This window comes from Ananas comosus, linkage group 11, assembly GCF_001540865.1.
Source record: "Ananas comosus cultivar F153 linkage group 11, ASM154086v1, whole genome shotgun sequence".
Taxonomy (NCBI): Eukaryota; Viridiplantae; Streptophyta; class Magnoliopsida; order Poales; family Bromeliaceae; genus Ananas; species Ananas comosus.
This window is the reverse complement of record NC_033631.1, coordinates 10,620,069-10,692,157: the sequence shown is the minus strand read 5'-3', so window position 1 is coordinate 10,692,157 and position 72,089 is coordinate 10,620,069. Positions and strand designations below refer to the sequence as shown.

At 36.5% G+C, this 72,089-nt stretch overlaps 5 protein-coding genes across 6 annotated transcripts; 3 read left to right on the top strand and 2 right to left on the bottom strand.

Moving 5' to 3' along the window:
* Positions 3,094 to 14,689, top strand: LOC109717272. 2 transcript variants are annotated; one of them, XM_020242946.1, is made up of 21 exons: positions 3,094 to 3,456; positions 3,547 to 3,631; positions 4,668 to 4,707; positions 4,806 to 5,057; positions 6,192 to 6,291; positions 6,371 to 6,445; positions 7,006 to 7,104; positions 7,384 to 7,500; positions 7,589 to 7,704; positions 7,828 to 7,927; positions 8,291 to 8,646; positions 8,859 to 9,189; positions 9,869 to 10,077; positions 10,462 to 10,680; positions 11,098 to 11,284; positions 11,523 to 11,770; positions 11,993 to 12,085; positions 12,168 to 12,269; positions 12,650 to 13,010; positions 13,433 to 13,570; positions 13,800 to 14,689. In XM_020242946.1, exons 1-21 carry the CDS (start codon positions 3,325 to 3,327, stop codon positions 14,406 to 14,408), a joined length of 3,969 nt encoding a protein of 1,322 aa, XP_020098535.1. In that variant the 5' UTR covers positions 3,094 to 3,324; the 3' UTR covers positions 14,409 to 14,689. The 2 variants fall into 2 exon arrangements, with proteins under 2 accessions (XP_020098535.1, XP_020098536.1); XM_020242947.1 differs by lacking the exon at positions 3,094 to 3,456 and having other exon boundaries at positions 3,545 to 3,631; positions 4,816 to 5,057.
* LOC109717378 (nuclear transcription factor Y subunit B-4-like) lies at positions 21,792 to 24,516 on the top strand. Its single transcript, XM_020243137.1, is given in 7 exon segments — positions 21,792 to 21,991; positions 22,086 to 22,184; positions 22,186 to 22,328; positions 22,425 to 22,554; positions 22,717 to 22,722; positions 23,123 to 23,200; positions 24,143 to 24,516. Coding segments are annotated over 6 exon segments (474 nt in total). The 5' UTR covers positions 21,792 to 21,991; positions 22,086 to 22,121; the 3' UTR covers positions 24,197 to 24,516.
* Positions 38,059 to 39,126, top strand: LOC109717379. The gene is made up of 2 exons (XM_020243138.1): positions 38,059 to 38,324; positions 38,797 to 39,126. Exons 1-2 carry the CDS (start codon positions 38,151 to 38,153, stop codon positions 39,031 to 39,033), a joined length of 411 nt encoding a protein of 136 aa, XP_020098727.1. The 5' UTR covers positions 38,059 to 38,150; the 3' UTR covers positions 39,034 to 39,126.
* LOC109717377 (TPR repeat-containing thioredoxin TTL1-like) lies at positions 45,483 to 49,946 on the bottom strand. The gene is made up of 7 exons (XM_020243136.1): positions 48,752 to 49,946; positions 48,266 to 48,467; positions 48,001 to 48,185; positions 47,577 to 47,910; positions 46,940 to 47,144; positions 46,354 to 46,460; positions 45,483 to 46,264 (listed from the first exon to the last, which is right to left on the bottom strand). Exons 1-7 carry the CDS (start codon positions 49,516 to 49,518, stop codon positions 46,112 to 46,114), a joined length of 1,953 nt encoding a protein of 650 aa, XP_020098725.1. The 5' UTR covers positions 49,519 to 49,946; the 3' UTR covers positions 45,483 to 46,111.
* LOC109717717 lies at positions 67,874 to 69,893 on the bottom strand. Its single transcript, XM_020243595.1, has 2 exons — positions 68,304 to 69,893; positions 67,874 to 68,067 (listed from the first exon to the last, which is right to left on the bottom strand). The coding sequence occupies exons 1-2, from the start codon at positions 69,346 to 69,348 to the stop codon at positions 68,063 to 68,065; spliced, it is 1,050 nt and encodes a 349-aa protein (XP_020099184.1). The 5' UTR covers positions 69,349 to 69,893; the 3' UTR covers positions 67,874 to 68,062.

The following is a 72,089-nucleotide window of genomic DNA, read 5'->3' as shown; positions in this document are numbered from 1 at the left end:
TGATTCGTAGGATTTAAGCCTTAGTTTAGTATTCTGGCCCAGAAAAAGAGCGTACTAGTAAATTATAATCGGATAAGCTACAGCTATCAGCTTAAGTTTGTGGATTAGATCTGAGCCGCTTCCGAAGGTCGATTCGAAGCGGGGCCCGCGCGCGGCGGGAGAGAACACACCCCCCACGAGGGTTGTCTAACCCTAATTGATCAAACCCTCGATCGAACCCAACTGATCAAGACCCAATTGATCTGGTGAGGCGAGCCTCTTATAAGGAAAGATACCGAATCCCCCATGCTATCCCCAGTGAGGTGGCCCTTTAACCGCCAAAAAACCTAATCCGGCCCCTACACACTCGACCGTTTCTTTTTCTTTTCTTTTTTTTTTTTTTATTTATTTTGGGTTTTTTTGGAAACTTATATTATTGTTATTAGTTTATTACTCTACTGGAATAGGACAAGGGGATAACTCCCCACGATATCTTATCCCGAATATACTATTCCGAGACCACCCCATGCAGTGTACGTGTCTTATCCCGCCACGTGAATAGCGGGGAGTATCTGACCATGCAACGTGTGTAGGGTGTGTATAGGTGTCCCACATAGGCCATACATAGGGGGTTTTGTGGCACTACTGTATATAGCTAGTCACTGAACTATAAAAAGTTCTTTAAATTCTATAATTTTAACATATATTTTTTGTAAATAGTAAATATGAATAAGAGCTAGAATTTGAAGTTCTTTTAGGAGCTTGGTGTCTCAAATGTCAAATTTAAAAGTTTCTAATACCAAAGCAAAATAAAACTTGGTTACATAAATTGTTGGGGAGTATAGGCCCCCCTTTAATCTCGATATACTTATGACGTGGAGTGTTTTGATTGGTAAATTCGCGTAGTCCAACAATATCATATAAATTTGTCGACACATGCAATCCACAAGGACAATAGCTTGGGGTCTCGAAGCATTTCAGTTATATTTGCATGCATGAACATATCCTTTCCAACAATATATCGCCCGTTAGTGAGAAAGATTATCAAATATTTTTTAAAATATACGATATTCGATCTTCAAGTTAGTTTTTTGAAACAACATACGTCACACTATCGGCCGGTAAAATACAAGTCCTACCAGATGTAAGTAGCAAGAGCTTTCAAGAAGTTAAAATCAAACTCGGCCAATACCAAGTCCTTTCGAGAAGCTAAAATCAAACTCGGCCAAAACAAAACTAGTCCTCTCGCCTTGCCTGTTGCGAAGAGGTAGATCGAGCAAAAGCGGTATTGGTTTTCAGTTTGAATGGTGAAAGGCCCACCCTAGAAAATGTTAGCTGTACTTACTCTAGAGAGCGGTGCATGTATAAGAATTACATTCCTTAATCTAGAATCCACAAATTCTTTGAACTTTTTAATATTTAAACACAAAAAAGTCGACAAGACAAGCATCATATACTGGTCCTTGGATAGAAAAATGTAAGATTTTATATCCTTTTCGAAATAGCATTACTCAAAATAGTTTATATCGGGAAATGAGTTATCTCTCAATTAATAATTCTGACATCCAAACAAAATATCTATAAAAAGAAAAAAAAATAGAATGATCTTATTATCCCTATTCCCCTAAAAGAGAGGGAACTATATATGGATAATATGTTGGGATTTGATGTGGGGATTAGGCTATATACGGTGAGCTTCTTTTCTTTTCTTTTTTTTTAATTTTCCTCTTTTAATTTCTCTTTTCCCCGCGGAGGAGGGGGGGAAGGGTGGAGCATGTGATGGCACTGGGGCTATGCCCCTCTAAATCTGTGGGTGGGTGTCGTGGTGGGTCATGTGCCCGACATTACACGTGGCTCTGACTAGGGCAAACGCTAGCAGTTATTAATTCATACGGGTTTCTAGGAGATGAGTCATTGTCTCCAACTACATCCTGTGGAGAGAGTAAAATAGTACTCCAACTACTCAACATGATGCAGTGGTTGTTATCCCAATTTCTGTTTTTTTTTTTTTTTTTTTTTTTTTCAAAATAAAAGTTTTAACTTTTGTGCATAGTGAGTTTGGAGAAGAAAAAATATATATAGAACTCGGCTATTATGCTATTAATAGCACCAAGTCATTGGTGCTACCAAGTTTTTGGCCATTGAAGTAAGAGATGTGCGGTTAGAATGATGTGGGCCCCCTAGGGTTGAGTGGGTAGTTGGTTCAATAGTATGATCTAACGGGTGAAAATGATCAAATTGGTAGATCTAACGGCGGAAAACTTGGTAGCACCAAGTGCTTCGTGCTATTAATAGCATAGCTGCCGGACTCATATATATATATATATATATATATATAAAAGATGAGATGTGGATTTCGGGTTCAAGTAATCAAGTCGCACTTCTAGCGTGAAAATTTGTATGCAAGGCCCAATCTGACCCAGGACGAGATCTTGCTTAAAAAAAAAAAAAAATTGTAACGGGCTGGACTAGGTTTGGACTATTTTGAAGTATTTTCTTCGAGGTTGGCCCGATCAATCCAAACTCAACAATATATTTCCGATTTAAATCTTGAGATACCTCTTATTCCATGCTTAATTTTTAGAAGCATTTTTAGGATATTGAGTCGCGTTTTCGCATGCCTTTCGATTCCTTTGTGTGGCCGTCACTACTGCAGCAGCAGTATGTTTTGGGAATGTATTTTTGTATTGCGGTAGTGAGATGGTAAAAACTTCGTTTAGCATTGCAGGATACAATATTTCATTTGTTTTCGCAAATAATATCATGTCGCAGATCGCTCGATTATATAGAGTATGATAGAAACTGTAGGAGCATCTCTCTACATGTTTTTGTCCCCCAACTCCTTTTGGCCCATTGCTCTAAAACTTAGTGAGTGGGCCGAGTTTCAAGGGCAGTTAAAGCCCAATTGGATCTTAATTGGGCCTAAAGTAGAAAAGCGAAAAGCCTAGTCCGAGATTCGTCCATTTCCCTCGAAAAGCACGGATATTCTGGCGTTTATATATCAGCCTTACAAATCTGATATGTGGACCCCACTTTTGCGGGGTCCACATGTGCTAATCGCAAATGTGATATTTGCACCCGCTCGACTCTACGCCCACTCGGACGAGACCTTCCTCGCCTTCTCCTCCATTTTCTGAGCTCGCTCGCCTCCCTTCGAGAGATCTAAATCATTTCCCTTCTCTCTCTCTCTCTCTCTCTCTCTCTCTCTCTCTCTGTTTCTCGCACCTCCATTAACGCCTCCACATCCCAAACCCTTGTTTTCCTTCTTCTTCGATCGAGATCGAGATCGAGGAGAGGAACGATAGTTTGGAGGAGGAGGAAGAGGAGGAGGAGGAGGGGTGAGAGATGCTGCGATTGAGGGCGTTTCGCCCAGCGAGCGGCAAGATCGTGAAGATCCAGCTGCACCCCACGCATCCATGGCTCGTCACCGCCGACGATTCTGATCACGTCTCAGTTTGGAACTGGGAGCATCGCCAGGTCCCGATCTGTCCCCGTATTTGTTGGTTTTTCGTGGTTTTTTGTGCTCGGTCGTGTGGTTAATCGACCTACTCGTGTTCGGATTGGTAGGTAATCTATGAGCTCAAAGCGGGTGGGGTGGATGAGAGGAGATTGGTTGGGGCGAAGCTGGAGAAGCTCGCGGAAGGAGAATCTGGTAGGCGAATTAGAATCTATTTGCTCGCTTTATCTCTAGAGCATGGTTTGAACTACAATAGTTTACTTCCAAAAAAAAAAAAATGAAGTAAGAGGGAGGTGATTAGATCTATCTCTTCAAATTATAATAAATACATTTCATAGAGGATCTAGCAGATTAGTAAAGTGTGTATATAGATAAATAGTGTTGGTTGATGTGGCTAGACTTTTCACACAGAAATAACGGACTATTTAATGAGTTATTCTTTTAAGCTAAATGATGTACCTTCATTCTCTAGATTGATTCCCTAGGAGTTTAGGAGAGAAGATGATTCATGAGAGTAATGTCAAACTAGTACTGGCCAAATTAAGCTATCTATTGTTAAGATGTGCCATTCTGCACTCATTATATTCAATATGAAGTTTGCTCTTCAAACCCCACTATCGGAACCAGAAATTCTAACAATATAACAGTAACCAGAAAAAAGAGAAAGAAAGAAAGAAAGAAAAGTGGGTATAAATGACAGAAAGTAGTTTATAACCTGATTTCATGAACTGAATAGCTCTGTAAATAGTGTAAGCTCACTAGCATTTTGAGTAGTGTATTAGTTAGTGACATGTTTGGTTTTATACTTCATACTTACAAATGTTACAGCATATCTCTTGCAGTTTCTCCCTGAGAAACACAATGTTCATTGTAAACCCCATGGCATATTCAAAACATCCTGCATAATGAACTAAGTTTATCCCAGAAATATAAGCATGAAGTAACTTGAGTTAGACGTTGACTACCGGCTGTGATGCAGGATTAATTATGAACCATGCAGTTGCTGCCACACAGTGCAGTAAGGCTTGTTAGATCATGCATAATATTAACATGACCGAAAAATTATAGACTACCTCAGCAATTTCTTTTTCGTCTCTTATCACCTATGGCAATAAACAAAATTGCTTATCAGTTTTATGTTGCTTGTGGGTTTATATTCTTCACTTGTATATGATTTTTTGAATATGATACATAGACTTTGTTTTGAGTTAAACATCTGCACTTTGTACAGATACTAAAGGAAAACCTACAGAGGCTATCCGGGGAGGAAGGTAATAATTCAGGAGACTTTGCAGTACTTGAATTCCACTTTTCAATGGCTTTTCACAGCTTTACTAAATCTAGATGGGGTCAACTATTCTTTACCAAGTGTAAAGCAGGTTACTTTCTATGATGATGATGTTTGTTTCTGGCAACATTGGCGCAACCGCACTGCCGCTGCAGAGGCTCCAATTGCAGCCAATCAACATTCTTCTGCTTTCATTACGCCTCCTCCCCCCTCCACCAGAGGAAGACATTTTCTTGTCATTTGCTGTGAGAATAAAGCAATATTTCTAGACTTGGTGACCATGAGAGGGCGTGATGTTCCTAAGCAGGAGCTTGACAACAAGTCACTTCTTTGGTATACAATTTTTTTTCTTTTGTTTTTACTCTACATATAATTTGAAGTAAACAAGAATTTGTCACTTCTTGATTCGTTCTGTGCTTAAAAAGTTAAAATAGTACATAACTGAAATTCTATCTGGTGTTTATTTCCTTGCTCCACGACATGAAGAAAGTAGTTTTTCCTTAAAGATGAGAATTGCTAATTAAATTCATTTAAGCTGAGGTGCGAACTATCAGGGGAAGTTTCTTTCAGCTTTCTAACGTTTGTGCAGGATATCGTTTACTTAGTAACAGTCGAAACTAATAGACTAAGAATTTTAAATTTATTCAGGCATAAGATAATAAATGCTTGAGAACAGCATCTACAACTTTCGGAGGTACATCGAAATTGGCACTACTGCCTGATGTGCTGTGAGGAAGAAGGGATTCATGCAGTAAGCAAAGTAATTTCTGAGGCTCTTGGAGGTTTGAATTATTAACAAAATAAATTCACGAAGAAGGATGCCTGAGAAATGAGAATAGCTTAGAAACCAGATATAACTATTTACAGAATAAAAAAGCATAGGTATGTAAGGCACATAATATTGTGAAATAGTGATAGATTAAAATAAAAGCAGGCAAACTGGTATTGCTCAGTGCTGGATTTGTGAAGCGGCATGAGGACATAACTTGATCGATTCCTTGAGCAGATGTGAGCTATTACTTAGAGCTTTACGATCTCTTTCATTGTTTCACCTGTATATTACTCAAGTGATGCCCTTTGATGTTCCATTAGTTAATGTTTTGGACTTAGCTGCTGTAGGGTGTTAATCCTCTTGTACTCGCTTTGCCATATTGTTTTCAAGTTGCAAGACTTATATTCTTTTTGCAAGACATATTCTTTCTATATAGATTTTTGGCTGTTTCCTTTCCATTCACTTTGACCAACTGTGCTTTGGAGTGGAGAACCTTGTTATGTTATTGAATAAGAAACAGAAAAGATAAGAACTCTTCTTCAAGTCTAGTTTTTCGTTCTCTTCATTTCTTCCTACTAAATACCTACCAGGAAACTTCGCAGTGCAACTATATGGAAACCATTGATTTAGTATTCCTTTATGACTTTTATCTGGATATTTGAATGATTATACCCTAATTTCTATTGCTATTACAGTATGGCATTCCTCTCGAGGTCTTCTGCTGGTGATGGTCCTCTTGTTGCTTTTGGCGCATCTGATGGTGTGATAAGAGTTCTTTCAATGATAACATGGAAGGTTTCGACATATTTCCTCCTGCCTCTGTATTTTGCATGCTAAAATTTTTTAAGATGGCTGCTAGACTTATTCTTTGCAGCTTGTTCGAAGGTATACTGGTGGCCACAAAGGATCAATTTCTTGCTTGATGACATTCATGGCATCTAGCGGTGAGGTAACTTTTCACATTTACACATTATATTACCTACAGGGTTTGCTTTAGTTGTATGTAATGGTCTTGTTCATCTTATTTGTGCTATTACAAACTTATTTTGAGTTACGCAGTAGAATAATTGGTTTTCAAATCTTAATCATTATCTAACTTGGAGGCAATCAAAACTACTCTTGGACATGTTATGATTTGAGGGTTAGTTTTCCCAAGCAAACTATCACTTTTTTGCATGTTATGGCGAATCAATCACTACTTACTGTACATATAAAGAAATTTAAGTATCTAAAATATGCATTAAATAAAGTATATATGTACATATATGCATTTATCTCACTATGCATGTTATCTGCATTAAGTCATTAACCAATAATTCCTTGTAAATAAATGGTTTGTTTAGGTGAAGCTTTTGATTTTTTTAATCCTTGAGGTTGACTGACTGTTGGCAAGATGGTTATTATGTCCCTTTTTAAGGCATTTGATGTTTTATATGAATTGGTTTAATGCTGTAGTTTTTAGTTTCTTTTGCTTCTAACATTACATTTTCATTATCAATTGGATCTCAGGCATTCTTAGTTTCTGGTGCTAGTGATGGTTTCTTGATACTTTGGAGTGCTGATCACATGTACGATTCACGTGAACTTGTTCCTAAGCATAGTTTGAAGGTGATTCAAATTTCTATTTTTTTTATTGATTTCCAGATAGTTTATAGTTGGTGTCTATCCAAGCTTTTGTTGCTTAAGCATTTCCTCTTCCTGTCTTCTAGTAATCTTTGGTGTTTGTGACTTGAGAAGTTGGTTATCTTTGTTTAATTGAATTTTGCCAATCGATAAGTACAATGATCATGGCATCCTATTGTGGCATGATTTACATCATGATCTACATAACACTAGTGTAATATTTTATCAATTTGAAACTTATATTTTTCTGTCTGTCTTTCTAAGGCTCATGATGGAGGAGTCATAGCTGTTGAACTCTCAAGAGTGATGGGAAGTGCTCCGCAACTCATTACTATTGGTGCTGACAAAACATTAGCTATCTGGGATACTATGACATTAAAGGTGTTGTATGTTTGAGGCTCTTACATGATTGCCTGTTTAGTTGAGTGCTGTGGGAATTCTGTGTTAACAATCTTTATTATTTATACAGGAATTAAGGCGTATTAAACCAGTACCTAGACTTTCCTGCCATAGTGTAGCATCTTGGTGCCACCCTCGGGCTCCAAACCTTGATATCCTTACTTGTGTTAAGGACTCCCATATTTGGTAATATTATGTGCTTTCTGGTCCAACTTGTCATGATAAATTTTGACAGTGCAAACTACATAACAAGTTTGGTCTGATACGGTACATTATGAACCACAAACTCTTATTTTTGCTCCGTGACAGGGCCATTGAACATCCAACATATTCTGCTTTAACTAGACCGCTGTGTGAATTATCTTCGCTTGTTCCTCCGCAGGTTCTTGCTGCTACAAAGAAACTAAGGGTATGTCTTAAACTTGAATTCAACAATTGAACAACTCGGTAAAACACGTCTAATTTTCTTTTGAAGTCTTGTAGCTTCTATTCTAAGATATTTGAAGTGGATCTAGAAGATCAGATGTTGTTTTCTGATTAAAAATGAAATGCTATTTCAATTGCCTTCCCATCTTTGTGATAGTCTGTTTATTAGAGTTTTTCTTTTGTGACATAAATGAGCTAACTATTCTACTTCACTGCATATATTACTTGGCCAATTGTGATGGTTTTGTTTATCTATAGATTTGCGAATATTTCACATCTTTGTTCATGCGTAATTGTCTGCCTTCCGAGCAAATTAGAAAGCTTAAATATATGAGCTTTATTTCAGGTTTATTGCATGGTTGCTCATCCGCTTCAGCCGCACCTTGTTGCCACGGGAACGAATATAGGGGTTATTTTAAGCGAGTTTGATGCCAGGGCACTTCCGGCGGTGGCTCCTCTACCTACACCAGCAGGGAGCAGGGAACACTCTGCTGTATTTATTGTTGAGAGAGAACTCAAGTTACTAAATTTTCAGCTGTCAAACACAGCAAACCCGTCTCTTGGAAGTTCCAATATGGCATCTGACACAGGAAGAATGAGGGCAGATCCAGAGCAACTGGTCGTAAAGCAGACTAAGAAGCACATAAGTACCCCTGCTCCTCATGAATCATATTCCGTCCTCTCTGTCAGCAGTTCTGGAAAGTGAGTTGCTATTTCTTAACATGCTATTTTCTTCTCTCGTATCTCATTAATTCACAAGTTCTTAATTATCAAGTAAATAATGTATCGTCTTCTTCCGCTTTGTATAGCTATTCAACTCTCTTTTGACATTAACTGTGGGGACCCTGTCTTTTCATCCTTGTTTTACATAGAATGTTAATAATTGTATGTCATTAATCTGCCTTTTCTTGCAGGTATGTCGCAATTGTCTGGCCTGACATTCCTTCATTTGTAATTTACAAGGCCAGCGATTGGTCGGTTGTTGATTCAGGCACCGGAAGGCTTTTCGCCTGGGACACTTGTCGTGACCGATATGCTTTGGTGGAGACTGCTATGCCTCCTAGAATACCGCTTGTTGCAAAAGGTGGATCATCAAAAAAGGCGAAAGAAGCTGCTGCCGCTGCTGCTCAAGCAGCAGCAGCAGCTGCTGCTGCAGCTTCTGCAGCAACCGTACAAGTGCGAATCTTATTGGATGATGGAACTGCACACGTTCTGCAGAGATCCATTGATGGGCGGAGTGAACCAGTTAGTATCTCATCTCCTGCTTATTTTTTTCATTATTTCCTTTTTAAGATGCTCAACAGTTGTGTGACAATTTGTAGTTTTGAGTGATTGCCTTGATTATGACTTGATCTTTTTATTACCCATTGTTTTGCCATATTATTGCTTCCATGTGGTTGTGTGTTATTAAGCTTAGTTATTGGATTTCCACAGTACAGTGACCTGGTGAAGGTTGTTGGTTCACTGGGTCATTGGTTTGATTGGTTGATCAATTGAATGGAACGGGTTTGCCCAGATCCTTCAGGCTTAACCACAGTCTAACCACCGGTTTGATGAGTTGGTTTGGTTGGTTGATCTATTGAATGGAATAGGTTTGCCCAAACCCTTCAGGCTTGACCAGTTCGCCAGTCTAACCACTGGTTTGATGAGTTTCATTTGGTTCAATTTCATCTCTGGTCCGAAAATGTAACTGAACTGGCCTAGTGGCCAGTTCACTTATCTAACTGCGCGATCTGGTCTGGGCCTGATAGCAATGCTTTTTAAGTTTGTGAGGAATTTTACTAGAATGTTTGTGGTTTTCACTTCTTTCATCCACATTTTAATTTGAAGGTGTATGGATTTCCTCCTTTATATATTATTTGTGTATAATGTAAATAGCAGGTTATTTTCTGATATTAGTTAATGCATCTATTTCTGTTTGAAGGTTATCGGCTTGCATGGAGGCGCGTTGCTTGGTGTAGCATATCGGATGTCACGGAGGATCAGCCCTATGGCTGCGACCGCTATATCAACAATGCCATTGTCAGGCTTTGGCAACACCGGGTCCCTTTCATCTTTTGCGGCTGCTGATGACCCTTTTTCCTCCAATAAACCTTCTGCTGAGGCACCACCTCAAAACTTCCAGCTCTACAGGTTCGAAGAATGTTGTGTTGAAAATCTGATTCATTTAGCCATTTGGGAGTGTATCTTCCCCAGTGTTGGATGTTGAAGCAACTTAATTCAGAGAAATATGTTTAGGTTGTTCCACATGTATCAATGATATAGGCATATAGCATTGATATGGATATTGGTAATAAGTAACTAAGTTTATGCAAATAATATGCGCAGTTTGACCTAGTCTGGCAAAGCATACCAGTTGAGTCTGCAGGAACCTTGATAACTTTTGTTGCTTTTTCAAACTGTCAGCTATATCTTAGAAACCTCATATAGGATATACTGCACAGATAGCTTGGATATTGATTGGATTTTGAAAGATATCTTGCTTCAGCCTCTAACTTGACTATCTTATTAATGCAGTTGGGAAACCTATCAACCTGTGAGCGGCCTCTTTGCACAACCAGAGTGGACTGCATGGGACCAAACTGTTGAGTATTGTGCTTTCGCTTACCATCAGTACATAGTCATTGCTTCCCTGCGCCCTCAGTTTAGGTTTCTTGGAGATGTTTCCATTCCCTTTGCTACCGGTGGTGTTTGGCATCGCAGGCAATTGTTTGTTGCTACACCTACTACCATTGAGTAAGATAAATGACCTCCCTGAATACAATGCTCTTTTTAAATTGACTTCAAACATCTGGATACATATGGTGAAGGACACGATGTTTTTATGTGCCTTTTCTCTACATTGTGGTGGTAAAAGACAATATATAATCTAACAATAGGTGCATATAGTAGCAATCAGGAGCTACTCATTTCTGCAATAAATTAAAAAATTAACAAAAGCGAAGTATATACTCAGGAGTTGGCAGTGGTGTGGTTAGGCAATTATTTGATTTATTTCTTCCCTCCATAAATAAGAAAATGACACTACTATCATCTGAAGCTCATATATCAGTCTAATTAGGTACTATAGGTGGTTTTTTTTTTTTTAAATTTTTTTTTGTTTGCGCATGTCTTCTAGCTCTGTAGCTTTTGCTAACTGTAACTCTTCTTTAGGTGTGTATTCGTGGATGCTGGTGTTGCACCTATTGATATTGAAACAAGAAAGAGGAAAGAAGAAATTAAAGCAAGAGAAGCTCAAACTAGGGCAGTGACAGAACATGGAGAGTTAGCACTTATCACAGTTGATAGCCCACAAGTTACGGCAAATGAAAGAATCTCATTGAGGCCTCCAATGCTGCAGGTTGTTTATAAGATCTCTACTATTTTTCAGTATTTACTCAATTTAATGTGGGAATTTCTTTTTCTTTCGTTGTTCTGCATTAAATGCTCCTCAAGTATTTGGAACTTCTTGTCCATTATTTTGGGAATTGTTCATTTAGATATAGAGCGAAGGTTTAAGAGAATGCATAATGTACACAGCAAACCTAGTTAGAAATGCAAAACAGAATTTCAAATGTTTGCTTTTAAATGTTTCCCAGGTCGTTCGTTTAGCCTCCTTTCAGCATGCTCCTTCTATACCACCATTCATAACATTGCCAAAACAGTCCAAGATAGAGGGGGAGGATACTTTGCAGAAAGAGATGGAAGAAAGGAAAGTCAATGAAGTTGCTGTTGCTGGAGGAGGGGTATCTGTGGCAATCACTCGCTTCCCTCCTGAGCAGAAACGCCCTATTGGGCCTCTTATTGTTGTAGGTGTTAGAGATGGTGTTCTTTGGCTCATTGACAGGTAAGTGATCCCCAATTGCTTGTTATTACTATTACAGTCACAAAATTTGGCTTGTTAATACATGGGTTCATAAGATTATATAGATGCTAGGTGGGTCAAGAGGGAATCACTTGAATCCTAGATGGGACAGAAGAAAATGAAACAGCACAACATGAACCACACAACATAAACAGACTCTTCAGAATATTCTATGGACTCTGATTCTGTAATCTGTTGTCTCAGGTATATGTGTGCCCATGCCTTGGCTCTTAGTCATCCAGGTATTCGATGCCGGTGCCTTGCTGCCTATGGAGATGCAGTTAGTGCAGTGAAATGGTACTACTCTAGAAGTTTCTGTTATGAAAATATCGCTTTCAAAAGTCAGGAAACATGTATGACTCTAATGAAACTTACACAGGGCAAGTCGACTGGGTAGAGAGCATCATGATGACTTGGCTCAGTTTTTGCTTGGGATGGGATATGCAACGGAAGCTCTTCATTTACCTGGAATTTCTAAGAGGTAGGGACTGAAGATATTGAACATACCTAACATCCTTGTAGAATACCATTTTGTTGTGAAGGGGGCTTTTAGATTTATACCTCTGCAAGATCATCTATCTACGTATAATTCTTTTGTGGAATCAGAATTTTCACATAGATTCACGTCAAAAAAGGTGCAGTTTTACAATCATAAGTTCATAAGCTTATTTTAGGATTTATTAGGGATGTGCATGTAGACAGATAAATTGCAGGTCCACATAAGTGAACATTACTATAATGAATAACTGTTACCATTGTCCCTTTTGTCTCTTTTTCACCCACTACTGTAACAAAATGTAGTAATAGATTTAAGTATGAAGGACAAAATTATGAATGAAATTTACAACTGATTTCCCTCAGGTTAGAGTTTGACTTAGCCATGCAGAGCAACGACTTGAAAAGAGCACTTCAATGCTTGCTAACAATGAGCAACAGCCGGGATATTGGACAAGAAACTGCTGCTGCTGATATAACTGAGATTCTAAGTTTAACAGCTGCTAAACAAGAAAACCTTGTGGATGCTGTGCAAGGAATAGTGAAATTTGTGAAGGAGTTTTTCGATCTCATTGATGCGGCAGATGCTACGGGACAATCTGACATTGCCCGTGAAGTTCTCAAGAGATTAGCTGCTGCAGGATCCGTTAAGGGTGCTCTGCATGGACAAATGCTGAGAGGGCTAGCTCTCCGACTCGCAAATCATGGGGAGCTGACTAGACTTTCGGTATGTAGCCTTGAATCTGCATCTTTTGGCCGTGATATAAGGTTATGCTATAAGTAGTTCAACCGTACTCAGTAATGTTGACTTGTCATCTTTGTTTTCAGTTTTGAATAAACTATCCCGTATGGTCGACCTATTTACACCGTCAATACTAAATTTTGTCTAATTTATAGCAGCAGTATTCGTTTTGAATTCAATTAATATCAAACTTTGTATATGTGCATTTGGTTTTTTTTCTCAAGCTGTAATATTTTTATTAAGCTTTAACCCTGCAACAAGTCAATTGTTATTCTCCCTAGCACTTCTTGCACGTTAGAGGGCAAGCTTTCGTGGTGAAAACAAATATCATTCGAGGTTGATGACTTATTTTGAAGTTGTAGTTTGCTAGAATTCTTTATTACTTAATTCTGTTTTGTATCTCTCAGGGATTGGTGAACAACCTGATTGCGGCAGGCCATGGACGCGAAGCAGCATTTGCTGCTGCAGTTTTAGGGGATAATGCTCTAATGGAGAAGGCATGGCAGGACACTGGAATGCTCGCAGAGGCTGTTCTTCATGCTCATGTAAGTATCTCCAGGTTTATTGGATTTATTGGATCTATTCGTAAACTATTTGTTCATTTGTTGGAAACGCTTTGGAGTGCACAATGTGCTGCTTCGAAGTATACACAGAAGATAAGGACGAAATCAGCTTTTAGACACTGCTTGTTTGACATAGCTCCTGGAATGGCATCTCCCGTATTTTCTTTTCCTCGCAAGTTGCTGACACTTTTAATTCCTTTATTTTGCCCAGGCCCACGGTCGTCCTACTTTGAAGAGCCTGGTCCAAGCATGGAACAAGATGCTACAGAAGGAGCTCGAACACAAACCGTCTGTGAAAACTGATGCTGCTGCTGCATTTTTGGCTTCTCTCGAGGACCCCAAGCTCACGAGTTTAGGGGAACCCGGAAAGAAGCCTCCAATTGAAATCCTTCCTCCTGGGATGCCTTCTCTCACAGCTGCTCCCATCACAATCAAGAAGTCTCTGGCTTCTGCTGGCGCTGCACCACAAAGTGCACAAAGCACTCCCTCTACAGCCCAGAATCCTACTCCAAGTGCCACACAAAGCAATCCCACCTCTGAGAAAAGCTCGACTGAGCCACAGCCGGAGAAGCCGCTTGCGTTGGAAGCGCCCCCGAGTTCGGAGGAATTGGATAAAGCTCCTGCAGAAGCTTCGGAGGCTGTGAGCAGCCCGGAAGCTGCTTCTGCTGCTCCTGCTGCTGATCCTGTGGCTGCGGCTCCAGCTCCAGCTCCAGCTCCAGCTCCAGTTCCTGCTGCTTCTTCAGAGGGAGCTGAACTGCCTCCTTCTCCGGAGGCTCCGGTTCCTGAAGAGGCTGCGCCTCCTGTACAAGCCGGTGCATAAGACATTTTCCTTTTAATTCTTTACCCTCGGTATACTATTCGTTCTTTTCTTTTTCTTTTTTTTTTATTTTTTATTGTCTGTATGTTCTTGTAATGTGGCGATGATTTGGGACAGCTTGGAGGTGGTCTACAGCCTTACAGTTTAGGAACGTAGGAGATGGTTGCGTTTGTCCTTCTTTTGGGTTAAATGTTATCAGTGTTAGTGATCTGTTGAGGAGAGGATTGCCTGATTAGAATTACGGCATCAAAACATTTTTATCCCATTTAAACATTTACTAACAAGTCTCTCTCTCCCCCTTCCCTCCCCCAGGGTACAGTTTGGGATCTAATTAAACTATCAGAAGCGCGCTGGAGATCAATGGGTTTTGGAAAAGTTGCGGCTTTGTCTTAGATAATCTAGATTGAAACTTCCACGCGAATCTCTAGAGCTAGGCTATCTTGTAAGCCTGAAATTACCATAAAAAAAAATAATAAATGTATTGAAAATTCATCAACTTTGATGATGACGATGTTTCTTAATTCGGGCCAAATTAGATAATGGGCTAGTGTTACGTACCTGACTCGGCGCAACCCGTCGAGGATGAGATGTCGCTGAAACGTTGGACGGCGCCGAGGATGATGGATCACGTAACTGCTTGACTCGGATCAATCGGACCCGAATCATGATTGCTGTGAATAAGAAGGTAAAGAAAGAATAGAAAAGAGGAACATGAAGAATGAAAAAAGGGAAAAGAAAGAGAAAGATTAAGAGAGATTAAGAGGATGGAAGGGAAGATGAGGAAGAAGATAGTTTCATTAATATTTTCCTAATTTCTTTGATTACACGCTGCCCTTTTATTCTCAACAATAGAATAGAAACAAAACCCTAATCCTAATTAGACTATCCCAAGCTCTGTTGCTTCCCGCCACTAGCGCAGCCTTTCTCTGGGCCTTCTCCTGAAGTTATGGGCCCCCTGCGTGGGCCTCTTCATTGGGTCACCTTCGGATGGCTTGTCGGGTCTGCCCTCCTTCACGCCCGGATCTGTCAGAACTGACTAGAACCTCAGAACGGTCGGCTGCCCTAGCCTCCTCGTCCGTTCGCTCTCTTCTTCCCCTCACTACCATCGCCCTCATCTCCACCGACACCTCCCTCACTGCGGTCTTCCCCCAGACTCCATGATTGACGGTCGAAGCTTCACAACTTGAGACTTGGAGTAAAGAAAAGCTAAGCCTCATCTCTTCATTTACTTTTACTCTAACTATCCTACTATACTCTACTCCTAATCCTCCTATTTTACTTGGCAGGCGTGACAATCCTCCCCTACTTAAGCTGATCCTTGCCCTCAAGGATCAAAAGATGGATATTGGCTTTTTAGGAACCAATAATCTTCCCACGTTGCGAGATCCCTCGAAAGATTTGCCCATTTCACCAACACTTCGGTCACTGCTCGATTCCCACGCTTCACCGTTCTCCTTTCCAAAATCTCTTCAGGTTCGACTCTCAACTCTTCTTCGTCTCCAATAGTGGGAGCCATAGGTGATGCCTGGACTGATAATGGCGGGCTCTTCTTTAACAGGGAAACATGGAACACCGGATGAACCCGCGATCCTTCGGGTAACTGCAGTTTATACGCGACGGTCCCAACGCGCTCCAGTATCTTAAAAGGACCAAAAAAACGCGCTGTAAGCTTGACATTTTTCCTTATTGCCACGGTGGTTTGCCGATAGGGTTGTAGCTTAAGGTAAACCCAATCTCCCACTGCGAACTCCTTCTCCTTCCTGTGCTTGTCTGCCTGTTCCTTCATTCTGCTTTGGGCTACTTGCAATCGATCCCTCAATTCCCTAGTCAGCTTCTCCCTTTCCGTAGCCCATTCTTTAAACTCCTGTGAGGTAGCTGTCTCCACAGCGGCCACCAGGTAGTTCGGAGGAGGTTGCCCATATAATGCCTCGAATGGAGTCATACCCAAGGATGAGTGGAAATTAGTATTATACCACCATTCGGCTAACGCTAACCACGAGTGCCATTTTTTTGGGTGTTGGAAACACAAACACCTCAAGTAAGTTTCCAAACACCTATTAACCCTTTCGGTTTGCCCGTCGGTCTCCGGGTGATAGGCTGAGCTCATATGCAGTTTGGTCCCCAAGGATTGGAAAAGCTCTCTCCAAAATTGACTTACAAATATCTTGTCCCTATCAGAAACAATCCTCTTGGGACATCCGTGAAGTTTATAGATAGTTCCCATAAAAGCCTTAGCTACATCCGACGCGGTAAATGGGTGTTTGAGCGATATAAAATGGGCATATTTTGTGAGTCTGTCAACTACTACCATGATAGTATCGCATCCTTCCGATTTCGGTAATGATTCAATGAAATCGATACTTACGTCTTCCCAAATTCGGTGAGGGATAGGCAATGGCTGCAGTAATCCAGCGTAGGGTGTTCCATCTACCTTGTTTTGAGCGCAAACAGTGCACTTTTTGACCCATTCTGCAACATCTCTTCTCAATCCCTGCCAAAAGAAGTGTTGTTTAACTCTCCGATATGTATTCTGGATACCTGAATGTCCTCCCATGGCAGAGTTATGCATTTGATCCAATATGCTATCTCTAATAGATCCGGTCTGCCCCACATATAGCCTTCCCTTGTGACGCAGCAACTCATTGCCATAAGTGTATGGCCCTGAAGGGTTCGGCTGTAAGGTTAACTCGTATATTGTTTTCTCACAGTGGGGGTCTTCTTTGTAACTAGCCACCACTTCTCGCACCCAGGTTGGTACGACCGCTGAGATAGCTAAGATAACTCCTTCTTCTCTTCTAGATAGTGCGTCAGCTGCTGCATTCTCTTTACCCTTCTTATACTGAATTGTGTAATTCAGTCCCATCATCTTAAGCATGCCTTTCTGTTGCATGGGTGTGGATATCCTTTGCTCCAAGAGGTGTTTTAGACTCTCGTGATCTGTTTTTATCACAAATGTACCGGTGCCAATATAGTGTTTCCACTTTTGTACCGCCATAAGTATAGCCAGGAATTCCTTTTCATAGGTTGACAATCCCATATGCTTACCGCCAATGGCCTTGCTCAAGTAGGCAATGGGTCTACCTCCTTGTGATAATACTGCCCCAATCCCTGTGCCACAAGCATCCACCTCGATAGTAAATGGCTCACTAAAGTTAGGCATAGCTAGTACTGGGGCCTTTGTCATAGACACCTTTAATTCTTCAAAAGCTGTTTGTGCCTCTCTATTCCAGCTGAATTGATCCTTTTTAAGTAAATCAGTTAGGAGCTTACTGATTTTACCATATCCCTTGATGAATTTCCTATAATATCCGGTGAAACCTAGAAACCCACGTAGTTCCTTGACCGACTTAGGCACGGGCCAGCTAGTCATAGCTTCAATTTTGGACGGATCGGTGGCCACTCCCTCTTCTGAAATTATATGACCCAAATACTCCACCCTGTTCTGTCCAAAGTAGCATTTACTTCGCTTCGCATAAAATTTATTCCTTCTCAATTCTTCCAACGTGATGCGCAAGTGCCTTTCATGATCCTTCATGTTCTTACTGTAGATTAGAATGTCATCAAAGAAAACCAGAATAAATTTCCTCAAATACGGTTCAAATGTGCAATTCATCACAGCTTGAAATGTGGCAGGAGCGTTCGTAAGACCGAACGGCATGACTAGGAACTCGTAATGCCCTTGATGCGTCCGAAATGCAGTTTTATGAATGTCAGCAGGATTCATCCGAATTTGATGATAGCCCGATCTGAGGTCTATCTTTGAAAAACACCTTGACCCGCCCAATTCATCTAGCAGGTCGTCTATAATCGGTATTGGAAACTTGTCCTTCACCGTGCATTTGTTAAGTTGTCGATAATCTATACACATTCTCCAACTCCCATCCTTCTTTTTGACCAATAGGGCGGGGGAAGCAAAGGGACTATTACTCCGCTGAATGATCTCATGGCTCAATAATTCTTTTATCTGTTTTTCAATCTCCTCCTTTTGATCATGTGAATACCGATATGGTCGAATGTTAACCGGTGTCGTGTTGGATTGTAAAGGAATCTTGTGATCCTCGATGCGAGGTGGGGGTAACTCCCGTGGCTCCTCGAACACATCCTGGAACTCCTCCAGAAGCTGTTGGATCCCTGGAGTCAGGTTGACTCCCTGTTCGGCCTCTTCTGATAACGCTTGGTGCCTGAGGAGATAACATTCCCCCTTCTCGATCTCTTGCCTCCACTGAGCTGCAGAGATTAAGCTTAATTTAGCTCCTTCGTCAATCCCCTTCAACTCAAGCTTTTGTCCCTCTTTCATGATCACTACTGAGTTGGATAAGAAATCAAAAGTTACTAATCCATAAGATTTGAGCCAATCGATTCCTAACACCACATTCGAGCCTTCGATTCTGATTACTCTCAAGTCAGTTTGAAAAGAGTGTCCTTGCATAGTCCAGGTAAATCCGGGGCATCTGAGCTTACTCAAAACCTTGTGCCCATTTGCTACTGTCACCGTCAGAGGTGGCGCTGCTTCCATCCGTGCTCCTATTTCTTGGGCTACTTGCAGGTCGATGAAGCTGTGCGTGCTTCCCGTGTCTACCAAGATGGTAAGGGCCCGATTGTTGGTCTCCCCTCGTATCTTAATGGTATCCTGGGGTATTTCTCCACATAAGGCATGTACAGAAACTCCGATTTCCTGCTGATCCTCGCCGCCAGGTATAATTTCAACTTCCTCCCCTTCTCTCCCAGCGATTGCCCCTTCACTGTTTCCTGTTTGCAAGCAATCTTCATCATAAACCTCCATAATGTTGTCAGTAGCTTGTAGAATGTTCAGCGATTTGTTTGAACACACATGCCCCTGGTGATACTTATCTCCACACCGAAAACACAGCCCTGCTGCTCGACGTTGCTCCATTAATTGCTTGTTGATCTGGTAAGGGTTTGCAGCAGTTTTGTTTTGATTTTGGTTTGCCTGCTTATTTCCCTCCGAGCTCTTAAACAGAGAGTTCGATTGATACGGTCTTGGAGTATATCTACTCTTTCGATTGATCACTGTAATAGCCCTTTCATGTAACTGTGCTTGTTCGTAGGCTTCTTCTAATGAGTTAGGATGAGCGATGTCAAGAAAGGGAACTAATTCTTCCTTGAGCCCGTTAATAAAGCATGCAATAAAATACTCCTCCGACAAGTGTGGGTTGTAATGGAGCAACTGGAATCTCAGTTCCTCGAACCTTTCTTGATATTTCTCGCAAGTCCCTGTGTGCTTCAAGTTACTGAACTCTCGAATTAGATATCTCTCCCCCATATGTGAAAATCTTCTACATATAGCTTCGGTGAACTCGTTCCAAGAAACGAGTTGTTTGTTAATAAAATACCCTTGTTTCCAAGTTCTTGCCTTACCGATTAAGTGCATGGTTGCTACACTTAGCCATTGATGCTGGGGTATCTGATACAGTTCAAAATATTGCTCGCAATTTTCGATCCAATTTCGAGGGTCATCACCATCAAAGGAAGGAAAATCCAGTTTCGGGTAAGGTAATTGGTAATGATTGTGTTTGTTGACCCATGGTGAGCTATGATTCTCTTCCTCTTCAATTTGCCGCAGCGGCGTTGGTAAAATTCCCTTGCCTTTATCCGTTCTGATCGCAATTGGTGTTCTACTGCTTCCAGGGTTGCCGCATTGTGGGAATTTCCCTTCGAGAGGGCTTGCTGTATCTGGGCTCTTGAGTGGAGGTGGCTTAGCTGCGAACAGCTTGAGCAGCTCCTCATGCCTTTTGGTTGCTTCAATCCGCATTGCTTCGAATTGCCTTTCCCCGGACTCCTTGACTTCGGCTAACTGTCGGTTGAGTACCTCAATCTCGGCCTGATGCTCAGTTCCTAGTTTCTGGAACTGCTCCTCTAAAGTACGTATATGATCACTGAGATCTCTCAACCTAGTCCCCTCAGCCATCTCTATCTCATCAAGATATTCTTTTGGGTTAAATCTAAACTTGTTGCCTCGTTTACCCCCAATCTTGCTAAAATCCGAGAATGATTGAATGTATTTCGAGCGTGATTCGGCACAGGGTTGTTACTGTGGTGGTTTCCTTTGTCCAAACCCGATCTCGGATCAGATTTGGCAGCGCGGAAATCTTTTCGCGATTAAACTCGACAATACTCGATCGGAGTTAGGAAGCGATTTCACCACACAACGCCCTGGGGTCGTACCGCTCTGATACCAATTGTTACGTACCTGACTCGGCGCAACCCGTCGAGGATGAGATGTCGCTGAAACGTTGGACGGCGCCGAGGATGATGGATCACGTAACTGCTTGACTCGGATCAGATTTGGACCCGAATCGTGATTGCTGTGAATAAGAAGGTAAAGAAAGAATAGAAAAAGAGGAACAGGAAGAATGAAAAGAGGGAAAAGAAAGAGAAAGATTAAGAGGGATTAAGGGGATGGAAGGGAAGATGAGGAAGAAGAAAGTTTCATTAATATTTTCCTAATTTCTTTGATTACACGCTGCCCTTTTATTCTCAACAATAGAATAGAAACAAAACCCTAATCCTAATTGGACTATCCCAAGCTCTGTTGCTTCCCGCCACTAGCGCAGCCTTTCTCTGGGCCTTTTCCTGAAGTTATGGGCCCCCTGCGTGGGCCTCTTCATTGGGTCACCTCCGGATGGCTTGTCGGGTCCGCCCTTCTTCACGCCCGGATCCATCAGAACTGACTAGAACCTCAGAACGGTCGGCTACCCTAGCCTCCTCGTCCGTTCGCCCCCTTCTTCCCCTCACTACCATCGCCCTCATCTCCACCGATACCTCCCTCACTGCGGTCTTCCCCCAGACTCCATGATTGACGGTTGAGGCTTCACAACCTGAGACTTGAAGTAAAGAAAAGCTAAGCCTCCTCTCTACCCTTACTTTTATTCTAACTATCCTACTATACTCTACTCCTAATCCTCCTATTTTACTTGGCAGGCGTGACAGCTAGGTCTTGTAGGTAAGGATCCAGCAAGCCCATCTCACACCTTACTTTACCTCTGGACTCATCACTTGGGTCGCGCGTGACTCACTTGGCCACTCTATTTATTTATATTTATATTAGGTAAAAAGGTCAAAGGTAAAATCTGAGTAAGGAGGTAAAGATTTTTGAGGACCCCCCCCCCCCTCTTCCGTAGGTCAGTTTAAAAGAGGTTTCCAAAAGTTTGTTACTTTCGGTTAAATTAATCAATTAATTCAAGAGCGGAATCAGCGGATCTACATTTTTACAATTTTTCTATTTTTTTTTTTAACCTTGTTGTTATGATGATATTATTATATCTCACGCGCTTCTCGTGTACTCCAAGCAGGGTAGTACACGTAATGTACACACCACTTAGCACGGTTTTTTTCTAAAGTACACCACCATGTGGCCAAAACGCATCTCTCTCTCTCTCTCTCTCTCTCTCTCATATTAGTCTCCGTCCCGCTCTCATCGGTGTTAACAGTCCCGGGCGATCTCTCTCCTCCCCCTGATGAACGACTCCCATCGCACGACCCAATCGACGGCTCTGATCCCAACCCCGGCCCTCCGAACCCCCATCTCCGCCGTCCATCGCCTTCTTCTCCTTCCTCCTCCTCGCGTACTCCTCCACCCCCCCATTTTAAACACTCCTCGCATCTTCTACGTACAAACCCTAACCCCCCCTCTTCTCTCTCTTCTCCTCATGGATTTAGGTCTAGGGTTTGGGACGCATCTCGGGGGAGGGCTCCATGGCGGAGTTCGCGGCCCCGGGCACGCCCGATAGCGGCCACTCCGGCGACCTCGGCGGGATCGCGGGAGCACGACCGGTTCCTCCCGATCGCCAACATCGGGCGCATCATGAGGAAGGCGATCCCGGAGAACGGGAAGATATCCAAGGACGCTAAGGAATCCATCCAGGAGTGCGTCTCCGAGTTCATCAGCTTCGTCACCAGCGAGTTCGGTGCCCTAACCCCATCCTCTTCCTCTCCTCTTCTCGCTCCGTCGGTTTCGTTTCCGCTGTTTTGGTTGTGATTTCTAGGGTTTTGGAGCAGGGCCAGCGACAAGTGCCAAAGGGAGAAGAGGAAGACGATCAATGGCGACGACCTGCTCTGGGCGATGGGGACGCTAGGGTTTGAGGATTACGTCGAACCCCTCAAGCTCTATTTGCAGCTCTATAGAGAAGTAATTGCCTTTTATTTATCAGATTTTCATATCAATCAAATCATTGCTTATCTTTTGAATTTAATACTTTCCTTTCTCAAAAAACTTACTTTTTTTTTTTCGGTGGTTAATTGCTCCCCTGCATCTGAACGCATTATGAAACTGATGATGCTGGTGCTACAGATGGAGGTACTTATTTTGGTCATAAAATTTGTACACCGACCCTTTTAATTGAAGTATCCAGTACATTTGAATGAGTTGGCTTTTTATCATTTGCTAAAAATGTATGGTGACCTCTCAACTATATGCCATAAATGGTTCTCTCTCAACTTTTAATTGCTTTGTTTTAAGTTTTCTTTCTAAATTGAATTGTGGTTTTGTTAAAATTGATTCCATCCACTGAAAAAATGTCAGGACAGTGAAATCTACCAGACTCACTATTAAAATTAATTAAAGTTAAAAAAAGGAGAAATCGTGGGTGTATCAATCGGAAAAAAAAAATGTTGAGAGGTGTATCACAAAATGGTCTATAGGTGAGGTAGTCCCTGCAAATTTTAACCTTTTTATTCTCTATTGTCCAAACTTGAAGGGGGACAGCAAGGGTTCACGCCCTGCCGATCAATCAGGAAAGAAAGAAGGTGTAATTAATGGTGACCCTGGGGCTTCGGTAGGTTACTGATTTCCGTCAAGGCTAGCTTTCCTGTCATTTATGTTTTTCTTATATATTTCATGTTTAGTTCGATCAGCAAATATCATTGCTAATGTTTAGTTATTTAAGGAATACATGATCTTCACTTGTTCCTGTTTCTGTTTTGCCTTTAATTTCCTAGCATTTTCAGATTGATTTTGTGATTGAATTCTCCTCTCTTTTATGATGCTGGTGGCTCTAAGGCTGTACTTCTTTTTTACATTCGGAAACCAAAGAAGCAGTTGACGAAACTCTATTTCATATGCATCCTAGTCAATTTGTAGTATAGATGGTCGGTTATGGGGCTTGATGTTTTTCCTTTGTTATTTGATCTTTTTCCCGTCTTGAACATATTGCTTGTTATACTATCAAATTATTGTTCCCCTTGGACTTTCAAAGCTTGTTATCTCTTGCCATTTCCTTTTGTTTAAAGTGTAGAGCGTACAATGTTTTATTGCATTGACTTTTATGGCCTCCTTTTCATGGCATTTTTTTTTTCCTTCTCTTTACATGCTCTTTTACTTCTTTTTCAATGCATGGGTGTTGTGCAGTATATTAATGTAATTCATGTTGATGGAGGTCAGGCTTGGCAATGGGAGGGCTGAGGAATTTGCCAATATGATGACTTTTCTTGGAATTTTAATTTGATAGAGCTTTTCATACAGAATCTTTGGGTTGGCTTGGATTGTGAGGTGAATTGGTGGACAGATGTTTTTTTTTTGTTTGATCCTGCATGTGATATATATTACGCCAATGAGTGCGAGTCGTCTAAGAATATGGATTTTAACAGATAGTTTGATTCATCTTGAATTTGTTGACTTGTATTTCTGGAATTATGGGTAGTCAAGTAGGGTGAATTTGTGTAGATGTTTAATAATATGGCAGAGAATGATTATCTTTGTTTTTTCCCCCCTGGGACAGTTGTATATTTTCCTGGAGGGACAGGTCTTTAGTAGGAAGATGGTGATGTGTTGAAGAGACTAGGAAGATAGCGATATGTTCAGGAGACGAGCCACATAACATGTGGAGGGGCAGTGAACCTTTCCATTGCCTAGGCTAAAAGTGATGTTTAACCGGTTTTGACAGGTGCTCTTAGCATCTTGTTGCAGAATTAGAGTCTGCAAGTTCTGGCTTATCTTTGAAAGGAAATTGGTCTTTAGAAGGACTTGTATTTGACACCAATCAACTGGGACGGTAATCCTGGTTTTAGTTCCAATGTCGTAGATTTGCTGGGAATTTTATTCTTCAGCAATTTTGAAATTTCAGGACCACACAATCCAATACTGCTTAAGGTTTCGTTATCTTAGCAACTGCTGTTGTTTCTTTTTTTTTTTGCCAGTTTTGTCGAAAAATCGTTCAAAGTATAAGTTTTCCTTAAAAGTTTTGGAGGGCTGAGAATTCAAGAGTTTTCTATTCAACAAACAACACACAAAGTGTGCAGCCAGGATGTCTAATTTTTCACATGATTTTGATCTTGAAAGTGTCGAAAGTAAAAGCATACATAAACAGTTACTGTTCCAAGCTTGTTTATAGTCTATATGTTATATCTTATAGTTACTCTTTGTTATATATAACATGCATATGGCATTCTGGTGGGCATATATCTAAGTTGTATTGGTGCTAACTCTTTTCATTACTTGTTATCTTGATATATCTTAATACACATAAATTTGGAAATCAATGATATTTTATACAAAGACAATCTAAAGTCTAAACAAATTCCTTATTGAATTTCTGGAGATTTACCCACGTAATGTTGGCTAATTAGAGTTTTTGGAGAGACTATCAAAAGCAGAAGCTCAAACGTAAAATAGCCAAATTCCATGAATCCTGCAAAAGCCGAAACATAAAATGATATCTTACTCGTGGACTGTGTAAAGTGACTTTGGTGATCTTTAGAGTAAACTTAAAAAGGCATAACTTTGTCTGTTTTAGTTTGCTTGCAGTAATCAAGTTTTATCCATTTCTCTCAAATTTCAAGCTTCCAACACTTTGCATTAACATATGTTGATTCAAATGTTAAAAACCATGTGCTGTTACCGTTGTTACCCTAAGATCTCTTTATCCTAGATCTTTTGTTCTAATATCAGCTGCCCAAAATCATGCTTTTGAAAGCCATTCGGCGGCATTTTATTTTGCTCGAGCAATTTCTTTTTCTTCTTTTCGGACAGGTTTAAGCTGACGGTAGCTTTGTTTTGATTTGCAGTATGCCGGCTTCTAGTGTTGGTATTCCTCAATGCAGCGTTTGGGGGTTGGGGAAGGCTAGCTCCATATAGCTTCATATTTCGTCGTTCCATGTTTAATTAAGTAATCAGTTCCTGCTGCTTCGGTATTGTTCCCTTCTTTTTTTTTCTTCTTTTTTTTTTCCCCCCTATTTTACTCTCTTTTGCCCTGGCTATATTAATAGATACTTTCCCATTATCTTAGTTTTTTTGGCTCTATTTTTGCCTTTGTCATATTAATATATACTATCCAATGGCTGATTATTGGTACATTTAGTGCACCACTGTGTCTTCAGAGCTGTCGTCTCTGCCATTCGATGAGAAGGCTGCATTTTGTCGATGTAATGGTTAAAAATAAGTTGGATGGTGGGNGTCATCTCGTGCACCACTGTGTCTTCAGAGCTGTCGTCTCTGCCATTCGATGAGAAGGCTGCATTTTGTCGATGTAATGGTTAAAAATAAGTTGGATGGTGGGGATTGAAGTACGAGCATCCAATAAAAGAAGCCTCTTTTTATATATATATATATATATATATATATATATATATAATAGTTAAAAATAAGTTGGATGGTGGGGATTGAAGTAATTTGAGCACGGCGCATGGCCTAGCCTGCTTCGCAAGGGGTAAGTACTAATCTCGTGTTATTCACCATTTTTGTGTAGGAACCTTGTGAATGTTTATAAGTTGCACTATCACCAGCGTGATTTTTCGTTTTGGTCTCTATCCAGTAATATCCACAACTTGGTTCTTGTTTCGATTCATTGTAATCTTTTCTTTCTTTCATTCTATAAATAAACTTGATAACAGAGATTAGGTGTTTGCTTGCAAAAATTTTACAAAGTTCGAGAACAAAGTGAGGATTCAATTGGTTATGCAAACGGCATCATTGTTCCACCGACAGCCGAGGGGGTGAAGTCACGTTCGGGACTAAATTCTCACTTTTGTTGTTTGATTCGCCGTAAATCAAGTTCGGTTGCGACACGATTTCGGGGAAGCAAATAGCAGTTTGGAAGTTAATTTTTATCTAAATTTTAGTTTAGTTAAATTTATGTTTAATACCAAGTCTAGTTATGGAATTAATTTTATCTCAACTTTAGTTTAATCAAAACCAATGTTTAATCTGAAGTCTGGGTTGTGGGGAATCAAAAAAAAATGATTCAAACATAATTTGAGAATTAATTTTGTTCTGAGAAAAAAACTAGCGTGACACATTTCTCCTTTCCATTTTATATGGAGTAATGATATATTGATATATATTATGAATGTACTAGCCGTTTAAACTAGTGGAATAAGTCACCGTCAAAAAGTACGATAAACATATAATTTATTTTTTTATCCTTGAGCGTATCTCAGTTTGACCATAGGAGGGGGGTGTGTGTGTGTGTGTTTTCAACCAAAAACGTGAGAAACTGTGCCATCTTTTTGTTTAACATTTTAGTTTGCTGACATAATGCATGTGTTGGTAATCAACTTTTGCCAAGCCATATGTACAATAAAATTTGGCTAAATTACATTTATGGTCCTCAAACTATAAGAGGCCCAACATTTTGATCCTGAAATTTTAATCAGTTGTAATTTTTTATTGAACTTTTTGATTATGACTGTTAAGTTTCACAATTTGTTTTAGTTAATTAAATATTGATGTGTCATTAATATAAAAGTAAGATAACAGTATTGGGGACTGATGATACGGCAATAATTAGAATGTCATGCCACGTATACATCATCTATACGTCAACATTTGGTCAACTAGATTGAATTGCCGGATTTGATTGTAATAATTTTTAAAATTTGAGCTAGAAATTACAATAATAAAGTTTGAGAACCAAAGTGTCCTACATCTTATAGTTTGATGATCGGAAGTACAATTAAACTATAAATTAAGTAAACAAACCTGACTTATTAATTATATTTTAGGCTTTGTTTGGAACTATGGAGAGACTGTATTATATGCATTTAGAAAGTACATTAGTTTCTGTACGTAATATCGGATTTCATCTATTGCGTTTAACCGGTTATGATATATTTTTTGCGATTCTACCAAATAAAGGGAAAAGTAGATTCATATATATATCTGCGCCTTAACTTTATTTGGCTTATAGTATTAGATGTGTCTCAATCCCCAAACTGGCCCTTAGTTTTACCTTTCTCATGGGATTACCCGTTCTCCATTACTCTTCGCCATTCCGTGGTCTCTCTTGTATTTTGTTTTTCTTTTTCGTGGTTAGGGTTTACCAACGAAATGCTGCAAAAAGATAATAGTGTAATTTACGCCTAGTTTGGTGCTAAGGATTACCTAATGTTATTGGGATAAAAGAATCTAAACAAAAAAAATAATAAAAATACACTTTTATATTTTTGGATGAGATCATGAAAATTACGCGTAACCAAAAAGGAAAATAACATTACGACCAAACAATACCACATAAACAAGGTGATAAATTTTATAAAAATAAAGTACTTTTCACTGACGCATTCTCCGTATTGTGTTGTCACAAATCCGTGGATTTGTTTCGTCTTATATCGTATGTATCTACTATGAAAGGAAGGATATATTTGGCTTTTAATTTTTCCCCTGCTTGTAGAATCTCCTGTGATTATTTTCATTGGATGTACATAAAAAATCATCACGCGTCCAAATTTATATAGGAGGGAAAAAAAAAAAATCCTCTATTAAGTTTCTTTTTTCCTATAAAATGGCCAAAAAATCTTTAAATCTTCTTCTAGAATGGTGGAATTATTCAGATGTGTTTCAGAGGGTCTCCAATTTTACCATTTCAGTGCGAAAAAGTATATGTCTCTGAATTTGTTGCGCCGAATAAGGGGAAATTAAAACTAGTGCTACGTTAGTTTGTACTAAAATAATATTTGTAATGTAACAACTCTTTGGAAATTAGAGACCAGTAGATACTGGAGAGAGGGGAAACCGCTGTTAAAGGAAATAGTTTTGTGGAATCATATATGCTTTAGCTAAAAACCACCAAGAAGAAGATCACATTTTCATTTGATCACCGACCGTCTCTAGAACAAGTGGCAAAAGGTTTGGTGGTTGGTATCTGAGGTCCCAGGTTCGAATCCTAGTTGATTCACATTTTCAGCTAAGTTTATTTCTAAGCGAAATAAACGAAACGGGTAGCGTGCTACCTATCTCTCAAAAAAATATTTTTTCATTTGATCTTCTCCTGTATTTTTTTGGGGGGGGGGNAGCAATGTCATATTCACTTAGTAGTTTTCAAAATTATTATTAATAAGTGGGTATTATAAATGTAATTAGTAACAAGTAATCGATTGGACTCGTAAATCTTAGATGCCGAGTCATATTTGGATGAGCAATCTAAAAAACTATACAAATTACCAACATCTGTTTGCATAAGTAATGCTGACTTATTAGCTGTATTTTTACAAGAGCAATACTTCAATAATCTGTTCTAATATTAGCCGCTTATCTTTAATCAATAAAGGATTAAGATTTATGCATATAAAAAGATGATCCACTATTGCACAAGCAGTGCCGGTCACCAGGTATGTGAATCTAGAAATTTTTTCAAAAAATAAAAGAGGTAATATTGAAAAGTTAAATAGCTAATATTGGAAAGTTTTGCATGCCATCCTTGAATCCAGGAGAGAATGAGTTTTTAATTGGATTACCCATTTTGAATACCGGTTTTAATAATAATTTGTGATAACATTGAGTCATAAATTTAGTAATTTATAATTTAAAATTAATTTTCAAACATCAAAATTTTATGTTTATGTAGTTAATAAAATTTATTTTTTTAACTATAATATAAATTAAATCTAAATTTATAATTTAAATTTGATCAATATTTTTGAAATTTAATATTGTTTTTCAATATTGAATTAACAATTCCAACTTACTTTAAAATATAAAAATATTTTATTTAAATAAATAATAAAAGTTTATAAATACACTATAACTTAGATTACAATTTTAAAGAGATTAACATCTTTGAACTTTCATGTTAGTTTAATATTGAATTAACAATTTGAATTGAAATGTTTACCCATTTAAATATAAAATTCTCTTTCTAAAATTTAAATTTAATTTATACAATTATAAATATAAAGTTTAAACTCAAGTTAAATTTTAAATTCGGTAATTAGCTAATATATATTTTCAAATATTATCTTTACGATTAATTGGTAACCTGTTGAGCAAGTTATCATCGTAAAAGTCAATCTTAATATAAAAAATTTAAATGGTCAAATTTAAATTGGACAGTGTATTGAAGCATTTCTCTTTTTATAATACTTTTGGAGATACATGTAACACCAGTAATTATTTAATTATTACCAACTTAGTCAAGAGTCAAGAGTCAAGTAGGCAAGCTTAGTCTTGCAATGCCATTGATTAGCTCATTAATTTATCTACTCATTAAGAAATTAATATGTATAAAAAAAGAATTAGAACTTAGAAGAGGCGCCACCTCTACTTTATACCACGTCCAGTTCAAGGTATATAATAATTTAATGAATTTAAATCTCGGCATTTAGATGCTTTACATTTTCTCTTTTGTTTTTTTTTTTTTTTTTTCTCTTGTTGAAACGAGGATCAAATCAAAGATTCATAGCGTGACGACCCAGTTTTATATATATATATATATATATATATATAGATAGAGTTGAGCTAGAATACTATCGATAGCAAACGGGCTCCATTGCCATCCATTTGTTTTCGATGATAGAGCCTCCAAATTGACGATCAGTACCGTTGAACATGATCTATACCACTTGAAGTGTTTAGAAATCAAATTTGAAATCTTTTCGACATTATTTGCCTAATGATCAAAATGTTTCAAATTTTGTAATTTTAATGGTCGATATGAGGCGTTTTCTCGTTTAACGCCGTAAAGATATCCAAATCAATTAATTTTTTGTTAGAAAATTCTTTAAACTATTTAAAATAAGATCTATACTCTTGATCTTGATTATAAGACTTCTATCATTATTTTTTAAAGAATATTTATTTTCAGCCGTTTATTTTTGTGTCCACTCGATGGATAAAAGAACAATGTTGAAATTGTATGAAATTTGATTTCTAAATACTTCAAGTGATATAGATCATGTTCAACGGTGTCGATCGTCGATTTGGAGGCTCCATTATAAAAAATAAATAAGTGGCAACGAAATCCGTTTGCTATCGATAGTATTCTAGCTCAACTATATATATATATATATATATATATATATATATATATATATATAAAATTCAAAAGTCGTAGCCATAATTAAATATTTTTATGTTCGCTGTTTTTAGAGCAATCGATTAATATTCTTGCATGCTAGCTTATCTGAGAAGTTAAATTTCGTACTTTTTCGGTATAAATTAAAAGAAAGCAAAGAAAAAACTGGCCACCTTGTAAGCCATATATGATATATAGAGATATTTTTTATTTTGTTGAAGTTGGTTCATTTTATTATTGATAGAAATGTTTATCGAATCTGATGACGAATACAGTAGCGAGTTGGCATGATCTCTCTAAAGAATACCAACATATTTGCTTGTTGAATGGTGATAGAGATCAAAGTATTTTTTTTATGGTGGATTAAGAGAATTGAGCCGTGCAAGATTGACCGATCGAGCGGAAACTGTCGACGTTATCATTGCGATTCAAGTTAACTACTTGTTAACTACTTCAAAGTTGTCCATTGACCCAAACAACTTTTTAACTCAATCTAATCAGAATGAGGACTTGTTTGGTTCTGCACGTAGTTTGTGATACTACAGTAAATGATTTCAATACGTGACTCGTACACAAATTAAATTGTCGTGAACTCACTGCAACAAAAATGATCTATAACGATACTTTTAAATATCGGTAAAGATCAAAAAAAATATTGCTCGCTAAATTACCGACGCTTTTAAAAAGTGTTGCTATATATGGGGTCGCTAGGTATATAGTGACAGTTAAAGAGTGTCGCTATAACCTAAAAGAGTGTTGCTAATTTACTAATATTTATTTAAGCATTTAGCAACTGCCGGAATTCTGCCTTGTTAGCTGCGGTAGCGGAGGAGGACGAGAGGGAAGGGCTTTTCGTCTAAGATTTCAGTGGATTGAGTGAGGGGAGAAGGAGAGATGATAATCGATTTTTTTTTTTTTTTTTTCTGTTTGTAATCAGGCCGAATGGGCTGGTTGGGGTGAGTTGAGTAGTGTAACCTTCTATTTTTTATTAGATTGGGCTTTATATTTAAGCATTAGTAAATTTCTTTTTAAGTTTTGACATAAATGAGACACTTACACAAAAATGTTCCAAACATATGTTCTTATAATCTAATTCTGTTGTAGTGACTCAAGTTAAATCTAGTTAAATTTGGGTCATGCAGTTGAATTACCTGAAACTCAGACCGAGTTTGAAATATAATTATTGCTGCATAATTTTTTCCTAGTTAGTAAAAGTATTAAGTAGTAATACTTGAGTATTTTTACTATTCAGAAAAGTTCATAAATAAATAACAAAGGGGCCTTGGATTGGGTTGTGCGTATCGAGTTTTAAGCTTAAAACTTGGTGCAACCTGAGTCGCTAAAAAACTCTACTTAGCTTACTTTCGAGTCACTAGAGTTTTTTGAGTTTTTGAATCCTACCATGATCCTCACGAGAGTCACAAAAGATTAAAAATATATATATATAAACCTTAATGAGAATAAGTGATTGTTTCTGGATCGACTGGTAAAGGATTTAATAGTTGATTCATCATATCTTAAGTTTGAAATTTAATTACTTTATATTTATAGTTAAAGTTTATTTTTTTAAAAAAAAATGAATGTTCTCTCTCTCTCTCTCAAAAAAAAAAAAAAACCAGAAGAGATAAGTCAGCGCTTCAAAACTGTGCTTCTACCGGTTTGCTTTGGGGTACCAGCAGAGATAAAGGAGGAGCGCCAACACGAAGGGAGTTAGCGACGATCGCCACAACGTGGTGGGTAATTTGGCTGGAGCGGAATAGAAGAATGTTTTAAAATACTAAATGCTCAACATGTGTCTTAGTGACGGAAATACGCTTGCTTAGACACACTTGGAATTTACTTTGTCAAGTTTTTTTTTTTTCCCTTCCTATCGAGGCCGAGTTGTCTTAATTCGTAGCCCAATTCATTCTCCTAATGAATAAAGCGATAGTATGTTATCTTATTTAAAAAAAAAAATATTCAATTAGATCTCTTAAAAAATGCGAAAATAATTGGCATGCTCGAATTTTAAATGTGTGACCTTTAATCCCACGTGAATTGTTTCCAAATCTAATTGGAACATGTTTCCACCGACGCGCATTTTATTTTCTTAGCTAACATCAAGCCGACCGTTTACACTCCATTAATTTCTTCCTACATTAGCCTTTGACTTTTCTTAATCATTAGATATTTATTACCAAAATTAGTCCCTAAACAATTATATATATTATAAAATACATTTTCGTATAGTGTATAGTTGACTAGTTTGGCTTTTTTTTAGTTGAGAGATTAGAGTTAACTCCTCCCTATATATCAAAATGACCATATTATTCTAAGATACTCATTTAATTTCTATATTTCTAGGCCTCAACTACTTTCTTTTTAATTTTTGTATAGCAAAGAGAGTTTTTCTTTTTTCTTTTTCGCCAAAAAAGTTCGATGTTTTAGGTTCGAATGTCTAAATTGCTCCTTATAAAAGATTTATTTATTAAGTATTTATTACGTCATACTGATGCTATTCAATTTCGTCTATGTTTAAACCATCTTAATTAATACATACCAATTAACATATAAGTAGTACTACTATAAATATGTGTTATCATCGAAATACTTATTCTTATTTTTATCGAAGAGATAGATATAACTCTCTCATTTGTGTGTGGCCATGTCAACAAGCGAGGAACCAACGAAGCCCATATCCGTGAAAATTATTGAGACGCAGTACGTGGAAACGGACGCAACCAGCTTCAAATCTGTTGTGCAGAGACTAACGGGTAAAGGCGCCGCCCCGCTGCCCACGACGGTCGGATCCGGGTCGACGGGACGGAGACCCGAAGCCCGCGAGGAGAAGCTGGATACCGATCGCGATCGGCGGCGATCATCGGACAGCGGAGGATCGAAGGGGGAGGAGATCGTCTTGGGGGTGCCGACGCTTGAGGAGTTGAGCAAGCTTCTTGGAGGATGAAGAGCTAAACATTACTACTACTTGGTAAGATGTTTTTTTTAGTTTGTTTAATTTTCGTGTTTTTATTGCATTCTTAATTTGTTGGTGTAATTAAGCAAATTTGATTCTTTTTTTCTTTTTTTTTTTGTATTTTAGGTTACGGGATTAGTTGTATTAGCAATTAATTAATTGTTAATAGAACTGCTGTGTCAATAATATTGCCACCGTTAGAGATTTGATCGATATTAAGCAGAATTTAAATTTAGCACATCGAGAATAGTATATACGTTGAGTATACACTATACACAAATGTTTCTGGCTTTTTCGTAGGATATAATTTTTTAATTTTTTTCTAAATTATTGTTCGAGTAGTGTTGCTATGAGAAGCTTTGTACACAAGTTCTTTGTGTCAATAATTTTTATTTCTTGGTCCCATAATTTTATTTTCGACTTATTATTAAAGTAGAAGCTCCAATTAAGTTGGCCAAATGCTGCCTCAATTTAAAGTGACTATAATTCAAAGCTAAAAACCAGAAGTTGAAACCAAATATGCATGTATCGCAGGGACGTAAAAAAATTTCAGCCCAGCTCGAGTCTCTGGCCCAGCTTTGTTAATTGAAACTGACGGTCGAAGATGCGCAATTCCAACACCTTCTATGGGAGATAAAGGGTCATATAACTGTAGCATTAAAGCCTTCAAAATTGCTAGGTCATAGGCAACTTTTGGATTCCCATTTACAGTTTTTCTAGGTTTTATTGGGTGTGTTAATATAGGCTAGTTAGGTGAATTCAATGACTATGTGCCTATCTATAAGTAAAAGGGTTTGCTGAGGCCAAAATATAAAGAGATACACTTAAAATTTTATTTTTCTAAATAATAGAGTACTTAGTTTTTTTTCACAGAAACTCTGTCCCTCTCTTTTCTCCTTTGTGCACTTAGTCCTAAGACGTAGAGCTCCAGCCGACCAGCAAATAGAGAGCAAGCATTGCTTATTTTCGCAGCGAAAGATGGATACTGTACGGACTTTATGAGCAAAATTTTTAAGTCCATGACGCGTAGCATCTTTTGAGGTGGGGACTCGAAAGCTAGTGAAGTAATTGTTATGGTAATTTAAGTTGATGAGTCATGAATTAGTCAACTAATTACGGCCACATAAATCTATGGATCTTCTTCATCTTCAACACCATTAACATTGAAGAGTCACACCAGTAGAGGGCATGGAAATTAACAACTCGAAGTTAAGACGTTGTTCAACCTAAAAGGAGTGACTTGTAGGCTTCCTACTTGACCGAGATAATTAACAATGTGTGTGTATACGTTACTAATTACTGTTGTTTTGGTTGGACCCGTAAGTTGTTCTCATGCGCTATTTATATTGTATTGGTCAATAAATTAATGGTGCATGATTACTTATCTTATTTATAAAGACATGAAAAGTGGTGCATGTACAGCACACTATTATAGGATGTATATCTTACGTCCTGTCATTTTTAGAGGCTGTTTCGTTCTTTAAAAAATGACAAAAATAGTGCGCCTTTTAGAAAACAGTGTTATGTGGAATTTTTTTTTTTTATACTTTTCATTTTTTGGATAAAAAATTTGAAAAAAAAAATGAAGGTACTAATTTCTAATAAAATTTGAAAAACAAAATCAGAAAAACTGCTTTTTTTTTCTAGGAATTAAACGGATGAAAAATAGTTTTTTAGTCAGAGAAATATTTTCTGGAAAAGCAAACACCCCTTAGAGGCTGTTGGGTTTCTCAGAAAAATATGAAAAAAAAAATTTTGAGAAATTTTTGTTTGGAAAACCTCATTTTTGAATTCAATCTCTGTCCGTTTGGTTCTAAAACAAACTATTTTTTAAATTTTTTTATATTTTCTGAAAAACTAGTTTTTGCGGGGAATAAATTGAAAAACGAAAATACTAGTTTTCTATAAAATCTGAAAAAGAAATTATAAAAATACTAGGTTTTTGTTTGGAACCATCATATAAGCGGAAAGTTAAAAAAGATGAGTTTAAATTTTTTTAAAAAAATTCTCGAAACTCATATGCAAGATTTACACTTATATTATAGATATAGAGAGAGAGCATTACTTTAATTTTGCCGACAACATCAAAATTTAAAAGCAAGAAACATGCGTGAGAAATTCTTTAATCGTAGGAAAAAAGAGTTTTAATCATAGGAAAAAAGAGTTTTATTTGGATTGCATTTGCTCAAAGGTTGACTTTTATTTTTTCCAATTCAAAAAAGCAAAAAGATGACTTTGATGTAAACGTTTGTGTCCATAATTTATAGACAAAAAAAAAAGAAAAAGAAAAAAATATATATGGGGAGCCTCAATTTTTATTTTACATAATGGTCGTCTTTTTATGTAGAGACTAGTGAATTACCCGCGCGATGCTGCGGATATATAAAATTATTTTTATAATAAATTATATATTTTTTAATATTTTTATATAGTTTTATAAGTCTAATTATTAATTAAATAAAAAGTTATATAAAAATAATTTAAAATTTTAAATTTTGAAAAGTTTAAAATTTGGAAATAAATATTATAATTTAAAATATAAAATATTAAATTTAAAATTTAAAACTTTAAAAAATCAAAATTTTAAATTTTGAAAAGTTTAAAATTTGGAAATAAATATTATAATTTAAAATATAAAATATTAAATTTAAAATTTAAAACTTTAAAAAATCAAAATTTTAAATTTTGTATTATATATATATATGTGTGTGTGTGTGTGTGTGTGTGTGTGTGTGTGTGTAGAAGGAGAGAGAAGAGGAGGGTTGGGGGGACACGTGTCACTCTAAGGTCCCCCCAAACCCTCCTTTAATGTAGTTAAATAAATAGATTAAATAGATTATCCGCATAATAAAAGTCTTTTAGTGCAGCTCCTTTGTTTGGCCCTTTTTGCTTGCACCAAGTGCATGTAGTCACTCAGTGCACTACCCTTGCCAATAATTTATCCGCGGATCTCGCTTCAATTCCCCTCATCCTCCACTCAATGATAAACTTCTCTCGGTTTAAAAAAAAGAACGTCGGACAACACCAGTTATTTCTCAAACGACATAATTGAAAAAATTATTCTGCGAGCATCAAAACTTGTTACGTGAATATCCAGCTCCCTAAGAATCGACATAATTTACATTATTGCAATTAAAGTATGAGATATGATGAATGATCAGTATGAAACACAAAAAGATGCTGTGCACCGGGTGCAAGCATCAAGTTATCAATCTCATCTCTTTTTTAAGTGGTAGCTAGCCCATATAAGAGGAGGCCTGGGCTGGGCCCATGGAGTCTTAATAGAGGAATACTTCAATACTCCATATAAATCTTGACCATTTATTTTTCTTAATAGATGGTTTAGATTTAATATGATTCTAGAGGTGACGTGCTATTGAAGCATAGGTACCATTCACCAGATACCCATTTAAAGGATATTTTAGTCTTTGTAAAATAGTTTGGTCCACAAAACTGGTTTTATCTAACTAAGAATATTATGACCCTCTTAAATACCTACAACAATAGTTGAATTTTAAATTACAACCAAACTGTAAATTTAAATTCAAAACAACATTTAAAACTTTATAAATCAAATTTAATTTTTTTGAATATAAAACATAAATTTAAAATAAAACTTTTTGTTCCAATTCAAAATTTCAATTTAAATCAAAAATTAAAATTTGGCTTTAAGATTAAACGTTCAATTTAGATTCAAATTTAAAATTTTAATATAAATTTCAAAATTAAAATTTTACATTACAAAACTAATTTCAAAAATTAAATTTAAATTCAATATTTTTTTGAGATGGATACTTAATAAATTGGGTATCATCTAATTTGGTAAGTTATCAAAATAAATAAGATATTTAATATTTAAAGAATACTGACAAATTTGGTATATACTATTTTTTTTTTTCAATATTGTCATGTTAATTAATTTAAATCGGTAACCTGTTCAACAGGTTACTTCGTGTAAATCCCAACTATACCCTTTACTAATTAAAGAATTAAATTTTAATACTTATGGTGTATCGAAGCATTCCTCTAATAGTTAACATTTCATTTACGTCCACTGTTAAAAATATAAGTGTTATATATCTTCGTCTATTATATAAAAATTTTATCCATTAATTGTTTATACTAGTTAGTTTAAAATAGAATAGTTTTTTTTTTTTCTTTTTTCAGATATGTCTAATTTAAACTATTTAGAGATTTTTGGACATCTGGCATTAAATTTATGCTTTGTATAAACAGGGTGTGTGACACTAATTTGTTATAAGATTATTAATATATATATATAAGGTTGTTAGTGACCATACATGTGGAGGATGTAACTTCGAAAAAGTCGCGAGAGATCACCAAAAATGCATGAAACAAACATAACATCTAAAACACAACGCACTACAAAACTATGAATACAAAAAGCGGCGAGGAAACCCAAGAGCTCAACCTCTCTTTCCACACACCATGTACCCTACCGTCGAGATTCATTCGACGTCTTGTACCTACGCTTTTCGTATATATATATGCCCTCGCCCCATTCCCCTCTTCTCTCACACCGAAACCATGGCCGAGAAAGAAGGAGCCGTCGTCAAGACAGGCCACGACGCCGGCATGAAGCTCGCGGTCTCCCTCCTCGAGGAGTTCGGGCTCCCGCTCGGCCTCCTCCCCCTCGCCGACGTCTCCGAGGTCGGCTTTGTGAAAGCTACCGGATACATGTGGATCACGCAGAAGAATAAGGTTGCATGAAACTTACTGATTACTCTAAAAACTTAAGCCGTCAGAAAACTATATATGCTTGAAACTTGAGTAAAAATTTATAAAAACCTGATAGTCTCATGGTGCTTTTGAAATAGATGCTTGAACTTTATAAGTTTTAATTTTAGAATACTTAATTTGGTAGAGACTACAAAATATTTCACTAAGATGTTATACTACTGTAAATGTCATATAATAAAATCAAAACATCTAAAATTTCAATATCTATTTAAAAAATTTAAAAACATTGAAAGGTTGATTAGATAGTAAAATTAGAAATTATAAATTTCACATGTCTATTTTAAAATATGCTACTCGTTTGGGCTCAGGCCTAATAAGATTGGAACTCCCAACCTCTTAACCTGAAACTACATATATGTGAAGTTTTTTTTTTTTTTTTTTTAATTTACATAGAGAACAGTATTTTAAATATTTATATACACGTATTCGACAGATCCAGCACAGCTTCAAGATGGTGAGCAAGCTGGTGAGCTACGACACGGAGATCAGCGGCTACGTGGAGAAGCGGCGCATCAAGAAGCTGAAGGGGGTGAAGGCGAAAGAGCTGATGCTGTGGCCGCCGGTGAACGAGATCGCCGTCGACGACCCCCCGACCGGGAAGATGCATTTCAAGAGCCTCGCCGGCGTCACCAAGACCTTCCCAGTCGAGGCTTTTGCTGCTGGGCAGTAGAAACTAACCTCACGTTTTATGTATGCATGCATGCATGCACGTCATGTGTTTGCAGTGATTTTGTTATTTGGATGTTGTTGTTGTTGTTGTTTTTGTTTTTTTTTTTTGAGTGTTTGTTTGTGTTGTGGGAGTTGCATGCATGCATGGTTTGCCATATGGATGATGGTTTGGGTTGGGGGGAATTTGGTTATTTAATAAGTGTTATATTTTTCAAGTTCGAATAAATGGAATAAGTTATAAAGTATTTAAGAAAATTTTCGAAGTAAGAGTATATATATGTTTAATTTGTACCGCAGAAATTAAGGCTTATTCATGATATTTTGTAATGTAAAGTATAGTCTAAAAAAATGCTATTAAAAGAAGGTAATATGCATAGAACCTATTTTAACTATGAACCATTTTGAATTAACTAACTAATCTTTTTAGAATTTTGATTTTACTATCTGCTCTTTTAATTTGGTTGATTTGAGTAAGTCAACAGCTAGCACTTCAACTTCAAAATTTTGAATCCTTTGATTATCTCTATAGATTTAATTAGTATATTTTATATAATTTTTATAACTATAAATTTATTAACGTAATAAATCAGCTTAAAATTTGAAGTCAAAACATTGTTAACAAGGTCAAATTCAACAAATTGAAAAGTTAAATAATAAAATTACATCTTTGAAAGGTTAGATAGTAAATTCAAAATGGTCTCAGATAAGTTTATCCATTTTTATTTTAAATTAAAGAACTACCGTATTATTTCAATTGGTGTTTTTTAAAGAAAAACTTGTGATGTTGGGCCTCTCTGAAATACATTTTTGCTGGTCACTACAACAAATGATTTATAGATTTTGAGAATTAGTTGAGTGCAACTTCGACACAAAAGAAAGGAATTTAGATGAAACCTTAAAACGAAGATATTGATCATAAACCAAAATTGAACTTCATAACAAGAAAATGAATATCCACAGTTTTAGTTCATCAATCCTGTGGAATACTAATTAATCACACTCTATTCATGAGGAATGTGTTTTCTTGTTGTTTCTTTTGGTGACATGTAAATCGAAGGACATTTTACATTTTTTATAGATGTAATATATAATTGGTTGAATAATTCATATAATCTTCTTCATCATCATCCCTACCTGTTTTAATCTTAGCTAAGAGGGCAAAGTTATTCAACGCAGAACAAAAGATCCCCATGCAGTTTGATTCTGCGCAGACGCAAAAATTAATACACTACAACACACAGATTAATTAATTATAATTATGCCTAAAATGTAGGGCTAAAGTGTGTTTATTCCTTATTAAAAAAGGGGTTAATCGATCGTTGACACTGACAAAGATCAACCTTGGTATTTTGCACATAAATAATCTCCTTAATTTACTCCACGTAAGGTACAATAAAAAATAGATTTAAATCCAAATAGTACCTTTATTAAGAAAAATAGTACCATCAAATTTTACAGTGTACGTAGTAACATAGTACTATATATTTTAACCCATGGTGGCCTTTTTTTTTTGATCACTAGTACGAATCAAATCAGAATCAAATAAATTTGCTCTACTGTTACCAACATGATGAGCACATGTGAACACTTTTTTGGACTAGGAACATCAAATTTAATTACAAGTGGGTCAACCCCTATATATCGATAATTATGTGCGCTACATGCAAAAAAAGAAAAAAAAAAAAATCCCTATAGTTTAATGTGGACACTGCGAAATTAAAGTTGCTATGGTTTTGGACACTGCAACAACGGTATTCACGGGCCGAGTCTCCCTCCGTGAAACGTTAGGTACGTTAAGGCGAAAAATATGTCCAATTAATCTCGCAATCATTGGATCCATAATATTAAGAATAATAGTTTCATATCTAATAGAAATTAAAACTTTGATATGTAAAATGTGTTTTGGGGATAGTATCTTTATTTATTACTTTAAAAGTTTTTTTTTGTTGGTTTTGGATTTGATAATTTGGTATCAGAGTTAATCTTATATTTTTATTGACCGGAACTTTTGAGCTAGTTCCAGCTGTTCAACAAATAATAGATAGGGTGGGGAGAAAAAAATAATATTTGTACAAACTTTATGGGTGCGTTTGGTTCACGTTATCTTTTAAAAATTCCTAGTAATCTAATAGAAATAAAAAAATATGACGGTGTTTGGCTAAACGCACTAAGTAATCTAGTTGGTAATATTGGATTTACTTGGGAATAAGATTCATCATAAAGTACTAATCTCATTCTCTTGAGGAAGAGTGGGTATCCTATAATATGGATTGGGGTAATCATAATATGTCTAATCTCTTTCTTTCTCCCTACTCGTCGGCTAATTGATATTATTTTTCTTTACACTATAACCTCATATCTCTCTCTAAACTTATCTTTCTCTCTAAAATTTAACTCTTTTTCTCTCTCTAAACTAAGCTTTCTCTCTCCCTCTTTTTCTAAATCTCAACTCTCTCACTTCCTCTAATTTCGACTTTATTTTTCTTACTATTTTTTTAATTATGCTCTCTCTTTCTAACCTATACTCTCTCTCTCTTTTTTCTAAAAAAATGTTGAAATTTTTGATAGATTATCTAAAATTAATTTAAAAAATAAATAAATAAATTGTATATTTTTTGTAATCTTAAATAACATGGCTAAATAATATGACCCTGCGAACCAAACACAGGAATTCCACATTCTTAGTAATAGGATAATTAAATTAATTGTACATTTTTTGTAATCTTAAATAACATGACTAAATAATTAATATGACCGTGCGAACCAAACACAGAAATTTCACATTCTTAGTAATAGAATGAATAGGAATAAGATTCTCGGACATCTTTTCATTCATAGTAATCTTTCATAATGCGAACCAAACGCAACCTATAGTGAATGTTTTAATCGATCGCCCAGCTCCTAGTTCTGTTACTTCTTAATAATTTGTTATTATATGAAAACAAAATAATTTAGGTATTTTCGAAATTATTGAATCATTCAAAAGAAGAGAAACATTTGAATCATTTGAATTCCATGTTTTTGAATTCTGTAAATAAAAAAATAGCAAAATTTCAGCATTTGATGGTTGATTTATTTCAACTAAAATACAAGCAATTTATTTTAAATTTTAATAAATTCAGATAGTAAACTTTAATTAACAAATATTTAGAGAGATTGGCGTTTAAATAATATAAAACAACAGTTATTAGAGAATAACGTTTAATGATATATATTCAACATTCCTCCTTACATGCACAGACTTACAAAATGGACTTTAATAAAATAGAAGGAAACGAGATTCCCGCTCAGTTTCTCTTATTCTAATATCATATTAAATTAATGGTGTAAAATAACAACATTTTAATAACATATATTCACTATTGGCTTTTTTTTTTCTTTTTTATTTAAAGGACAACAAGGCCAACCAACTGAACTCAGTAGGACCCTAGGGCACCTTAAGAACACCACCACTATTTTGTTTGACATAAAAGCTTTATTTATTGCCATTGCTAAAATAGTGCAAACCCTAGCAATGTAGGCCATAAAATTATGCATATATAGATGATAGATTATATTCTCATATAAAATAAGAATTAATTAGTCCTAAGCTATGTTGTTTCACACTCTCATGCTAAGCTCCCTATGAAATTCCACCTTAATAGGACAAAAGGGAATAGAGTTTGGAAGGTATATTGGAGTGTGAGATGGTTCAAAACCAAGTACATAAGAAAACTTATATGTGCTTATGAAGGGATTAGAAGAGTTTATGTACACATGACTCTATTACTAGCCTATACTAACTCACGGATCTTAAGGAATAGCCCCTATATATATGAGCTTGAATCACATAAAGGGGTGGTATATTAATTTATTTTCATTGGGAATAGTTTCTTTTTTTTTTAAAAAAAAAAGACTATACTTTACCACCTCTACTATTCTTTATTTTGCTTAAATAATTATATAGCTTTTGGCTTGTGGTAGCCTTCAAAATTGATCAACCAACTAATCATACCATTGTGTGGATCATAAGCGTTAATCAAAAATTTCAAAAGCCTCGAGCTAAAGGAAAAGACACACTAGTCACATTTAAAATGTATAGACCCACAACACTCGCGGGTTTCGACCGTTACATGGCCTATTAATCCGGCCTTCGTCGTGGGCAGAATACTGATCAATTTAATCCAACAGATTAAACTTATCATTCTTTGTTAATATCGTACATATTGTTAAATAAGCTGTCGGTAAGTATCTTATAGGAATTAGATCATTTGATCCATTTTGTCAAGTTGCTAATATCATTAAGAGAGTAATTTGTTTCAATATTTAAAAAAAAAAAATCCAATTTTAGGGTGTCTACAAGCATCTTCTTGTGATTAATTTGACTATTTATTAGCTGCAGCGACGAATTTTAAGATAATGCAGCATATATCGATCGACGGTCTCAATGAATTTGCCAGAATCAAAATAGTATGCTTCATTTTTTTTATCACATTAAGATCATGAGCGTCATGCGACTTAAGATTTGTTATGTAGCATTCAGAGTGTATGACTCTATGAAATGACGTCGCAAATTTAACCCCGGAAGAGGAAAAATCAAAAAAAAATTATCTAAAAAATGACTTGACACAGCATGATTCATCTGAAACCATAATGGCGCACCAAAGGGCATTGCAATTGTAATCACGGGTTAAGACAAAATTATATATTAATCCCACCAATTCCAAGTATAATTAGAGCCATACATTTATCAATGACTTTACTTCTTCATTATTATCAGCGTAGTAATAACTATTATGCTCCATGCAACACGCATTAGTATAGTTAGATCCATATTTTAGAGGTTGTGAGGGCTCTCTTTGTATTGAATAGGGATAATATAGAAACTCCAATTTGAGAGAAAAATAATATATTTATATATGAGGAAAAAAATTAAGTCAAAGTTGCAAGTATATGTGAAAAATAATTCTTAAACTTTTGATAAGTTTCATGTAACTCTTCATTAGATTTGAAACTTCTGATGTTTCCCTTGCTCTAGTCAAAGACTATAATAAACAGGTGTTTTGTGCTCCAGTTTTGTTAAGTCAAAGTTAAGGGTTAGCCAAAAGTAAAATACTAACTACACACTCCATTACAGGGTATAATTCTTATACCCAATGATCTAGGATGTTTTTTTTTTTTTTTTGGATTTTTAGTATTCAAAAAATGTTGATAAGAAAGTGAGTAAATCCTAAAGCCATGATATAGCACAATAAGTTGAAGGATGTTATTCATCAAAATACATAATCAATGCCCTTTCATCAATCAAAACAACTTGAACTAGAGGGAGTAAAATGGGAATTAAGAAGCCCCACTTAAGCCTCGTGGATTGTTTCCTCTTTTGTAAGATACATCCAACTCATCACTGTAGGCACAACACTCAACCCATTTGAAGAAGAGAGCTTTACTCACAGAAACTATTTAACTCTCACATAAGCAACTTCATTTATTTATGTTCACTATTTATTTAGGGGGTAGTCCATTTACATTGCTTAAGAGCATCTATGCTTTTACATGCAACCCCACCATACTAGTACCCTTTTTTTGACTTTTGGTTGTTGTCAGTCAATAATTAGGGCACTATCCAACAGAGTCATAAGCATTTGAAAAGTGGTGAGAGAGAGAGAGAGAGAGAGAGAGAGAGAGAGAGAGAGAGGAGATGGTCTATTTCAAGGCAATGAATGAACTCAACCACCATGTTCAAAAGGACTATGGAGCACACTCTTCTTATGAATTATTATGTGTGAATCCAATTTAACATCCCATTGATAATGATACCATTGATACCCCACATTTGCAGGATAGGTTATTATTGCATGCACTTTTTATAGATCAGAGTCTTCCAAAACTCAAACAAAAATGCAGAGTTTTTCAGTACTGTTGATTATTACAATTATATGATTATGTAGATGATAGTGTATTAAGATATATGATCTCTTGTACATAGCCTAATTAGAAGTTGTAAATCACAATCGACGGTCACCGATGGTTGCGATCCATGTAATAATCTCCCCAGATTTAGGGTTTGGAAACTGTGACACCCATCTAGAGAGAGTGAGAGAGAGAGAGAGAGAGAGAGAGGACTTATGATCCAATGGTCCTCACTATTTGTAATTTAAGTACAGTGGTGGATGGGACATATAGGTGTGATAATAATAAACTAAATAAAAACAATGGTTTCAGAGTAACAGAACCCCACCATCATCAGAAACAAGAGCTGGAGCAAACTTAAAATTTTCCTGAAGCTGAGGTCACTCATGTGGGCCTATACTTAGATTTGCAGTGTGTTTACCACACTTAAAAAAATTTTCCCTAATTTTCCCTCTCTCTCTCTCTCTCTCACTGAAAAAAAGTTCAACAGTAATATTTTTTCTGAGCTTTAACATTTATAGCAAAACAAAATAAGAAGGCCCTATAATAAACTAGGTAAAGTTAGAAAGAATTTTGAGCTTTTTTATTGAAAGAAATGTAGCATATATATCAGAGTTGCCACCACTGGCAGCAGCAATTACAGCAATGACCTCTCTATCTCTCTCTCTTTCTAAGCAGAAAAAAAAACCCAGCCCTGTGCTACCTCCACTATGGCTTCTCATGTTTTGGTGTACCATATATACATGTAATAAATTTCAACCAGCCATATTTCCCTCTCTCTCTCTCTCTCTCTCTCTAGAGGAAGTAAATGAACAGTACAAATAGGCTTCTCAAGAAGAATTAAATGGTGGGTGGGTATAAAACCAAAATGAAGAGTATCCTATGCTAACTAGGGAATGGAATTGGAATTGACATGCAGAGATGAGAGAGGAGTCACAGAAGAAAAGAATTGATAAGATGGGTAAAGATCAAGTAAAACGAAAAAAAGGTAAATAAGGGTAAAAAAGGAGGAAAAAATGGGGTGGTCTCTCTCTATGGCTCTGGCTCTTTTTTCTTTTTTTTTTTTCTTTTTGGCTGAGGAAAAATTCATGTTGGTTGGATTGATGGGGCTCATGTTATGGTTTTGAATAGATTATGGCCAAGGAGGGAAGGATATATTTAAGGAACCATTTCATTTCAAAACATCACTGCTAAAGACTATAATGCCTCACTGAGTACTCCAAAACCTGCTGGTTGGGGCAGATCATCTCCTTCATCCGCGCCCCGTTCTTGTAGATCTTAAAAGTTGGGACGATTCTCACATTCTCCGCCCTTGCGACCAGAGGGCTCTGATTTATGTCGACCTTTCGAATAAAAAGAAGCCCAAGATAAAGCACAAGGAAGATGACAAATGGAAGGGAGTAAAGAATTTTTACAGATATTATGGACTCACCTTAAGGAAATTGGCGGATGGGTATCGTTTGCACAGAGCATCCACAAAAGGTGAAATTTGGGTGCACTGCTGATTCGACGCCGCCGTAAAATAAACAACTGAAACTCCTGTAAATTTGACAGATTATCGCAATAAGATGACCGAGCAAGAAACAGTAAATTGGGTTCTTAAATCATGTGCAATTAAAAACATGTTTCTGATTATCTAGACATACCCCTTCCCTCCAATAAGCAGTAGTTTGGAACGTCCATAGTGAAAATAATAGGGTAGATTACACCATTGGTAATTAAAAATATCACAAAATGTTACCTAGGTCAGCAAATTTGCAATTTGTTCAGTGTTCAATGGTGTAATTTAGTATACTTAAAAAGAAAGCATAAAGCAATAATAACTCTCCTAAATAGATATGACATTGTTAGTAGGAAAGTGCTGCCTCATTTAATATGCAGTTGGATATAAATAGATTAAAATCACACTGACATACTATCAAAGCTGAAAAGAACATCCAACTAGATTGAACTTTTGTCTGAAAAATGGCCCAACAAACTTTAAATGGAGCAGTAAACAACGGAAAAAGAAAGCTCACCAGGAAAAGAAATTTCTGCTTGGAATTGCTCCACGCTAGTAACGTCCTCAACCTCACCACCGAACTTCATATTGGAGACTTCCTCGCCTCTAGATGTTTTCAGTGCGACTTGGGCATGAAATAAGGCTTCGGCCACTTCGGTATCTTCTGGCAGTTCCTTTCTAAGAACTTCATAGTCTCTAACAGATTCAACCCATCGCTCAAGCTATATATCGGTTTAAAAAAGGATCAAAACAAGCTTTCTCTAGGGAAACAAAAAGTTGCTACCAGAGCAAAATTTCAAGGGTAAATTGTACTTGGGTCTCGCAACATTTTAAGGAGGTATTAGAGCATTATTAGAGCTTTCAACTATTATAATCAGGTCCCTAGTTTTTGCATTTTGTTGCCATCTTACACTCTATATTCTTAGGTTATGTAGGATGGGAATGTCCACAAAATTAGCATATGAGGCGTGCACAAGTCAATCACATGGAAAGAAGATGATGCTAAAATGGATATTTACATCTAATAATGAAGGTTTGGGTAGGGATCAAACTGTTAGAATTACTGAAACTATGTTGTAAGGTAAGATTGACCCACTAGTGCAATTTATACAAATCCTAAACAACACGAGTTAGAAGAGAAGAAGAATTTTCACCTTGGTATAGGAAGCAGCTCTTCTTAGAAGTGCTTTTGTGTAACTGGGTTGTATTCTGAGGGCTTCGTTGCAGTCCTCGACAGATTTTTCCCACTGTCCCAGCTTGAACCGACAAGCGGCTCTGTTACAATACAGAACAGGATTATATGAATCATATTTGAGTCCTTCCCCGTAAGCTATACAAGCCTCAGCAAAATTGCCTGATTTAAACAGCTCATTTCCGTGAGCTCGAGCCCTCGCCACCAATCTCACATTGTTCGCCGCCATTGAGATCTCAATATTTCCAGGATCTACCTGCCTCGCCTTCTCCGCTGCTGTTACCGCACTCTCAAACCTGTAAACGAAAAAGGAAAAAAAAAAAAAAAAGCCAATTCTAAATTAACTGAAAAAATTTGAAGAGTTTAATTGCAAATAAAAATCCCACCTTCCCAATGCCATATCTACTTGCGCTTGAACAATGTAGATGTAGGAATTGGATAGCATCCCAGAAAATTTACTTGATGAGGAAGACGAGGACGAGTTTTCCAATTTAGGAGCTTTCGATAAGCTCGAATCAGCCTCTTCGAGCTTATGGAGGCGTAGAAGGGCTTCTGCCCTCGACGCTAAGAGCTGCAGCAAATTCCAAGTGAATGGTAAATAATGCGTCGGTAAATCGCACTAAGCGAGATATAACTTGCAATTATATTTACCAATGGGGAAGAGTCGGCTCCTGCAGCGATGGCGGCATCGGCTTCTCTAAGCGCGCTTTTCCAATCTCCTGCCTTTCTAGAATCTTCGCACCTCCCCAAATGCCGCTCCACCTCTTGCATCTTCTTCCACTCGGACGGATTGGGCTGCTGCCCCGGCCCCGCTAGTGAGATGTGCCGCCTCGCATTCGCTATCAACCCTAACCTATAACAACAAATTTCACACAATGTGATTCCAACAAGCAATTTTAGGAAAACTAGGGATTAAAAGCGTATCCTCAATTGGTTGGTTATACACAATGCGTTGTGCAGGGAAAAATTAGGGTTTCTTTTCGCATAAGACGCGCTCACACCAAACAGCAGGGGATGCGCGAAAACAACAATGTCGCCCCGGGATCGGATATCGGAAATGGATCATGATATAACAGAATACAGTGAACTAATAAACAGAGAGATCAAATCTGAATTGCAAGGCATTGTCGTGCTCACCGCAGATTTACGGAGGCGAGGCGATGATGAGCTCGGGTGTTCGCGGGATCGAGCTGCAGGGCCTCCTCGCACTCCTTGGCCGCATCGCAGAGCCTCCCCAGCCCGACCAGAGCGGCGGCGCGGTTGCTCCGGCAGGAGGCGCTGTCGGGGCACATCGCGACGGCCCGGTCGTAGAGCCTGAGCGCCTCCGCGTAGTTCCCCTTCTTGTAGTGCTCGTTCCCGACCTTGATCACGTCTTGTAGGGTCGCAGCTGTGGGAGCCCGCTTCGACGACGAGGACGGGGAGTCGCCGGAGGTCGCGGCGGCGGAGGCGGAGGCGGAGGCGGAGCCGCCCCACATTATGCTCCCGTGGCCGTAGTGGCCCGTCCCGGAGCCAAGCACATCGCTCCGCGGCGCCGCGGCGCCCATCTTCGCGATCTTCCCCGAGGGGCATATGTTCCCCGCGGGAAGCACATTGGTCGCCGGCGAGCTCGCCGTGCTCCCCCCTCCTCCTCCTCCTCCTCCTCCGCCGGGGAGCTCGCCGGAGTGGCTCCGGCGCCCCGAGGAGGCGGCGGCGGCGGCGGAGGAGGAGGAGGGGGGTTTGGAGGAGAAGGAGCCGGAGGAGCCGGAGCTGCCGCTTGTGGCGGGGGCGGGGCCGCGGGGGCGGAGGGGGGAGACGGGGGAGCCGAGGTCGGGGAGGGGCTTGGAGTCGGGCTTGTTGGGCTCGTCCAGGCGCAGGGCCGCGTCGAGCCTGTCCGGGTCGAACCGGGCCGAGTCGGAGCGCGACATCGCCGATCTCTCTCTCTCCACCGACCCTCCCGCGGCGCCAAAGTTCGCAACTTTGGGGTCGATTCACGCAGCTAATCGCAATGGGCACAGAGAATGGTGCGCGAGGAGGAAAATGGTGGGTTCGTAGATGCGAACAAGGACATAGACGAGAGAGAGAGAGAGAGAGAGAGAGAGAGAGAGAGAGAGGAGGAAAAGTGGGGGAGATGGGGAATTGGGGATCTCGTGAGTTGGAAAGGAGGAACCAGGGAATGAATGTGGGTAGATATGGAGATGGGTAGTGAGAGAGAAGAAGAAGAAGAAGAAGAAGATGAAGAAGAAGCAGAGGGGGAGGAGAGAGAAGAAAAAATAGAAGAGGGAGGAGTAGGGGGAACAAATAAGAGGTGGGATGTGAATTCCCTTTTTGCCCTCCTCCCACACTCACTCTACTTCTCACTCTTTCTAGTTTCTATGTATCTTCTTCTTCTTCTTCTCTCTCTCTAGATTCACGAGAAACCCCGTTGTCTGCATTTGTTTTGCGGGAAATTGGTGCGTGGACCGGGTGCACTAGATCGCCTGTGGACCACCGGATATATCCTGCTGCATTGTTGTTTAGAAATATATATATATATATATATATATATATAGAGAGAGAGAGAGAGAGAGAGAGAGAGAGAGTTTGACTGGGCTACTATCGGTAGTAAACTGCTCGGTTTACTACCGATTTGTTTCTGATGATACAGCTTCCAAATCGATGATCGGCACAGTTGAACATGATCTAGACCATTTAAATTACCTAGAAATCAAATTTCATGATTTTTTGGCATCACTAACTGAACGATCAAAGGGTCACAAAATCTATAATTTTAATGGCCGATATGGTGCGTTTGCTCGTTTAACGGTATAGAAGAATTCAAATCAACTAAATTTTTGTTAGAAAATTCTTTAAACTATTTAAAATAAGATCTAGATTCTATATATCAAATTTAAAAATTATATCATCACTTTTTGAAGGATATTCATTTCCAGCCATTCATTTTTCTGTTCACTTGATGGACAAGAGAACAATATCGAAAATATGTGAAATTTGATTTCCAGATAGTTTAAATAGTTTAGATCATGTTTAACGGTGCCGATCATCAATTTGGAAGCTCTATTATCGAAAACAAATCAGTAGTAAACGGCTCGGTTTACTACCAATAATATTCTAGCAAAACTCTCTCTCTCTCTCTCTCTCTCTATATATATATATATATAGAATTATGCTACTATACTATCAATAGTACCAAGCCATTGGTACTATTGAGTTTTCGGCCGTTGGATGAATAGATGAGCGGTTAGGATTATAGTGTCCCCTAGGGTTGAGTGGTGGTTGGTTTAATAGTATAATCTAACGGGTAGAAATGATGAAAGGGTAGATCTAATGGTAGAAAACTCAATAGTACCAAGGCTTGATACTATCGATAGATAGTAGCCGACTCTATGTATATATATATATATACATATATATAATATATAATACATATATTATATATATATATACATATATATATATATATTATATAAGGGTAGATCTAATGTAGAAACTCAATAGTACCAAGGCTTGATACTATCGATAGTATAAGTAGCCGGACTCTATGTATATATATATATATATATATATATATATAGAGAGAGAGAGAGAGAGAGAGAGAGAGAGAGAGTTTTGCTAGAATACTATCGATAGTAAATGAGCCGTTTTACTACCTATTTGTTTTCGATGATAGAGCTTCAAATTGACGATCGGCTCCGTTGAACATGATCTATACCACTTGAAGTATTTAGAAATCAAATTTCAAATCTTTCGACATCATTTGCCTAATGATCAAAGGCTTTCAAAATTTGTAATTTTAATGGTCGATAAGAAGTGTTTTCTCGTTTAACGGTATAAGATATCCAAATCAATTGAATTTTTATAGAAAATTCTTATAAACTATTTAAAACAAGATCTATACTCTTGATCTTGATTACAATACTCCTATCATCATTTTTTAAAGAATATTCATTTTCAGCCATTCATTTCTGTTCACTTGATGGATAAAAACAATATCGAAAGTGCGTGAAATTTGATTTCTAGTATTTAAATGGTTTAGATCATATTTAACGGAGCCGATGGTCAATTTGGAAGCTCTATCATTAAAAACAAATCGGTAGTCAAACGGCTCGTTTACTTCGATAGTATCTAGCTCAACTCTCTCTCTCTCTCTCCTCTCTCTCTCTCTCTCTTCTCTCTCTCTTCTATATATATATATATATATATATATATATATATATATCCAGAGTAGAGCTAGAATACTTGTAAAAGTATCACCCAAGTGATACTTGTGTGTTTTTAGCTCTTGGATGGAGAGATGTGAGGTTGAGATGATGGTGGTAGGTTGGTGATAGGTGGTGGTAGGTGGAAAAGTGTTTGATCCAAGGACTATTAGTAATCAAAAAGTAGATCCAATGACTAAAAACATACAAGTATCACTTGGGTGATACTTGTAAAAGTATTCTAGCCCTACTCTATATATCCACGTTACATTACGCATGGATTAAGATTTTTATGTGATTAGTGCTCAAGTCTTAATATCAGGTATGTATCTTAAAATTTTTATTATTCCCACGAATCTTTAATGGTGAAATAAATTCGAAGATAAATGCAAATTTATAAATTTATTTTGTTGCTAAAAGGAGTAAGAGATCATTTTTTAATTATAAAATTTCTACACTAATAGAATACAGAAAATATATTTTTTATCTATTTAATTTCTAATTATTCATATCAATTTTTTTTCCTTCTAATGTATAATAACCAATTATATTTCTTTATTTTCTAATATTTTTAATTAATTTTTATAAAATAATTTACGACTAGATTTCGTACTTTCGAGCCTTCAGCACCCCGGCAAGCCAGTAGACTACAAGATTTCACCACAAGTAGAATGACCAAAATACCCTCCATTACATCATAAATTCCAAACACCCCCCACCTCTAAAAAACAATATCACTTTTTCTTCCACCGTTGAAGAAACACACTGAACCGGCCCGGGCATTGAATTTCCACCACAGTGAACAGATAAAATAATTAATAAACAATTTTGATTAATAATGGGTTTAAAAAAAAAAAAAAAAAAAACCCTTAGCGGTGTGGGGGGCATTTTGGTAAATTCGAGTTGGCACGAGACAGGGGGCAGCTGGCCATGTGCGGCGTGCCCGTGCCAGCTGGCCCATTCAGCGAACCCTAAGCGCACCCGATCGCTCCCCAGCGGAGCACTTAACGGCGCCACTAACGGCGTTAAGACGGCTCCCGTTATCGGCAAACGCCGTTAGAAGGTGAGCCGGTGCCTGCTTGCTCGACCAGGCCGGCTCGGTGAGTCGGTTCACCGGTTCTATAAGAATTACCGGCCCGGCTCAAATTATTAATTACTTCCATAAACTTCAATTTAGCCCCCTCTAGTTTCATGTTTTATAAACTTATACTTAATTATTCTGTAATTAATTTTTTAATTTACCAAAAAAAAATCTGCTATCATATAAAATAGTAAAGTGAATTTTTTTGAAAGCTATAGAATGATACTCTGTCTAATAATAAAATTTTATAGTAAAATAAAAATAAAACTATAGTATTCTTAAGTGTAAAACGTGCTAAATCGCTGTATTTGTGTAATTTTTTAAAACAAATGGTGATAAAGTAAAAATATATTTAATGATAAATTGAAATTTACCCTAATTATTATGGTTTTTAGGGCCATTATTAGATATTAATTACAACATTTACTATTTATTAATTTCGAGGAGGTCTAGGTTCAGGAATTCATTATTCGCATGCATGTTCAACAATTGCTTTCTTAATTTGGGAAATGTTAATAAAAGAACAAGTTTCTTTTTTTTTGCAATAATATTTCCAGTAATTTATTTTAATTAGATTTAAAACTCTGCTATTTTTTATATAAATAAAAATGGCGATTATTTTAGTACTTCTAAAATCATTATTCTTATGAAATTGAAATTGAAATTGAAATTGATATTTACACAATAAATTTCTACTCGAATTTGTTAATGCCCACAATTAATCCTTTAATAAACTATTAATTTGTAAACACTTAGGTGGCACTGAAATAAACAAATTCCATTGTGAATTGTATAATGTAGATATTAATTATGCAACTAAACTATGGTTATCGTAACGGAAAGGTGCAATGAGCATTTCATTACTATATATAATATAATCTTATGTTCATCATGGAGTAATAATATTTATTCCAATGTAACTATAGGTTATGGACCATATTATAGGCTTTTTTAGCTAGGGCACCTATAATTAGATATCCTAATCAAAAGGTATTTGACAACATGTAAGGGTAAAGCACTATAATAGAATAAGCCAAATTTTCAACATTTACTACCTCAAAGTCAAAGAATCATCACCAAAAATGAATTTAAACCACAAAAAAAGGTAATGTTGTGTTGTTACAAAATTTTCCAAATTTAGAGAAAATGCTTAGTATAATGGTGTTAGCTAAAAATAGATCCAACTTCCTGCTCTACAGTAATAAGTCCAGAATAGTAATAAGTTGAGAAGTGTTTTGGTCCATAATAGATCTAACGTCCAGATAAATTTAATTAGATCAAAATTCATGAATGTTGTAGCTGAGCCTCTAAGTACGATAAATGCGTTTTTTTTCTTTCTGCACATACTTTTAAAATAGTTGGTTAATACTTACTATTCATAGATGGTCCTAGGGACAGAGCCATAGTGAGGCTCACAGTGACCATGGCTTTGCTCAACTTTTAAAAATTACATATAAATCCTTTATAATAAAAAAATTAAAATATTACAAATTTTAGCTTTATGGGCGCCCAAATTGATATTTTTTTAATAAAACTTATGTCCCAATCTTTTCATAAACTCTTCGGTCTTTTTCCTTCAGCTCTTATAGTCTTATTTCTTTTTGAGCACATTGTCACTGTCGTCGTTAGTAATAGATGATCAGCAAACCTAACAAACTCCTTTTCTTACAATCTGAAACGGAAATCTTGCCGCCACCACCCACCCGAACGGTGGAACCTTACCTCCTGGCTCCGTCCCTGGATGGTCCATTATTCAACTTGTTCAGTTGATTCGGGGAAAAAATTAACGAACTTGGTCCACCATTGTACAGTCCAATCCTTTCTAAATCATTTTGATTTTTGTAATCTTTTAATTATTTATCAAATAACTTCGATAATCACCGAAAAGGTGTTCATTTTTCCTACGTGAGTATCCTATATACATGTTGATTGGTATAATTACAGTTCACTAGTAAAATCAAGTTACAACGATGCTAAGGTCATCAGTTACTCAGTAACTGGCAACATATCTAAGCTACATGGACAAACTGTTATATCATAATTACAACAAATAGTTATTCTAATATAATAGCGTCGTCCACTTTTTGATATACTATAAACAACATGTTAACCATCAAATTGGAGTTGTAATTGTGTCACACTCTAATAATTTCAAATTTGAATAAGTGCACAGAAATTAAATCCATACTTAAAGCCACAACATGGGAGTAATAAATTCCGAATTTGGAGATCATAAAATAATTTTCTAGGATATACAAGAAAAAAGTATATAATAACAAATGAAATGGGCCTAAGCATACACTAAAGCCCAATATAAAATAGGCCGGGCGTCGTTAACAGACCCACCAAAATTTGTACGGCTCCGATTGATTCGCAAGGTGGGACCCACCGAGTGGGGACGTGGGGGCCCACTTATCCTACTTGTAGCCACGTGGCGTCGCGCTAAGATCCGCTCCACGCGCTGACGTCATCGGAGGATTCTCCTCCTCTTTTTAACGGATATCGGAGGTATCCTCGCTAAAGCGGAGTCCGATTATCCGCATAAAGCTTCGTATGCGGTGGACCGTATCTGCCGTCCACTTGATCTGAATCATCTGATCAAATGATAAGAAATAAATAAAATTATGGCTTTTAAAAAAAAAATTCATAAAATTATAGATTTGGAGTAGGAGACGGGGACATTTTGTAGATTATTTTTTTTTGTTAGCGAGAAATTTTATTTTGAAAAAACAAAAGTCTCATATTTTTTCTGTATTAGAATAATAAAAATCATTACTTAAGATGTAGTCATCTACGATATATTTTTCCAGCATAAATTTCATGCGACTTTATCTCTATTTATGACTACATGTATGTTCAAATTTACTTTTATTTAGACATTCAAAATAAGTCATAGTTAGTATAATAATTATCGGGTGTTAAAAAAAAAAAATTAAAGTGCGTAATATGACATGAAAATATATAAAATTGTAACGCTTAAAATAAATTTTAATTATAAATAGAAGACGGTCTAAGATCACCAATGGTTAGGCTAAAAAGATCCTTACTTCATAGCTTTTTATTTTAACAGTTCATCGCCTAAAGAATTTTATATATATTATAATTTATTCATTCATTATCTTAAATAGCTGCTATTTTTTTATTTTTGCAAAATACCATTTAATCTTCTAATAATTTTTTTTAGATGTAAATTGTATATTCCACGTATTCTAGAAATAAGATGAATTTTTTTTATATAGAATGAATAATAAGTTGTATAATTTACATCCCATTTGAAATGTATAAATAGTATTGCTCTTTAATAAATACCCATACCCAGTTTCTTTATCTAATTACGTGGATCATTCCATTATCATTTGCAAACTGAATTATTTATTTTATATATAAAATAAATTAAAAATATATTGGTAATGATATTGAAACAGTACGAGCGCGATGGGTACACATTTTGCCGAACATTTCTATGCGTACGAACAATTCGTCCGGTCGTCCCCATAAAAGGACATATTCGCTGGACACGGTGCGGGGACGTCCCCATAATTACGATCATTTTTTTTTTGAGAAAAAAAATAAAGTGGAAAAAAGGAAAAGGACCAGGAAAATGGGACCGGTGCACCGGGACCACCGAACTTAGCCGTAGGCCGTAGCGCACCCGAACCGCCCCCCCATGCGTTGCACCACGAATCTCGAGGGCGCGGCGCTTTAAGATTCGTGTCGAGATAAATTCCACTCGTCGGATGCTTTGAGTTTCGTGCGCTAAACTTGGTTGTTTTTCGGTATGATTTTGTAAATTCGCCAAAGAAGTATAAAAAGCAAATATTTAAACAGTTAGTATGTTACTGTGGGCACTATAATTTTAATCCCAAATTAAAGTGCTAATTTAGTCTTTTGCAATATAACATTAGCTATTTCTACATTGATGCACCTGTAACATCAAAATACCACGATTGGAATTTTATTTAATAAATTATATGTGAGATCATAAGTTGCCGATAATATAAATAATGCTTCTTAAAATATAGAAACACATTTTTATACAACTTCCATATTAATATTTGTTGGTTTCGAGCACATGCCTCAAAAAAAAAGAAAAAGAAAAATAGTATTAAGTTTAAAAATATATAAAGTTAATTATAATATTGATCTAATAAGTGACGTCATTTTACTCGTCAAAATTAATGCACGTGCAAATGAAGCTGATCACCTTGTCACCACAATGTATTTAATCATGTTTATTTGGTACTTAAATAAGAACAATAATATTAGATGATCCTCTGAATATACATCAGAAAAATATTAATGAATCCATTTAATTTATTCTCCTCTTAGTTGGTAATGGTTCACCTTTTGAAACTTGAGATATATATATGCTATTTGTTATTAACTCTTATTTATATAAACCTGATTTAACAACAATATTAAAATATATTTTAAGATATGCGTGTCATAATATATATATTAAGTTTTGATATAATCATGCGCATTGTATTTTGTTTGTGTGCCACGAGGGTACGTCACGCAGTTTTTCATGCAAAAATGGATTAGTTTAGTTCTGAATCCACCGATTAGCGCTCTAATATAATAGTTAGTACGTAATCAAATGACTTGTACTAATTAGTAAATTAAAATATACTGTACTTGTTTATTTATTTGGAGGAGTTAGTACATATGTACGTATTTTTTAACATATGATTGTTCTGAATTATACGGGCCTAGGGAGATAATGTCCTATGCGTGATCATGGTCTTTTTTTGTCGTTTTGTTTTATTAATGGGTAAAGGACAAGTGGGATTCTCCCTTTTTTTCTACTTTTTATTTCCATCTAATTATAATTTTTTTTAAAAAAAATTAGAGATAAGAAAATGCAATTTAGGATTACACGTAAACAAAGTATGACAACAAAATATATAATTTATGTTGTGTAAATCACGCTGATTCATTTATTAAAATATAATTTATATTATGTTATTGAAGAATAGAAAAATGTACTTCGATATATATTTTTTTCTCTAACTTTTTTTTAGATCAAACTGTTCTTAATACCAAATAGGCTCTTATCGGTAACCACAAGGGCTCGGATTAGTACCATTATTAACAGGGATTTTGGTAGGATCCGTACCGGAAACGGATGTATCCATTAAGATATCGGGTATTATATATGTACCACGTTCCAATTTAAATCCAAATATGATATTGTATGTTATTTACAAAGCATGTACTACATTTGAGTACAACAATTTGCACACTTTTAATGCAGTAAGGAAAGTAAATTACTGGGTCGATCTTTGAAATGATCAAAACGTAGTACTAGATTACTGGATTTTGAATTAAATTGCGTGATTTGTGCGATACAATGACACGTCGATTTAAATGCAGGTCCCCAATACTATTTATGTACCATTTTATTGCAATAATGAAGATCATGGAGGCATTTAAAAACATTTGTACTGGACAAATTAATGAATTTGTAAAGTGCTAAAAAAAAAGACTTAATTATTTTAAAGGCTAATGATCCAATCAACCTATAAAAAGATAAAAATGTATGGAATTTATATGAACTATAATCTTTTGGATCCAACTATTTCACGCGTAAAAATTAAATTTTCTTATCCAATCTCTTAAATTTTGAATATATTTTTAATCTTTTGAGGCCTGATTAGCATGTTTTATATAATTTATGCAACTCTATTTTATTAAAGTAAGTAATGAGGTTAAAATTTGCACCGTAAGAACCATCAAATGACTTATATCAGATGAATTGAAAGGTTGAGTATCAAAATTAAAATTTTAAAAGTCGAATAGTTGAATCAACACGGATCAAAGTTTAGGTAAATTCTTCATATTTTTACCTTTATAAAAATTTAAAAAAGAGAGAAAATAAAAGACAAAACCCTTTAATTCCAAAAAAAGATGCATATTGAAAAGTGAATTATTTATGTCCAAAGAGGGTCTCTTCTTTTTTTGTAGGTTCACTGTGTGGAACTAAAACTCTATCAGAAAAAAGTGCTTATAGTTTATGATAATTAAAAAAAAACCTTCATAATTAGTCCATAATAATTATAAATGTAGTGATTAATTGAGGTAATTACTTTAAAATCACATGTTGGCATGGATCAAGAGTGAAAATAGAGTGGAATTAATAATTAGCATAAAGCCACCGAGATAAAGTTCAAAAATTTTGAATGGAAAAAAGAACACCGCAAACACCTCAAATATTGTTGACTAATCGAAGATTAAATTAAGAATGTCATTAATCTTGTGAACAAGTATGAACAGCTAGCTAGTGAAATTATAAATATACATGTCAAATATAGAAATATTTAAAACACCGTTCTCTAAAAGCTTGAGTTTTTAGAGATAACAGTTGTTTCGTATTATTTACCATTATATCAGAATAGGAGGTTCTGGATTTCAGTCATACTAAACTCCTAGTATTATTAAGGGAAAATTGCTTATATACCCTCTGAAAAGTTTCCGACTTTTTGATTTGCTCCTCTTAGAAGGCTAATATTAAAAATACTTTTTTACGTTCCAAGTTATTTCAAATATATCTCTAGAGTTAAATTCTGTTTGTGAACTATTAGCAATAGCCGTTATCTTTGTGAAATTACTGTTTTCTCCTATTTAATTCAAATTCACGCCATGGGCCTAGCGAAAATTCTCGAGTTCAGACCTAAGGAAAAGTATTAAATATAAAAATATTTAAAATACTATTTAAGCTTTTAGAGAATAATAGTTGTTTCATATTATTTAATAATACAATCAATCAGTTTCAATTAAATATCTAGTAATTGTTTTTTGTTTCCTAATTATTTAATTTTTCTCCATAGATGTAGGCAAAAAATGAAAAGCTTGTGACAACCAATTAGGGCTAATTAAATTAAGCAGTTTTATAGTACACAAGTGATTCTAGGAATCTAAATAAGCATTATTTGTATGATTAATTCGAAGTATCTAAGAAAAGCAAGCATGCAAAACAATAATTATATAACAAAGTTGCTTCTCCAAAGAGCCCTTTATATGTGGATGTGATTATTTGCCTCATGAGGAAGGGTCAAATATGTAGTTCCATATTGAGCAAAAATTAATTATAATTGAAAACTATATTATCCTATGCCATCAAATTAATATTAGAATTTAGTTTAAAGAATAATGTTATAAAAAATGTATGTATGAAGGGATCCAATGCATCCATTGATTTACCTTCTCAGCCAAAAAAAACCCTATACAATACAGTGAGTTGATGAGAGGAATATGTTAATCAGGTGACCCCTCAACAAATGGCCATTTTTAAAGTAAGCCCTTCAACTTAACTCCTTTCATATATTTATTTCTAAATTTGAGTTATTTTTAGATTAATAAGTTGAGAGCTCAACTGTGTTAGCTATTAGGCATTAATTAATCCTAAGTTAACTTTTTTAAAAATGAATTCGGTTAGAAATATTAAATAATTAAATTTTGAACGTAGAAACTCAGATATCATTAATCATCAAATCTTTAACCAACTATGTTAGCTAGGTACAGTGGATATAGTGTTATGTTACTTGAGCATATATATATCAAAAGCGAACAATTAATTCTTATTGGATCCAAGTTTTATTATTTGGTTGAGTGATTGGTTGATTATGTTTTTGCCACAATTACGGAATATTTGGGATTATGCGTTTGTTTAAATATGTGAGCCAACTTTTGGTGGGTTCTAGAAGTAAATTACATATATATATATATATATATATATAAAACTTATCTAGACTATAGATCATTTTGAATTAAATATTTAAATATTTAAAATTTTAATTTTATTATTCAATCTTTTAATTTGTTTGATTTGAATCAGTCAACAGCACTTTGCCTTTCAAATTAAAACTAATGACTAACTTTAATAAATTTATAATTAAATTATAGTAATTATAATAATTATACAAAGTGTACTAATTAATTAAACTTTAAAATATAAAGAACACATTCAAATTTTAAAGTCAAAATGTCTTTGACCGATTCAAATCAAATAAATTAAAAGATAAAATAATAAAATCAAAATTTTAAAGGATTGAAAAGCCAAATTATATAAAATGGCCTATAGTTTAAATAATTCTTGTACATTTTTACTTAATAAAAAGAGGGAAAAAAGCTCGTGCTCAGAATCATGCATAATGCATGTGAAGCCCAGCAACTGCATGGCTGGATGAAAAGGATAGATGTTGCGGCTAATTACTTGTTCCATACATTGTAGCACCTCTGAATTATTATTGCAGAGAAAAATTATAACGATCCGACCCCTAATAATAATAACTCGTTAGGTCCAAATCACCGGCTTAAAATGCTTTAGCCAGGCCAGTTAATATTACTAGTGTGTCCATTATTTATAAATCTATAAGACTCTCCGTGGGATTATTAAAATGTTACAAAATTATAAGGATAAAGATGCATGGGTAGTCCCTCTATTGTCGTGATATAGCGACTTTGGTATAGAAGATTTCACATACTTAGTGCTTCAAAGTAACGACATCTGTACACTTCAAAAAGGAGTATAACTAATATATTTTTTCATCCAGTTGCTCATATTACTTCGTTGAAAGCACCTTATTGAAATCTCGCTGAGACAATTTGGTAAGCTGTGTGATTCGTCCGATACCTCCAATATAGTTAGATATACAGAAAGAGTCCAATAAGAAAAGGATAAAGGAGCTCATCATTCAAATATTTATTTATCCATCTTGGCTCTATCCACCTCTCTCTCTCTCTCTCTACTCTATTATCAATAGAGTTTCAGGATGCCAGAAGGGCATTTTCCTGAGCAATTCACAGTAAAACAGATGGATGGCTAATATATCTCTGTACCATAAGACAGTGTGATGTTACAGTTGGAAAAAAAGGGACCAGTTGTCTGTCTTTTCTAATTATGGAATGAGAAAATTAGATTCTGGTGTGCAACTAGACCCACCAGAAAACAACAAATCTGGGCAAGAACTAGGAGCATGTAGATGCAGAACAATCATCATTTCCTTGTTATTTTGTTTATTTCCTAGTATTTTAGCATATCTCAATTCATACTTTTCTCAAAATTCATACAGATGATAAGGCCATCGCTACTATACTATTATGAGTATTGGAGCCCTCGTACTCATAAGTTGTTTTCGATGATGGAGCTTCCAAATCGACGATCCACTCCGTTAAATATGATCTAGAGTATTTGAAACTTCTAGAAAATAAATTTCGTAAATTTTCGAAATCATAATAAAGTCCATCAAGCGGGCATAAAATGAACGGTCAAAATCGAACGACGTCCTAAAAAAGGATGATCCTCGGAGTGATTGATTTTTATCTAGGTAGTGAATAGAATTTTCTATCAAAAATTCAACAAATTTCGATTCTTTTACACCGTTAAACTAGCAAGTATTCCATACCGGTCATTAAAAATTGTCAAATTTGTGACTTCTTGATCGTAAGGTAAATGATGTTGAAAAATTATAAAATTTAATTTCTAGAAGTTTTAAATGCTGTAAATAACGTTTAACGGTATAGATCGTCGATTTGGAAGCTTTATCATCGAAAACGATTTATGAGTACGAAAGCGATCGTACTCATAATAGTATAGTAGCCGGACCCAGATAATAATGCAATTACAGTTCACTGCTTTAGGATCCAGAGTGTAGTACTTTTTTCCTTCCTGTAATTTTTACTTTAGTGATATTTTTTATACATCATAAAGAATAAAAGAGGTACTTTACCAATTTATGATTTGTATTTTATCATTCCATGGGTTATAAAGTATAGCATTTTACTATCTTCTTAATGTTAGATACTTAAAGAAAACAAAAATTAGAACCATTGAAGAATAAATTGTACAATTGAAACCACTCAGTAAAATCCGCAAACGGGTTTTACGATATGGTGTAAACTATTTTGATATTGGTTTTTTTTTTTTTTTTTTTCTGAATAGTTGTATATAAACTTTGCCTATGAACCTTCTTTTTAACAAAACAAAACAAAAACGCCACACTCTGCAAATAGATTGGAATCAAACCAAGTTTGGAAAGAGACATAAACAAATTTAGGCACGAAAAAGAATATACAAAGAAATAGCTTCAGAGGAGCACACTATAGATATATTAAATTTTTCATAGGAAACAAAAAAAAAAGAGGAGCTAGGATAGTGTGGGAAAGATAGAAACGTCTAACTCGCAGGTTGGCGGGAAAGTTAGGATAGTGTGGGAAAGAGTGCTAATCCTCAGATAGAAAAGTTAATAGCTTATTTGTGGGTGATCTGGAGGATGAGAAATATTTTGGTATTTAGATATAAAAATACAGATCCGTTAATAGCACTTGGGATGGTCCAAACCTTGATAAGACAGTGAATTGACTCACTAACTACTAGACGCTCCAGTCAGTAATTTAGCTGCTTTATGCCTTTGTCGGTATATTTTTTTCGTCTCTTTTTCTTGTACTTTATGTTATTTCGCTTCTCTCTCTCTCTCTCTCTCTCTGCAGCCTAGTTGCCCCACTAATATAGTTTAGTTCATATTCATAATTAATAAAGCAGATTACATATTATCCTTCTCTCTCTATATATAATCAAAACAAAATGAAACCAAAACTTAGGGACAAAAATTTTATCGGCATAGTCCCCTGGACTATGTAGATCGGCGCCACGTGGCCGATCCGATGGCCACGGATGGAAAGACAAAAAAAAAATTCTGTGTTTTTAGAGAGAGAGAAAAAGCAACTGTCCATCCGTGGCCGTCGGATCAGCCACGTGACGCCGATCCGCATAGTTTTCAAACTAATTAGTTTGGAAACTATGCCCATAAAATTTTTGTCCAAAACTTAAGAGTTTGTGATTTGGGTACCGAAGAACTAATTTCCGCTCCAGGCAAAATGGGCACTAAGAATGAAAATTATGAATCATAAAAGATAAAAAAAAAAATAGCCTTTTACTTTTTTAATTAAAGGTTCGGCCTAGTTAATCCTTCTTAGCAGGGCCCAATTATCTAACATATCAAGCCTGTTGGGCTCAAAGCTGGCCCCCGGCCCATTATATGAAGGGATCCATTTTACTGGATTTGAATCATCAAATGGTTATAAATAGTTTCCTCATAAGGGTTCCAAGGAAGGAAAAAGAGAACTGATGCTCCACAAGCTACCAGCTTATTCTCACAGAGTCATATCATTTGTCTCAGGAACAAAATAGCTCCAGAAAGTTACTACAAACTCAAGCTTAGCAAATTTTAACTTCTTAATAACTCTCCCACAACAGAACACCTAAAGATCTAAAGTCCACAAATCTCAAACCATAGCGCATTTTCGATAGATGCTAAGCACAGCCCGAAATCACACTAACCCTCCTCAAATCATCGAAACAACTTAATTGCCGGTTTGCCGCAACTCCGGGCGCACGAAATCCGCATCCGGGGGCACCGATATATCGACGGTCGGCCTCAGCTCTGCACAAACTTCGATGGCGCCGTGGACCGGATCGGACAGGAAATTGCTGAGGAGGTCCTGGTTGAGCGGCGCGTTCTTGTCCACGGCCACGAAAGCTTGCTGGGTGAGGATGTAGTCGAACCGCGGAGCCCACTTTCGCGATCCTAAACGTGCGGTCGTGGAACAGTTGTCAACCATAAAGGACACACCGCGAGCGTGCATGAATGGGTTCAAGGAGTCCACTGACTCGATCACGCTCTCGTTAATGATCTCCGAGTAAGAATGCCCTTTCTTCTTTAGGACCTCGATCTGCGTATCATAAAGGAAGAAACAAGCAAATCATTTAAATGCATGTTCATATCAAATTATGATTAAAATTATAAAAAACCCTTTTTTTTCCCACCTGCAGATCGACACACTAAGTTTAATTTTGAAAGAAGCCTTGTAACTTCTTCCTGTATTGCCCTATGGCAAATATAATTTGATTTGGGCCAAAAAAAGATGAAAGTGACTCACCGAGTATCTAACTTTATGGTAACTTTTTTGTTACGAAATCAAATTGTGGGCCAAATTTAACTTAGCCCCAAATCAGGATTTATAGCAAAACATGACTCGTCAGTTTCTTTTGCACCAAATTGAACTCGAGTGAGTCAAACTGCAATGTGAGAAGTTGCTCAGTTTTTCCTATATACTAAAGTTAGTGGTTCGAGAAGCAAGAAAGAACAAAATTGGTGGGTCCTGACTCTTAAACTAATTGACACAAATAGACATGAAAAGTGGGTTTGCATTACCTGAGCCATCATTAAAGCCACATAAACTCCAGCAGTGAATGGATGCAAGGGGCCCAAGTCACCTTCGGGCCGGCTTGCACGTACTCGCTCACCAACTTTCCACATCCGTGTCTGATCAATCTTGCCCATGGGAAAAGCGGGAAGCCCTTCCTTTTCCTATCACGTGGAAAGTTAAGAAAACAGAAAAATCTGTTATTTTCTACTAGAAAAACAAATAATAAAATCGTATATTGTACACAGCGAGCGAAAGAGCTTACATAAAACCGGCGACCAGCTAAGACAACACTGCGAATTTCGCTTCCACTAGCAACATCTTCGTAACACTCATACAGTATATCCATGCAAGGATAATAGGATGCACCGTAAGCAATATCAAACTCCTTTTTCCCCTCATCCGACAAGGCATTGTACACAGCAAGCATGCCCTAATACCAATAACATACTTCAAGTAAGGGAGCGTTTGGATTGACGAATTTGTAGATTCAATGTAAGTCAAGTGTAGTGGTGTTTGAGTTTCCCTGAAGTGTGATTATTTTTCTGTTGTTTGTTTTGACGTAACTCGTACCACTGAAAGTTAAATTCAATCACTTCTGCTGTTTGTTTTGATGTAACTTGGTGCTGGTAAAATTAGTTTTTTTAGTTCCGTTATTTGTTTTGATGTAAGTAAGTGGATCCCATTATCTCCTAAATATAGTAATAAATTTATCACTATAAAATTTAACCTATTATATAATTAAATTTTTTATTATTATTTAAAGATAATTTTAATTTATTATAAATAAGGTAATTCTAACCCATTATAAAGAAAGTAGAGTTTAGATTTTACTGTTTAATAAATTGTTTAGAGAAGGTTGAGTGTGATGGAAGTCGAGTTCGGTACTTTAGAGCCGGAAGTCGAAAGTAGGTGAAGTGGAGCTCTAACGTAACTTGAGTTACATTATATTTTTCACTTACACCAAAACAAATAACGGAAGTGATCACTCCACTTACACCAAAACAAACGGGCCCTAAGTGAAGTTCACAGGACATAATATAAGAATCACATCTTGGTTTACCTTTGTCGAAATAGTTTTGGATATAATTCCGGTGATGCACTCCACAGTGTTTTTGTAAGCCAGCTCTTCACTCATTCCATTCTCAGTGTACCGTCTGAACAAAGCCTCCACAATTCCATGAACAGCACCAAGTAAAATACCTAAATGAGATGAAAAGTTTAGCAAAGGACTGCAAAATTACATAGAAAAAAGATTAAAATATGCTGCTAGGCTCACCCCGCTCCCCAAAGATGTCACTCTTGTACTCCTGCTCTAAAGTAGTAGCAAATGTAAAGGGAGATCCTAGAGCAACTGACCATCCTAGGGCAACATCTGTTGCCCTGCCATCAACATCCTGCACATAAAGAACGAACGATTTAGCAACACCACAAAAATTTACTCTAAGAGAAGACAATTGAACTTCTGAACAGGCACAAGAAGAAAAAAATAAAAGAAAGCACAACGCCGCTAAATACAGGTTTTTCTGAAGGTAGGTCCATGAACTTTACAACATTTTAGTTGAACCCCTGAAAAGCCATGCTGTTTCGATTACACAAAATTTTGTCACATTACGCCTCTTTCTCAATTAGTTAAAGCAAAAAGTACCTGGTGAACAGCAAAACTGGAATTGATCCCAGCACCATTAATCTCTTTCCCCTGAACGTAGAGCCTTCTAACTGATGGGCCCATTCCCTTAGGGCACACTGCAATCACGCTGATGTTTTTGGGGAAATCGAGGCCAAGGGACTGTAGATGCCCTAAAAGAAATCCATGTGAAAGACCCAGGATGCTGTTTGGTTTCATGTGAGAGAATATTTTTTCGTAGTTATCCGCCTAAAAAAAAGCATAAAAAATGTCAAAATTACAAGTCGAAGTAACATACTGCAAGTACTGTCTTACACCAAAAAAATAAAGGCACATGGTTAAGATTCTTAAAACTCCAGTTAATCAGTTAATCAAAATTGTAAGCTGAGATTTAATTTATGACATTATCTTAGTTTGAAGGTGAAAAAAATTTTCTGCCACCATAACTCAAGAAACAAAGGATCTCAGCAGTTTCATCTTTATATCTAGTAAAAATGGAATAACTAGAACACTATTTCATGCCAAAGAAGGGCAGAAAAATCATAAGTACAACAAGATAAAAATGTATAGGAGTTCAACCTGTGCAGCATCTGATATCAACAACAGTAAAAGATCGCTGCCAGAAACTGTCTCCCAGATATCACCTAACGTTCCATTTTCTTCAGTGAATCCAGCAGCACGTGCTTCATCAAAAGACCGAGAACCTTTCCTAAGACCAATCTGTACACAAACATTCGAAAGTAAGTTTAGTATGATATTTCGGGAACAAAGCAAAAGTATGAAATAAATGTACAATTGGAACACTAGTAAATGAGAAGTGCTAAGACGTCTATTTAGTTATGAAAAAACCAATAACAGATGAAGAACATAAAATGCTATTCCCGTAGACTGCGTTTGGTTCGGGTATAAGTAAGAACTGCTAGTTCTATGGATAGGTACAAGTTCAGGTATAAGCAGGAACTAGACTAGTTTTATGTTTGGATGAAAATTGGGTTGTTCTTAGAAATAAGATAAATAGTGTTTGGATTGTTAGATTGGAACAAGAGGAATAAGAATTATAATTTTAAATTAAAATTATATTATGTAATTAATTAACATCAAAAATAATAATAAATATTAATTAATAATTATTAATAAAATAATAAATAAAAATTCATTATANAATTTTATTATTTTTAATAAATGTAGAAAGAACAGGAAGACTAGGATGACCTAACCGTCTATGCCAGACATCTCCACTAAATCTAGATGGAATAAGAGCTAGTTGTTGCTTATTCCCTACACTTGCAAATCTAGAAGAAATTGGATAAAGTGATGTTCCCGAGCTAGGACATCGAAGAAGCTCCTTCCCTGTTTCCTTATCCTTCACAGAGAAACCAGTAGAGTCAAACTCAAAAAGAGAATTATTATCTTGACAGAATTTACGCACTGAAAGTAAATTTCTCTTAATAGTAGGAACAATAAGAACATTTTTTAGAACAAAAGAGTTAGAAGATGTATTCAATTGAGTTTCACCTGTCTGAGTAATATCAAGTAAATTTTCATTACCAATAAGAATTTTTTCATGCCCACTATAAGGTTTAGAAAATGAGAGAATACCAGAGCTTGCGGTTATATGATTTGATGCTCCGGTATCCGGATACCAGACTTCCTCACCGGGTTCGTGAAGGTTCATAACAGCAAAGGTCTGAGGAACTTCATCAGCAGCGAAAGAATGATTGAAGCGTTGTCTGCACTGAAGAGCAGAATGATTGAACTTTCCACATATCTGACATTGTATGCCGGACTTCGGAATGTATGGTTGTTGATTTAGAGTGTAAGATTGTTGAGGATAATTGGGTTGAGACTGTGGGTAGATTCCAGGAGATCCACGACCAGAATAGTATCTACCACGTTGTCCTCGGCCTCCACGATATCTACCTCCACGGCCTCCACGATTACCACGTCCACGATTGGCATAAAGAGCTTCACCGTCAATAGTGGGAATAGCAGAGGACGTAGTCACACTAGTGCGACGCTGAACTTCTGTTTCTTCTTGCATCAAGAGTGGACGAAGTTGTTCAAAAGTTGGCTTATTTCTGTGTGTGTTTAGAGCACTAACAAAATCTCGATATTCCTCTGGTAGCCCTAGAAGAACAGTCATGACCAAATTATGGTCTGACTCGATTTCACCAATCGCCTGAAGAGCATTACCAATCGTCTTGATCTTTTGCATGTAATCACTCATGCTCATTGAGCCTTTCTTGATGCTCCGCAATTCAGATTTTAGAGAAAAAGCCGTGGAAGCAGTCTTATCAAGAAAATATGCCTCAATAATTCTCCAAGCATCATATGCAGTTTTAGGTGAGCTAGAAACAACCATATGTAATATGCTAAGAGATAAAGTGGCATTAATCCATGAAAGTATAGTAGTATCGTTCTTTTTCCAACTCACATATTCAGGATTTATAACCTCCTTCTTATCAGCAGTATCGATAGTCTGAGAAGGCACAACACTAGTTCCTTTCACATGTTTTGTAACACCAAAACTTTCTAGAACATTAAGAAAGACTTGTTTCCACACAAGATATGTGGAATCGGTGAGTTCTAGTGGTATGAGAGTTTTGATATTAACAATTGGCAAATTTGAGGTAGAAGAAGACATGTTTACTACCTTAAGATAAGGATCCACCACTAGATAAGAAAGAAAGATAAATCGGAATATAGCGGATGTGAATAAAAAAAGAACCTGAATTCTACCACATGAGAGAAACCACTTATCACCAAATAGGATCGACCGCACCAAGGAAAGAACCGAGCAATACGAGCAACCAACAGTAGGACAATCCGAGCGGCACCAGAGGAGCAAAGAGGAATCACAGAAAGGCTGAAAATACTGTAGCAGAAATACTGTAGCAGAAGCACTGTAGCACCAGTACTGTAGCGCTGGTACTGTAGCATCAGTACTGTAGCAATAATACTGTAGCAGTACTGTAGTGATAGTACTGTAGCAGTACTGGAAAGATAGAAAACTAAAAGAAAAAACACCTATAGAAAAAGGTGAGATTTATGGTGGATGGTGGCTATGAATCGATATCCCTACATTAGGATTCCCGCTCTGATACCATGAAAGAAGGGCTAAAGTGCATACCCTCTTAAGTTGTATTAATGAATATATATAGTACAAGAGAACAATGACTACTATAGTAAGAGTATAACTAGGATTACATACTATATAATCCTACTCTATAGAAGGCGGCAAACGTGACTAGGAAGCGAAGGATGCACAAAACCAGGTGGTTGTTTCATATAAACCTCCTCAGAGAGAGTGCCATGAAGAAAGGCATTCTTCACATCAAGTTGTCGGAGGGATCATCCAGAGGAGAGAGCGACTGAAAGAACAGTACGAATAGTGGTCGGCTTGACAACCGGAGAAAAAGTCTCATCAAAATCAATGCCTTGTTGTTGTTTGTAACCCTGAGCTACTAGTCGAGCTGTGAGACGCTCAAGAGAGCCATCCGCCTTCTGTTTGACTTTGTAGACCCATTTACAGCCAATAAGATTGACAGGAGGAGGAGCAGGAACAAGCTCCCAAGTATCATTGGTGAGTAATGCATCAAATTCTTTAGCCATGGCAGCACGCCAACCTGCATTCTGAAAAGCTTCATGAAAAGTGGTAGGCTCAGTAGGAAGAGTAGTATGTGTAGAAGCTAGGAAGGAGGTAGACCCAGCAAAATTCTTAGCCATAGATCGAGTAAGCATAGAGTGTGCCCGAATTGGTAAGGAAGGCTCAGCAGGCTGACGTGAAGGTGGCCTGTCCGATGTGTAAGGCGTTAACTCAACAGGAGAAGGTGAAGCTGTAGCAGCAGAAGGTCGGAGGGTGTGTCGTCTGGTATAGACTCGAAGTTCAGGTGGACCAGCAACAGTGGCAGCATGTTCATCACTAACCTGTGTGGCATCATGATTCAAGGTGGAAGAAAAAGTCGATATAGTCTCAGATGGTGAAACAGATGCATTTGAACTAACATCCGGAGAAAGGTGTGTGAAGGAAAAACCAGAGATGGCATCAAGAGAGGAAGGACTTTCGCCCAATAAAGAAGGATTAAAAAGAAAATGTTGAAGCATTTGAAAATTTGAGGTAGTTGGGGAAGATGGGCAAGAAAATTTGGACAGACAAAAGTAAGGAAAAACAGTTTCAACAAAAGTAACATGGCGAGAAATAAAAACTTTACCAGTGCTCGGATAAAGGCAGCGAAAGCCCTTATATTTGTCAGAAAGACCCAAGAAAATACAAGGAAGTGATTGGGGATAGAGCTTATGATCTGCAATGTCCTGAACATCGAAATAACACAAACATCCAAAGACTCTGATAAGTTGCAAGTCAGGAGAAGCACAACCATAGAGAATGTCATATGGTGGCCGCCAATTTAAAACAGTAAGAGACGGAAGTCGATTTACAAGAAAAACAGCAGTTTGAATGGCCTCAGCCCAAAAACGAGGAGGCAAGCCAGCTTGGAACAGTAGACTTCTAACAATGTTAGATAAATGCCTATGTTTTCTCTCAGCAAGGCCATTTTGTTGAGGAGTGTAAGGACAAGAAAATCGGTGAATAATTCCATTTTGTGAGCAAAAACTAGAAAACTTGTCATTTGCAAATTCCGTACCATTGTCAGATTGAAAAATTTTTATTGAGCTGTGAAATATATTTTCAACCATCTTCTTGAACTCGAAAAATTTGTCAAAAACTTCATGTTTAAATTTTAAAAGATAAAACCAGGAAAATCTAGAATAATTGTCGATAAAAATAACATAATATTTGAATCCAGAAACGGAGGGCACAGGTGATTGCCAAACATCAGAATAAATAATATGAAAAGGAAAAGCAGATTGAGATTCCGAATACGAATCATGAAATGAGAGTTTAACATGTTTTCCCATATTACAAGCATTGCAGACAGATAATTTCAGTGCAGAATCAAAAACAATTTTATTATTTTTAATAAATGTAGAAAGAACAGGAAGACTAGGATGACCTAACCGTCTATGCCAGACATCTCCACTAAATCTAGATGGAATAAGAGCTAGTTGTTGCTTATTCCCTACACTTGCAAATCTAGAAGAAATTGGATAAAGTGATGTTCCCGAGCTAGGACATCGAAGAAGCTCCTTCCCTGTTTCCTTATCCTTCACAGAGAAACCAGTAGAGTCAAACTCAAAAAGAGAATTATTATCTTGACAGAATTTACGCACTGAAAGTAAATTTCTCTTAATAGTAGGAACAATAAGAACATTTTTTAGAACAAAAGAGTTAGAAGATGTATTCAATTGAGTTTCACCTGTCTGAGTAATATCAAGTAAATTTTCATTACCAATAAGAATTTTTTCATGCCCACTATAAGGTTTAGA

Coding starts and splice junctions, on each gene's coding strand:
- LOC109717379 (XM_020243138.1), top strand. CDS start 38,151: ATGGCCGAGAAAGAAGGAGCCGTCGTCAAGACAGGCCACGACGCCGGC. Junction 38,325..38,796: donor GGATCACGCAGAAGAATAAG/GTTGCATGAAAC, acceptor CGTATTCGACAG/ATCCAGCACAGCTTCAAGAT.
- LOC109717272 (XM_020242946.1), top strand. CDS start 3,325: ATGCTGCGATTGAGGGCGTTTCGCCCAGCGAGCGGCAAGATCGTGAAG. Junction 9,190..9,868: donor TTGATGGGCGGAGTGAACCA/GTTAGTATCTCA, acceptor TTCTGTTTGAAG/GTTATCGGCTTGCATGGAGG. Junction 11,285..11,522: donor TGAGGCCTCCAATGCTGCAG/GTTGTTTATAAG, acceptor AATGTTTCCCAG/GTCGTTCGTTTAGCCTCCTT.
- LOC109717717 (XM_020243595.1), bottom strand. CDS start 69,348: ATGTCTTCTTCTACCTCAAATTTGCCAATTGTTAATATCAAAACTCTC.
- LOC109717377 (XM_020243136.1), bottom strand. CDS start 49,518: ATGTCGCGCTCCGACTCGGCCCGGTTCGACCCGGACAGGCTCGACGCG. Junction 47,911..48,000: donor GTAGATATGGCATTGGGAAG/GTGGGATTTTTA, acceptor TTTCGTTTACAG/GTTTGAGAGTGCGGTAACAG. Junction 46,461..46,939: donor AGCAGAAATTTCTTTTCCTG/GTGAGCTTTCTT, acceptor TCAAATTTACAG/GAGTTTCAGTTGTTTATTTT.